Consider the following 72,089-nt stretch of genomic DNA (forward strand, 5'->3'; position numbering starts at 1 on the left):
TAAAACTTGTATATATTATCAAAGACAAAAGTGAAGCGACTTCAAAGACACCAAAATCAGCAAAGAAAACAGCGCACTATAATTGACGCATATATTAGAAATGACTGAGGTGTGTAACATGCTCTGAAAATTGCTTTGCTCTGCGACAAAACTTGCATATAATTACACGATCAAAGCGGACGAGTTAAAAAAACAACAAAAACACAACATTACGGTGAGGCAAAGAAAATGAGGACATATATGCAATTATACTAAATTCATATAACCAAAACGACTGGGGTACGAAAGTTACTCTGGCGGCGATGAAAATCACATTTCTTTTACAAAAGATTCTATTTTATTTTTTGTAAAGGAAAAGCAGAAAAACCGAATTACACCAAACCTGGCGTGAAACAAAGACCTCTACTACATTTAAAACACTTAAAGACTGGAAAAAGCTCTAACGACTCAAATATTTTTTTTTTTTTTTACTCGGCAACAAAACTTGTATGTTATTAATAAACAGGAAAACCAGATGTATTCAATGACACTACATCAACGTCGATAAAATATAGACTATAAAGTACGCGGATATCCAAAATGACTAAGGCGCAGACATTTTCTGTCGAGTCTTACAGTTTTTTCGTTCTGCAATAAAACTTGGACATTCTTGAATAAGAGAATCAGACGATGTCAAAATCAGAATGAAGTAAAGCAAACAAGAGCCCACAATATAGAATAATATACGAGGTTATACTAAATACGAATACCATAAACGACTGAGATGATGAAAATATTCTGGCGACACTAAAAACTTTTGCTTCGCGACAAAACTTACAAACTATTGAAAAGAAGGAACATACGAATTCAAGGGCACCAAAATCAATGTAAAGCGAAGATAATAATGGCCTATAATATACGCAGATTAATGTAGTTTCGTTATTAGCCTACACCTAAAACATCGTAAAGTTCGTCAGGATTTCTTCTGTGATAATGATGTTAAGAATTTTTTAGAACTACCAAAGCGTTTCCCGTACTTAGTCGTTTGGACTTCATGCGTACAGTATAAGTGCACATATAAACAAATAAATATAAAGAAATAATTGTAAATTTTAAATACCTGCGAATAGGGTTCATTAAAAAAAAATCTGTTAATAAAATGATTAATACTATTCAAACTTCTCTAGATATTAATACCACAAGAGGCCTACAAAAATCGAGCTTTATTTTTGGTATTTGAATTTTATTTTCACATTATATATTTTTGTCTACTGACTTTGGTGTAAAATAAAATTACAACGTTTAGCAGACACCTTTCTTTTAAGTTAATTCTAGACAGTGAAATATTTATAAACGGTCTGATAATTATAAATAGGTACCACTTATCAATCTATAACAATAATAATTTGAGATAAATAACTTAGAAAAATAAGTTACATCGTTCAAATCATAAGCAGTTTTTATATTACACTTATAATGTTGACATTTACGAATTTTATCAGTTCCAGAGAATAAAGCTTAATTGAGATAAGTTTACATGTAACAATTATAAGACAGTTCTCCTGATCCATTACTTATCAATTAACAGTGATAAATAAACCATGTTTAATATGAATTACTTTACCAAATTTTGTTTATTGTCATATGTACTCCTAATAAGAAATAATTATTGTACAAGTCAGTTTTAGTAATAAATTTAGGTTTTTCAAATAGATATAAAGTTTTCATTTTATTACAAGTCACTAGTAAAACACTTATCACACTATTGTAAAAGTATATCAAAAAGTACAATCAAAGTGTTAAAGAAGGTATACAAGTAAACAGAATTTCTAATCTCACCTCAATTTTTATCAAACACAATTATGGTTTCTTTAAAATCTAACCTTATAATATTTGTAACATATTTCACTTTATCTTGTGAATTCCTCGTCTATGTTTTTTGTATGCAAAAGCAGTTCTAAACTGTTTTTCACACATTTCACACCCATAAGGCCTTTCACCAGTGTGAACCCTCAAATGAATTCTTAAATTTAATGTTCTCTTGAATCTTTTTTCACACATGTCACATGGATATGGCCTTTCTTCTGAGTGCACAGTTTTCAGGTGAGTTTCGAGTGCATAATTCTTTGTGAAACATTTACCACAGTGTTCACACTGATGTTTCTTTTCTTGATGTGTTACCTGATGCATCTTTAAATGTTTCTTCATTACAAACATTTTTCCACAAATTTCACACATAATAGATCTTGTGAGCCTTTTCGTCGAGTGTATTGTTAATTTGTGATCCTTGAAACTTTTTCTTGTGGATAAACGTAATCCACACAGATCACACATGAAAGGTTTTACGGTGGTGCGATGAGATTCTAAATGCATCTTCAGACCAGATACAGTTTTAAATCTTTCCCACAAATTTAGCAGTTGTAAAGCGGACGGTTAGCATCATGTATACGCGAGTGGATTGTCAGTTTACTCTGATCATAAAATAGTTTCCTGCAAACATTACAAGAAAATTTCTTCTCTCTTTTCCTCTTAACTGGAAATAAATTCTCAACTGATTTTTCGTTTAAAGCATTAGGACCTGGAACTATGGAAGTTTCTGTATCTGCCATGAGGAAATTACCTGAAATAACAAAGAAAAATAAGTGTTTTATTCACCCCTTTCTCTGTACTTTATAACTGGACAATAAACTCAATGAACCGATATAGCTTATTTCCTGTAAACACAGATTGCATGGATTCATAAATTAATCAATTAACTGAAACCACAATTAAATTAACTAATGTCAAAAATATTAAAATGATAGAAATCACCAACTACAATCATCCCAAGTAATAAACACTTGAGCTACTATCACCATGACTGTTTATTATTTTATTAATTTAAAGGTTGATCACCTTAGTTGATAAATGTTAGCTTAATAGAAACAACAAAAAACTATATAATTAAAATTGGTCTTTCTAGTTATTATTATTTCTATTATTCTGGTAATCAGGTCTTGTGTAAATAATCAAGTAGTTTATACACATAAGGAAGAGATAACTGAAGACATAAAATGGCAAAATATTAGGAAATACTAGAATAAATTACTACTGTTAATATTTGATACAAGTGTGTGTGCATTTTTGTTACAGCAAAGCCACATCGGGCTATCTGCTGAGCCCACCGAAGGGAATCGAACCCCTGATTTAGCTTTGTAAATCCTTAGACTTACCGCTGTACTAGCAGTGATAAAAATTCCATTAGAGAGATAAGCTACACAAAAATTAACAACAACGTTTTGGGACAACATGGGACCTCACTGATCCATCTTGACTGTTCCATCCTTTAAACTAAAACTGTTAATAAACAAATTTAAAACAAATCTTAATGCCAGCTCTCATCATTTATATACTTAAAGCTTTTCCTTAAACTTATTGCCTCCACAACATCTGAAGGCAAACAATTCCAAAGGCAAAACACCCTGTTAGAAAAATAAAACTCAGTTGAAGATACTCCTACACAGTCAAAAGTTATAGTTGTCCTCTAGTTCTACTGTTCTCACTGTTAAGTATAAAAAATATGATGTATTAAACATTATCAATTCCCTTTGCAGTCTTAAACATCTTAATCTTATCCATCCCTAACTCTATTTTTCTAAGATGAAACAATTTGAGAGAGATTTCAGCATTTCCTCACATGAAAAACTCTTCCATTTAAGTAACACTTTCCAACAACTCAATGTCCTTCATCAGGGAGGGAAGCCCAAAACTGAACACAATATTCTAAATTTGTTCTTACCAGAGACCTGTTCAACTTGTGTTAAATGTTTCTGTAGGTACAGCCTATAACTCTTTTCTTTTTTAAATATATGAGCTAACTGTTTATTAATCTTCACTGATGGTTTATTTTTCATGTCTTCAAAACCATCTTTTTTATGTTTTTGTTTACAGCAATCAATCAAAAGATGTCAGTGTGACCATCTTGGAAACCTTCTAAAGACTTTTTCTTCAAACACTTCATGTTGACTTTAATTACATAAAGTAATATTGTTCTTAGGTAGATATTTCATGTTTATTGGCACAAAGCTACTAGACTGTCTGTGCCAAACAAGATGTACACTATAATGGTATATGGGAATGAACATAAAAATATGTAAAATTAAAACCTGCCAGGAAGACTGAAGCATTAGGTTCAAACTTGCTGTCAGTCATCTGAAGTTGACCTTTCCAGTCCTGGGTTCAGGTCAGAATAAAATTAAAATGTGTAAAAGATATCATGCTAAAACAGTGTAAAATTCAATAAAAACCTTAAATTAAGTTAAAAAGGCCAATGGCTCTTAAAAATGTAAAAACATGAGTGAGGCAGTCAGTATCACTTATGGCATTGGCTAATGTCAAGGACAAACCTACCTTAAAAATATATTTAAAATGGCATTCTCGTTTTTGGTTGTAATGACAGCATGATAATAAAATATGTACCATTGTGATCTGAATGCCACACAGGCCACAGATTGGTGTATCAGTACCAGAAAAAAAAGGAAGTGGTGAGTTAAAAAACTGACCAATGCATAGCCTAGCAAAACAACTTCCTCACTTCAATCTTTACAGAAACAAGATGACCAAAGAGCTAAAGAAGGCTTGATTTGAAAAAGCTTATTTTGTTGCTCACTCCAAGTCGACTGCCAACTGGTGTATAGTCAGGTTTTGATAACTGGACTGTAGTCCATGTACAGAACAGGGACAGTGGTGATAGAGCCAGAGCAAATGGACTTTGCCACTCTGTCAGCTAGCTCATTTCCATGAATACCAACTTGACCTGTTATCCAAAAAAATTGGACAGAGATAGACGATAGAGAGAGATGGGCCAGTTTGTTTTGGATATCGATAAGAATAGGATGGTAACTAACAAGGAATGATGTCTGGGCCAATAGACAGCTGAGTGAATCAGTATAGATCGTACAATTCATATATTTTCATATATATAGTTTCATTACGATTCAGGGCAAGAGAAATGGCAGTGAACACAAACTGTAGAGGGGATTCTGTGCTGCAACCAAACTGTAAAAACCCATGGCAGAACCTACAAAGTCACCTGATTTGAACCACCCGTATGTATGAGGATGGATGGATTGTTTGAAAGATGTTCAGCAAATAAAGAGCAATATTTCCAATTGGGAGTACCAGTCTTCCTCAGATGACTCAAAGATAGGTCACAGTTGAGGATAGTAATTAGCCATGGTAGAAGAGGCCAAACTGTTGATACTGCTATGCTATTCAAAGATATATCCAATTTTTCTTATTGTGCACGAATACAAAGGCTAAAAGAAACAATGGCATATTTTCTATTATAGAAAAGTGTGGCCCACTGAGGAGGGAAAACACAACCCCAAGTAGAATGCTGTGGTAAAGAGTGAAGTTTGGAAGCATACATATGAGACAGTAGCAAACGGTGAATATACTTTGGACTGGAGAAGTGCAAAAGGCCCCAGTGCAAAGCTGAAGCCCCTGATGGTGGATAGGATCCCCCATTTTCAGTGCCAAGGTTCTGGTAGAACCATAAACCATAGATAAGGGCATGATAAATTTTAAGCATGGAGTATCGATCCACTCCCCAAGAAATGGAAGAGAGAGATTTTTCTTATAAAGTAAAATTATTTTACTTGGAACCTAGTCTGTATTTTCAAAATTATAAACTTCTTTCCCCCCCTTGTGTTCATGAATCACAGGTATTTACTTCACCCCTGGATAATACTGTAAACTTAGATCACCCCTTAATATTCTTTTTTCAAGAAAAATAAGTTTAAGAAATCTATCTTGAGTTTTCTTTTCATAGAGAACAACTTCTCAAACTGTGTTATCATTTGTGTAATCTTCCTTAGAATCCCTTCCATAAAGCAACCATGCTTTTTAAAATAGGGAAACCAAAACACAAACAATATTGGAAGCAATGCCGATTCAATATTTTAGACAAAAAATACAATAATATTTAATTTTTATATAATTACTGAATATATAAGATATAGATAGCCAGAGATGTAGCAATTTATTTGGCAAATATCTGAACATTTGGCCACAAAACAGCAGATATAAAGTAATAAACTATTCAATTAAGTTTAGAAGAGACTAGAAATTATGGGATATGTACATAATTACAAACTTTTGAAAAGGGGAGAGAAAGAGAGAACAATTACATGCTAAGTAACAACACTGTAGTAAATGTTCACTAAACATTCCAGGTAAATACTCACACTAAAATTGGCTCTATCTTGTGTTTACATACAATACTTTTCTTTAGAGGATATAATTTGATCTACAGTCTAGCCACGTTCAGCGTTTCTTCGAGTTTCATAATGTAATATGCCCGGTAACATATGCAAACAGTAAAATGTTCATTGTCATCTTAGCAACAGTAGTGAACAAAACATGTCCTTCACAATGATTTTATTTTGATTGGTAGCTCTAGCATGAAGAGTTAATGAAACAATGATAACTTATGTGTTTATTTATTATCACAAGTAATCTAAGACATAAAAACTTTTTTTAGGACTGCTTTCAATCAGCTGGTAATTTTTAAGTGAAATGCAAATTATACATTTTTTAATTAAATATGTTAGCAAAGGGAAGTAAGTTTCCAACAATCCAATGGAATGCAACTCAAAACATAAGTATGCTCAAGACTATAAGAATAGGCAACAAATAAAGTCTTATTACAATAGCAAAAGAAAGACAGCTCATATTAATTCAAAAATTAAATAAATGTGCTTAAGACTACATGAATACAGAACAAATCTCTGACTGGCGAAAGCGTATAACAATAAAGTAAATACAAGTGTTACCAGACAAAGAAACTGTGGATAGTTAATGATCACAGAGTTACCCTATGTACTGAAAGACCAGTTGCTGTTGGTTAGGAGAATTGTTCACTTGATAAAGAAAGAAACACACACATAAAAACACAATACTAAGCTCACGTATGTTTCTGAAATACAAATAGTCTCATATATACTACTAGCTGATATACACATTCAACAAATGAACAAATAGAAGCCTCCAGGTGTAACGAAAGAGAAAATTATATACGAATACATAGCCCCATACCTCTCTGAGGAGGGAGATAAGTATTTGGTATTTATTGGCACAAAGTAACTAGACTATTTGTACCAAAGAAAAAGATAATAAGTAAAAATGGAACAAAGTTCAAATTTCAAGTAAAAAAATTAAATAGAAGTAAAAATATGATCAAACTGGACATTACCACTATTGAAACAAGTGTCTGGTGACAATTGATTCAGCAGTTATAAGCAGATGCACACATTTTTGTGAAATATTAATTTACATGGCAACACAAGACTGTGATGCTTTTAATAACTGAAAGTCAGTGCTACATATTCAATGTCTAACACTTCATCCTGCTCAATAACAAACAACACAAATGTTTATACATGTTGTTCTCTATGTCAAGTCTTCCTGGAAGTCATAACTGCAAAATTGAAAAAATATGTATGGCACTCCAAATAAAACATTAATTCCTCAAATATTGTGAACACTTTCCATAACAACAGAGTCTAACATGTATTATGTTGTTTCTACATAGCCATTACAATAATCAACATGCAATTTTTTATTGTTAAATAATTCTGTGTATCTGCCATGGTCCAGCTGAAACTCTTCCATGTTCCTTAAAATATCTCTGGCTCAGATAAACCACAATATTCATTTATCAAACTATTATAATTTCACTTCATCCAGTTTTAATAATATTTGTTTGTCTAACATAAGAAATCATAATCAAATTTTCATCCATATAAAGACAAAATAAATTTTCTTCTAAAGTGTACGTCTGTTTACAAGCTGTCTTTTCTTCATACCATAATCAGTTTCATGTGTAAAAACTCACTTATCTCTTAACAAATTTATTATACCTCCTACAACCCAACAGTTTAAAACATACCTTTTCACTACAACAAAGTCCCCCGATTTTTGTAAGTTCAGAAAATGATAAACACTCACAGGCAGTTGACACTAATCTTGGAATGGTAAAAAGAACTTCATTGCTAATATTGAAAAATTGGAGTAACTCATAATTATTGACTAACTTTAGTGCAAAGCAAAGTTGGTCAGGTTCACACAAAGGTTTGGGGATCACATAGTTTCTGGAGCATTGTATGTATCTCATTCTAACAGTGATTCACGAAACGTAAATATATCAGGTTATTTACTGCTATTAGTTTGCTAGGCCACAACAAGCAAAACATTTACTCAAGATTTAGAAAGGTGCAGTCAACATCAGTACAGCAGAAAAATAAATTAACTTTAACTCTCGTTGGAACAAGTGTAATCAACACTTTATTACAAATATATATACAACAAATGAACGTCTCCCAAAATATAGTCCATATTTTTCATGTACAAATATTTATTGCATTTGTTAGGACTAACTCTAACAGTCGGTCAGGGCTGGGTCAGTATTATATATTACAGTATAATAAACTGAAAATACAATTAAAAGAGAAAATTACTAACTGTTTAGTATCCGTGAAAAAATTCACCACACCGGCCACGATAAGCTAGTTGGTTTATTTGTTTTTCCTGTTTACGAAATTATGCAACCCTCAAAGTAAAACCTTATATCACTTCCACTTCTCAAAAAACAATTAGAAATATTATCAATTTTACGACGATTTAAAATTGGTAGGTCTTTTAACCTCTACCGTGACGTCATGCGCTCAAAGAGCAAGCTGGGAATGTAATATAATGTGTGATTTGCTACAACGATTTATAAATATAATGAAAATTATTCATATAGGTGATAGATATTTATTAACCCATCTTATCTAGCGCATATGTAGATAATTTACTGGTCAAAACGTTCTGAAAATAATAATACACATAAAAATGTATATCTCAGAGCGGCTGATGTGGGTATGAACACATTTACTAATAAAGCAGAGAACAACGTTACGACCTTCATAGGTCATCTTCAGGTCGAAACGTTGTTCTCTGCTTTATTAGTAAAAGTGTTCATACCCACATCAGCCGCTCTGAGATATACATTTTTACTTCAAGTGGGTTTCTCGTCATCAAGAAATAATACACATAATAAGGACGAAAATAATAGTCCGAATAATTGTTCAATTTGTAACACTAGCACTTCGTTTCAATGACTATGTAAACTATTCAAGCTTGAGTGTTTCGATCATTCGTGTGTGGCATTAAAAACAGTTGTTTTACTCTTCTCAAATGGACTAGTTTGATTTGCTGTTTCTTTCTGTTGTGTAAAAGAAATCCTGACAAAGTTCGCAAAAATATATCCACGGTTTTGATGATAGTTAACACAGATAAGTCGATACACATTCCTGTAAAACTTACTTTGAACAAATATCTAGAAACTCGCCCCTCTTTCTACTAATTATAATTTATATGGTTCTACACTACATTTTCTCTTTATTTTGTGCATATAACTATTGCCACATATACTAAATACTTATAGCACAATATGTGCATTGCCGATAATTTGTTGATTGTTTATTCAATGTTCGCTCAATGGACTATCTGGTACCTAACAGAAAAATGATTCTCAGTTAACTTTAACGTTGTATATCCGTATAATGTTACACTTATATAATGTGATATCATACACACTACCGATCTACAGATCATACCTCAGTCAGCATAGAAGCCACATACTGTAAAGAAATATAATCTACTTTATAGGAGCCACATACCCTAAACTTTCTTCTTTTCTTTTTTTTAATTTCGCGCAAAGCTACACAAGGGCAATCTGCAGTAGCCGTCCCTAATTTAACAATGTAAGACTATATGGAAAGCAGCTAGTCACCACCACCAACCGCCAACCCTTGGACTACTCTTTTCCCAACGAATAGTGGGATTGACTGTAACTTTATAACGCCCCTGCAACTGAAAGGGCGAGCATATTTGGTGTGACGGGGATTCGAACCCGCGGCCCTCAGATTATGAGTCACTTACCTTAAAGAAAATATAGTCTGTTTACTTTTACTTGTTTACTTTGCAGATGGCTACATTTCTGTTCTATAATAATTTGGGTACAAGGGACTTAACGTTTACAAACATCATTTAGCTGCTTCTGGAGATTAAAATCTCAGACATAACTTAAAAAATATATATTGACTTTATTTTGAATTCACTACAATGTTCAAGTACGTTTCCATTTAATTCTACTGGTTTAATTTGTTTAGGATATGATACTTGTCACTGAAGCAAGTAAAATTGTGTATGTTTATATCAGTTTATTTTCATTAACCTAACAAACTTCTTGAACAAATTAGCTGAAACAACATTTAGAATAATGAAGATGGTCGGCTATTTATATCACCCCAACAGCTGAAAGGTAGCGCATGTTCGACAACGAGATTCGAACTCGCGACATGCAAATTACAAGTCGAACGTCCTAACCTCCTATTCGTTCCAGGACAACAAGACCTATGGGAATATTGCCTAAAAGTTTTCTTAAACTTTAAATACATCTAATGGGAATAAAATAAGCAATTTACATCAATAAATAATAATAACTTGTCACGTTGCCAACAGTTTTGTCTTTTTTATAGACATTTCATCAGCTGAGGGTCAGAATTCTTTTCTCGTTTACATGTACAACCCCAACATCACACTCCACACTAGCCAACTAACAACATTTAATTGTTAAAAAGGGTGTCATTATTTTATTAGACCTTTGACTCTATACACTGTCACGAGGTCAGAAAGTAAACTGCTAGGTATCTGGCTCATTAAACTTTGATTTATTGACTAGACCTCAAAAGTTTCATCAAGTGTTTGGGTTAGCACCTAATACCTCAGACCAGGCATGGGCGGTGACGACTAGCTGCCTTCCCTCTAGTATTACACTGCAAAATTAGGGATGGTTAACGCAGATAGCCTTCGTGTAACTTTGCGCAAAATTCAAAATAAACAAACCTAATACCTCAAGCTTCTAAAAAAAAAAAAGAGTTTAATTTAATTTGAGTTGAGTCATAAATAGTCACACTAAAAATAGTTGTATTTCATTATCGTATATTACATGAATACAATTCATAGTTTACTGAGGGAAGAGCACTGTACCTCATCTTATTCCAGGCGAACAATTCGTATTGTGTGTTATTCACTTTAGTCAGAGAAGCTAAAACTATTTAACTGAATGATCATCAATCATGGTGATAATTGTATAATATGAACTTACCTTTATATGGTACTTCTATGAAAATCGGAACCAATTTTGATTTTTTTCTTTCGATTGCAAGATTTGTGATATAGATGAAGTCACAAGACCTATTACTAGAATTATAGTACTACTGCCGTTACCATAGGTAAGGTCGCAATACCTGTTACTAGTGTTATAGTACTACTGCCATTACCATAGGTAAGGTCGCAAGACCTGTTACTAGTGTTATGGTACTACTGCCATTACCATAGGTAAGGTCGCAAGATCTGTTATTAGTGTTATAGTATACTGCCGTTACCATAGGTAAGGTCGCAAGATCTGTTACTAGTGTTATAGGACTACTGCCATTACCTATGGTAATGGCACAATACCTGTTACTAGTGTTAAAGTAGTATTGTTTCAGAATTTTCATGACAAACTAATGAAAGGGATATTGATGCATATCTGTCCTTAATTTGAACTGATGAGCAGTACCTACCACCAACTCTTTGGTTACTCACAGAATAAATAGTAGGATTTGACTGTTACTCTTATAGCGTATTCACGGCCTCAAAATGTAGAGCACCTTTTACACAAACGAAATGCGAATCACGAACCTCAGAATTCACACTCTGGACACGCTAACCTCTAAACTTTGTTTTGTCTTTGTTTCCATGGTGATTTATGGAAGTAACCAATGGAGATTCATGAAATTAGTAAGAGAATGGAGTTCAAATATTTTTAGATGTTTATTAAACTTCCTTTATATTTATGCTGTTGTGTTTGTATTAACAACAAAGTTTTGTGAAGATACAACCTCCACTATTCTTTTATTAAAGATCGATTTTTCAGGTCAAATTAAAACCAGTTTTGGTTTAGTTGAATACCTGGCTGTGAATCACATCTACGCTCAGGTATTACAATGATATATTGATAATCATCCCAATGACTCAGTAGTTGGCCCGAAAGCTTATAACGCTAAGTAACTGGTTTCGATACCAATAGTGGGCATAGCGCAGATATCCCATTGTTTAAATAAAACAAACAAACGTATACAATTCGCACGTTCTGATGAACGCTATGCGCAAGCATGTAGAGTCAATAAGTATGACCTTGCATTTTACAAGTAAACAGGAGATTGGTTTATTTACAAAATTTGACGTATGTGAGAGTGATACTGAGAACTAATTGAAATGAATGTAAATGCTTGTTGAAAGAAAAGGAGACGACATCCTGGCTCCTATAGCGAGGCCTTCTTCTCCTTTATGAGAGTGCTTACCAAATAATATCTTAATGTTTTGACAACTAATTAGATGTAGTACTCGTTGTTGGAAAACTGGGCATTCTTTTCCAAGAATGTCTTGGATGGCACAAGACAGACTGATACAGTCCATGTAGTATGTTCCAAACATGCTCAGTAAGTTTTAAACTACAAGACTTTACTGGCCATTTTTTGTTTTCGAATATTTTCTGTTCAAAATACACAGTGATATGGTAGGTTGATTGTAATCAACCAAAATCAGTTTGGTTTGATTGGCCACCATAAAGTGTCTTACCATCCAATGGAAAATCTCGCATCGATACCTAACTGCAGTGAAGGTTCTGTTTACGATGATGTAGGGTTCCAGCCTTCCCTGTATGATAATTTCATCTCACACTATGTCAAATAATCCTACGTAGCTATTGTGTTTTTCGATACGGTTTGGTGAAAAAAGTAATTTGTATATGGCGTTCTTCTGAGCGGTTGGAATTTTACTGACCCTACAACTGATTTTTATATTGATTCTCCATGTGCAAGACCAAGTTTATTGGCACGTTCAGTGATTCAGCGACATAGCATTGAATTTCTCCATATTCGAGTATCGCTGACATGTTCTTGTTTGCACCCTCTGTTTATTCGATGCCATATTGGTTTTTAAATCTATTGCACTTATTGTTTGTATTGTATATTAACAATATTTATCCTTAATATTCTGTTTCCTTGTTTGTTGTTAAACTGAAAGCTACTCTAAAGGCTATCTGTGTTGTACTTACCGCAGTTATCGAAACGTAAGTTTTAGGGTCATAAGACCTTAGACTTTCTTACCTTCGAGCCACCAGGGAGATTATTCTTAGTAAATGTTAAATAGTGTATTCTACTTTTACTTTATTAAACTTAAAATACTTCCCTATTAAATCTTTGTACCTGGCTAAGTTCACCCACTTCTATAATGTTTTCTGTGCTTCATTGTTATTCAGATTGGATGTTGCTTAGTAAGTGTGAGACAGAAACGGAAAACTGTTAAAATTATCTTCGTATTTCTACACTTTAACTTCCATCTTCAAGAAACTGATATGAAACTTTTTATATATAATTATTTGTTTGTAAGTTGTCTTTTTTTATATATTAATGGTTACAATTTTCCAAAATAAAAACTAATCTGAAAAAAAAATTAAAATATATTTATCGATATCTGTTGCTCGCCCCGGCATGGTCAAGCGTGTTAAGGCGTTCGACTCCTAATCCGAGGGTCTCGGGTTCAATTCCCGATGGCACCAAACATGCTCGCCTTTTCAGCCGTAGAGGCGTTATAATGTGACGTCAATCCCACTGTTCGTTGGTAAAAGAATGGCCAAAGAGTTGGCGGTGGGTGATGATGATTAGGTGCCTTCCTTCTAGTCTTGCACTGCTAAATTAGGGACGACTAGCACAAATAGCCCTCGAGTAGCTTTGCGCGAAATTCAAAAACAAACAAACAAATATTCTGCTCAGGTAAAATGTGAAAATTAAATCAATAAAATATCATATTCTGGAGACAATAATAATTTTTAACAAATATTTTATGAGTTTCAAAGCAAATCATTTATATACAGGTCGATAAAAAAATTTCACTGACATCTTAATAAACCAGTTTTCTTATGGTGATAAGAAATTAACAAATACAATAAAAATATTCTACGTTTCCGTGTCTTCATTTATTAAACGATCCATTGCATGAACCAAGGGAGGAAATATTGACAAATAAGATGGTGAAGTGATATTTCCTTCCCGAGCGCTGATCTCGTCGCATTTGGAAGAGCCTGGGGTGTATTTCTCACAAAAATAATCCAATAAATCCAAACTGTAACGCGAGATGGCACTACTAAAATATTCTGCGTCATCAGAATTGCACAAGGTGGTTATAACGTGAGAAGCACACCTATGGTAACCTCCAAAGGCACTAAAAGAAAAGTATATATTACTTGTAATTCTAGATTAAATTCCAGTACTTGTCTTGATGAACTAAATGTGTCATAGAAAATATCGATATTAAAGCGAACTAATCATAATCTTTAGAAGTAATAAAAAAAACAACTAAACATGAAATATTCAGCTCAGTATGGTTACTCAAGACAAGTAAGGGCCCAGCATAGCTAGGTGGTTAAGGCACTCGACTCGTAATCCAAGGGTCGCGGATTCGAATCCCCGTCACACCAAATATGCTCGTCCTTTCATCTGTAGGGGCGTTATGATGTTAAGGTTAATCCCACTATTCCTTAGTAAAAGAGTAGCCCAAGAGTTGGCGGTGGATGATGATGACTAGTTGCCTTCTCTCTAGTCTTCTACTGTTTCAGTATATTCAAGAGAAAATTTAATACCGGAGTGATGTTGAAGGCGCCCTCTACCATTTCAGATAGTTTGCTTGCTAGCAGTGACTGACACCTCTGACAAAAACAAAAGTCTAGGGACTATATAGTGATAGTTATTTTACGCACTTTTTTATTGCACGCTGTTATATAATACACAGAAAGTGTACAGTCAAAACTACGCAATTGCAAATAATTGATTAACTTAATGCAGTATATTGTTTACTGTGATGGATTTACTGTCAGTTATCTCTTTCAATATCGACGTTTGTTTCAGTTAAATGTATATTTAGAAATGCATGTAACATATACTGTTAAATATGTACTGCAAAATTCCCGCATAGTTACTAAAGTTGAAGAAGATTCTCGAGTGTAAGAATCAACAATATACTTGTATATGTAAACACTGGTGTTTCGTCTGTGTTGTTGAGCAGGCTGAAATTTCTAGAAACTCTCCATACGCCTATAAGTGTAAAAACGCGACGCCCTGAGAGACATTATATATATTGTTGGTTTGTTATAGTTAGAATACTACAAAACTCGGAAACTATAACTGTGATTAACGCTTATTAAATGGGAACTTCAGATATTTGATCAGAAACGTTTATAGGTTTCAAACATTACAAACCATTTAACTTTAGCGAATTCACATCGGCCATTAGTATTTTTACGAAGACATTATATAACTTCAGTGGCGAAAATCTCGACTGATAATCGACGAACCCAGAGCTATCTAGCTCCCTGTTAAGTGAATTGTTATTAAGTCAACTCGTAATTAACTCGTTCATCGTAAACCTTCGATGAAACATCAAGAAAGTTTCAAATCAGAAAGAAAACTTGATATTGTTTGTAACTTTGTAAAACTTTTGTACATAAATCATTGTCTGTAATAACCGTTATTGTAAATTGTATTGTTGTTTTACTATTAAGATATATTTATATTAAAAAACAAACTGTGTCTATCAAACTTATTGGTAAATATTATAAACTGGATACACATCGAAATTTGTTTAATTTCTAAATTTAAATTATAATTTGACTCAGTTTCCGGCTGTTTAACATTGTAAATACAGAATGTCTACTGACATATGGTCAGAATTAACATGTCCGCAGTAGAACCCATCTCCCAAAGGAACAATGAACTCCTTCATACAATCATTCATTGGTGTGTGTGTTTTTTTTATAGCAAAGCCATATCAGGCTATCTGGGGAGCCCACCGAGGGTTATCGAACCCCTGATTTTAGCGTTGTAAATCCGAAGACATACCGCTGCACTAGCGGGGGGCGCATTTATTGGTTTATAAATGATTTTTAAAAATGCAGCTAGTTGGTTAACTTACCAACACATGGTGGGAACTAACAAGTCGATGTCCGCAACAGAACCCATCTCCAAACGAACAATGAACTCCTTCATACAGTCATTCATTGGTTGAAAAATGACTTTTGCACATTCCGTGCGCTTCAGGAAATCTGAGAACCAATAAAATAAGTGAATAATATTTATCATATTAAAATTAGACCTCGTACAACATTCTATTATCGTTGTTTCGAATGCTACACTGGGTTTGAGAATATAACATGTTTTACACTGTTTTTCTTTTAACAGTCATTTATTAAAATATGTAACCTGAATATTTGAAATGGTAGATATTAACTTTTAATTATTGGTTTGTTTGTTTATAAATAAGCACAAAGCTACACGTTTGTGCTCTGCAAACCACGGGAATCGACACCCTATTTTTAGAATTGTAAGTCTGTAAGCACACCACTGTGTCATGGGCAATTTTTTTATCATTATTATTTATTAGATGTGTGTGTGTGTAAATAAAATGTTCTCAGATAGGAGAACAGTAAATACAGGGACTTACGACACTAAAAAATCTGAGGTCAGATTACTAGGGGTGGACACAGCAAATAGTCCACTGTGTATTTTCTCTAAAACAAACATTTCTGTCAGGCAATGTGAATTAGCGTGAATATAAAAAAATAAACATAAGTAGGGTTTGATATTTTGAAACTATAAAATAATGTTTTTATACTTTAGTTTACTTGAGATAAAATGATGAATGCATGAACTTTTGTAATTTAATTACAAGACCCTAATAACAGGCTTAGAAAAGGCTAACACAGATAGCCCTTTAGTACCATTGTGCGCTGTTATACAAAGACCAAATACATTGTATGTGTCAGTCACGACCTGAAATAGTTTTAGCTCTTTCAACAGAATAATTATTTAGTTTATATTATACTGTTGTTTCACACATTATACTCCAACAAAATAGTATGAACTCCCCCTAAGTGGCACAGTGGTATTACAGCGTACTTACACCAACATAAATTGAGATTCGATACCAGTGGTGGGCAGAGCACAGATAGACCTAAGGGAAGTTTTGTGTTTGATATCAAACAATAACCAAGTATCACGAAATCAAGAAATAAAAAAAACAAACTTACTTAAGTTCTATAATTTTTTTACAAAGAAAAAAACATTAGATTATTACACTATGTAACAAAATTTTTACTTTTTCTTGTTCCCGGGCAGAAAGTGTTATTTTCCAATTGCTTATGCCTAAAGTAAACCGAAAAGACCTATTTTTCTCTTCAAACTTTGTTTTTGTGACCTGGGAGCGTATAACGAAAACATGATGGGAGACTGTATTTGGGGACTGATACGTGAAAGTGATTTACATTACAGTCGCAAATCCTGATTTATATATTATTTTATTCAAACTTTATGTAAATTAAAATGTGCAAATTTGCCCGTTTTTACGTGTGTTTTTTTCTTATAGTAAAGCCACATCAGGCTATCCGCTGAGCCCATCGAGGGAAATCGAACCCCTGATTTTTATCGTTGTAAGTCCGTAGACTTACTGCTGTACTAGCGGGCGGTCCGTTTTTACCTAGAAAATAGGTTAATTTCTAAATTTCATTATCCAGGTCACAAAAGCAAAGTTTAAAAGGAATAATGGCCATTTTCTGTATGGTTACAACATAAGCAACACATACTGTCCAGGAACACAATTTGTGTTGCATAGTGTTATTATTAATTTATCATTTCATAACCTTTGATCAAACAGTACGATATACAAAATATTAATTTCTAATCTAGTATAGAATAAGTAATTATGTTGGTGAAACTAAGTGACTCACTTTCCCGCGCTTCGCATCGTTCTTTGTTCTGCTTCACAGCACTTTGAACAAACAGGTCTGACAACTGGCGAACTAAAGAATCTAGACAGAAGTCCGAGTATTCCGCAGCACATGCTTCCGTTTCTTTCTGTTGTCTGTAATCGGGAAGTAATTGTAAACACTTTAGGTAATTACAATATCTGAACACTACATGTACAAGTACAGAGAAAAATAATATCTGAAGATAACACACGAATACTTGGAATGATCAGTATTAAGTTTACTCTGAGGCTTCAAATTAAGTTCCAAACATAGTTTGTTTGTTTGTTTGTTTTGAATTTCGCGCAAAGCTACTCGAGGGCTATCTGCGCTAGCCGTCCCTAATTTAGCAGTGTAAGACTAGAGAGAAGGCAGCTAGTCATCACCACCCACCGCCAACTCTTGGGCTACTCTTTTACCAACGAATAGTGGTATTTACAGTAACATTATAACGCCCCGACGGCTAAAAGGGCAAGTATGTTTGGTGCGACCAGGATTCGAACCCGCGACCCTCGGATTACGAGTCGAGTGCCTTAACACGCTTGGCCATGCCGGGCCTTTTTAAACATAGCAAAAAAGTATGAGGCCATCTTGTTTGTTTGTTTGTTTTATATTTTTCGCGAAGAGACACAAGGAAAGGCAGCTAGTCATCACCACACACCGCTAGCTTTTGAGCTACTCTGTTACTTACACGACTAAAATGCTGAGCATGTTTGGGCGAGTGACAGGATTTCGGACCCGCAACCCCCAGGTTGCAAGTCGAGTACCCTAACCACTTGGCCACGCCGGGCCTAGAGGTCGTGTTGATGACGTATTTAATACTTATCAACCAACCTTTTCTGTTTAAGCTACAGATAGACAGTTATTTGGAATAACTCTACCCTACTGGAATAAAAATTAGTAAAAGGAACAAACAACAAATTTTAAATATGTATATATATTTTTAAAAAAATTATAATTAATATCTTGTTATGAATTTTCACGGTGCTCTTATAGGATTGCGAGATGACTAATTAAATTTAAAAAATAAATGTTTATTTGTTGTTGAAAATACGGGGTATCCCAAGATAAAAAGGCTCCATGTGGTTTACTGCATACCGGAGTAGAAAATGAAAAGTTTTAAGCATATGACAGTTATGTTAAAGCATTATTATTATTAGTGAAGCCTACACTACTAATTACGAACGAGGCGCTCTACACGGCTAGGTGGTTAGGGCGCTCGACTCCTAATCTGAAGGTCGCGGGTTCGAATTCCCGTTACACCAAACATGATCCACTTTCAGCCGTGGGGGAGTTATAATGTCACATTCAATCTCCCTATTCGTTGATAAGAGAGTAGCCCAAGAGTTAGCAGGTGGGTGGTGATGACTAGCTGCCTTCCTTCTAATCTTACACTGCTAAATTAGGGACGGCTAGCGCAGATAGCCCTCGTGTAGCTTTGCGCGAAATTCAAAAAAAAAAAAAAAGGAGAAAAAAGTTTAGGGTATGTGGCTTTATAAAGTAGATTGTATTTTCTTTAGGGTATGTGGCTCCTATAAAGTAGATTGTATTTTCTTTAGGGTATGGGGCTCCTATAAAGTAGATTGTATTTTCTTTAGAGTATGCGGCTTCTATAAAGTGGATTATATTTCTTTAGAGTATGTGGCTCCTATGCTGATTCAAACACTATGAAACACTCAAATACTAAAAAGAGAAACACACATAAACAAACGAAAAATTAAAGAAGCCTTACTTATACAACAACTTAAACCCAAAATAAACCAATACAAAAGAACACCTTTATACCTATATTAAATATAATAAAATAAATAATATAAATATTATATATTCAAACATCTAACACCGCCCTCTACATTCTGTCACTCAGTTACACAACCCCTTCCAAACATGTGGTCAGCTTCCGGTTAGTTACCTCTTTCTTTCTTTGTGAACCTGACGATGACCAAAGAAGGTCGAAACGTTGTTCGCTCTTCTACCTAAAGTATTTTCTCAACCCAAACGAGCCGATTTTATATATATATATTTCTCTACAAGTGGGATTATCGACATCACTGTGTATCTTTTATCTTACTCTCTCGTCATGTCAGACAGAACATTTTCTGAAGTCAGTAGTAGCCTCTAGCTTTTCTTTAGACCAAACTTTACCACAATTTGTACTGTAATTGGCACGATAAGTGACTAAATCTTTTTATCGTTCGAGTGCCATCAAAGAATTAACTTTTTCCCAGCTAATGTACAGGTAAATAACATTTCGTGGTCTTAACGTGTTGAGCTGAACTGAATCAGTGCTCTTTTTCTAACAAGTTTCATCACCAACAGTTTCTTGCTATCAGGACATGTGGTCTTGTACAGAACTTCCAACTCTTTGTTTGTTTGTTTTGGAATTTCGCACAAAGCTACTCGAGGGCTATCTGTGCTAGCCGTCCCTAATTTAGCAGTGTAAGACTAGAGGGAAGGCAGCTAGTCATCACCATCCATTGCCAACTCTTGGGATACTCTTTTACCAACAAATAGTGGGATTGACCGTAACATTATAACGCCTCCACGGCTGAAAGTGGGAGCATGTTTGGTGCAACCGGGATTCGAACCCGCGGCCCTCAGATTACGAGTCGAACGCCTTAACCCACCTGGCCATGCCGGTCCTAACTTCGAACTAACTTTAAGATCTTAATTCGTGTTTTCTCTGTTTCGTTCATGTCTTTTTCAGGTCTGCTAAGCACGAAATAATGGCCTATTTTCGACAGCTCCACGAATACTGTTAGGTATTTTCATACTTAAAATACATACTTGCTTTGAATAACTTTTCATAAGAAAAGTATAAGCTAAAATATTCGTTTTACCTTTTAAGTCAAGAATATCTCATCGCAAACTGTTATTTAATCACGTGCTGTAAACTGCCTCTCAATAACATTCCCTGATTTCCGTCTGTAATAACGAGCTGACTAGATGTATTTAAAATAAATCTTCAAATATCTTATCTTCAAAACTGTAGATTAAGAAATAATAAATAATTTGTTCCTTGGAGCGCTTGAAGGTAAAAATAAATGTTTTTTAAACAAACAGAAAGTTTCACACGCGATTACATTACTGTTAAACTTGGCACATTCCTCTTGGTGACTAATTTTGTAACAATAACAGTGCAGAGGATGTGTTTTGTGTACTTTCTTATACCAAACCCACATTGGGCTATCTGCTGAGCCCACCGAGAGGAATTGAACCCCTGATCTGAGAGTTTTAAATCCGTAGACGTACCGCTGTAGTAGCGGAGAGCAAGTACAAAGGAAGCCTTTTAAATATTACAGAATTTCTGAAGCGGCTTATTACGTTTCTTCTCAACCTGTTAATGTCCCTCCTTCCGCCTAGTTTATTAAGAATAATAACAATATGTTAATCTGTTTATATAACAAGAATTTAGAAACAGGCAATGAGCTCTGATCACAGAAATAACTATAGCTTTGAAAAGAGGTCGCTTTGAAATAATTTCTTATCTTGTTTAAATATTGCTCCCTAGTGGCAAAGCAGTATGTCTGCGAACTCGCATCGCTAGAAACCGGGTTTCGATACCCCTGTTGGGCAGAGCACAGATAGTTCATTGTGTAGCTTTGTACCTAATTACAAACAAAGTTTAAATATTGCAAGATAAAGTAGTGACAGGTGAAGTAGTCTGTGTAGGTCCTGCCGGTTCTGCTGACCCAAATGTTGTGGTTGTTGTACAGTACATACAAACGGAACCAAACAGGTTAAATTATGTTTTCTCTAGTACCAGCTCTTGAAGTAGAACATTTGGCAGTTGTAAACGTATATCCAAGAAGTTCGGTTGTACATTTTCTTGATTAGTGTTTCACAAACGTCAGTCCGAGGAAAGTTTCGAAAAGAAACAAAAACTGACAGAATATTCGTATGTAAATCATAATGAGTTTCCCTTGTATACATCAGCGTAGTTTAAACAAACATTGATGTCGCCACTGTGGGACATCACGTGACGCAACTGAAACGTGGTTTGAAAATTAATTTGGAGTATATTACTGAAAAAGATTGAGAACCACATCTCCAGAAGTTCTAGGGCCTGGCATGGCCTAGCGCGTAATGCGTGCGACTCGTAATCCGAGAGTCGCAGGTTCGCGCCCGCGTCGCGCCAAACATGCTCGCCCTCCCAGCCGTGGGGAGTGTATAATGTGACGATCAATCCCACTATTCGTTGGTAAAAGAGTAGCCCAAGAGTTGGCGGTGGGTGTTGATGACTAGCTGCCTTCCCTCTAGTCTTACATTGCAAAATTAGGGACGGCTAGCACAGATAGCCCTCGAGTAGCTTTGTGCGAAATTTCAAAACAAAACTAATCAAACAAACCAGAAGTTCTCACACTTATCTAACAAAAGTTTGATGTGGTATGAATTTCGTGCAAAGCTACACAAGAGAAATCTGCGCATTCCGTTCCTAATTTAGCAGTGTAAGACTAGAGGGTTTGTTTGGTTAGGTGTGAATACACGAGGGCTATCTGCGCTAGCTGTTCCTAATTTAACAGTGTAAAACTAGAGGAAGACAGCTAGTCATCACTACCCACCGGCAACTCTTGGACTACCCTTTTACCAACGAATAGTGAGATTGACTGTAAAATTATAACGCTCCCACGGTTGAACTGACGAGTATATTTTATCTACCAAGAGAGTGTTACATTTATAAACCGTAACCTTACGTTCTGTTGTAGTTTTAACATGAACATTTTCTCGGATAATTTCGCACTTGTATAAAATCAACAGTTACGAAGCTGCCCACCATCAATCGTAATCGTCTAACATTTCCTTTTCTACACTCGAAAGCTGTATACACTTTTTCATCAGTAATACATTTCCTTAAATGTTTTTGATTGTGTATTTCAAATTCGTGTCAGGATTTTCTTTCAAAAATTCCAAGTTGTTTTTAACTTAAACCCTTTTCTCCATCGTTGATCTAAAGCTATAAATAACGATAAAGATTTAACCAAGTTTGTAAAGAACGGTGAGAGGTGTTTTCTGTACCTTGATATAATACCTTGGATTGTTTATAAGTCTAAAATATTACAAGTCGATATGTTCAAAACCGATGATTCAAATTGGTATTTTCAAACTGAATGGCATCTTATAAGACACGTGGGCTAAATCACAAGGTGGCCTGGAATGTATGGTCCGGTGGTTAAGGTACTCAACTCGTAATCCGAGGGTCACGAGTTCGAATCCCCGTCACACCAAACATGCTCGCCCCTTCAGCTGTGGGGGCGTTATAATGTCCCATTCAATCTCTCTATGCACTGGTGAAAAAGTAGCTCAAGAGTTGGCGGTGGGTGGTGATGACTAGCTGCCTTCCCTTTAATCTTACACTGCTAAATTAGGGACAGCTAGCGCAGATAGTCCTTGTGTAGCTTTGCGCGAAATTTAAAATAAATCGAACAAAATCACAAAGTTCCGTCACAGAAATCATTCTTAACCGTAGGGCGGGATTAGTTAGGCTTGTATGTATTTGTTTATATGTTGTTAAGCACAGAGCTGCACAAGGAGGTATCTGTGCTGCACTCATCACGGTTATTAAAACCTGGTTTTTATTATTATAAACATTTAAGTTTTTCTGCTGGGGTTGCCACAGTTAGCTGTAAAAGCGGAGTGTTCTCAGCACCAACTTGCAGGTGGAGCCTTGGACCTTCTAAATACAATGAATAGCAAGGTTATCCAACAAACGTTTTAACGTATATTTAGTCACCAAGATTTATTTGTGGGTGTGTGTTAATTTGATCTAATGTGTATCCATGTATATTCACAAACAATTTGTTTGAACTTCGCGCAAAGCTAAACGAGGGCTATCTGCGCTACCCGTCCCTAATTTAGCAGTGTAAGACAAGGGGGAAGGCAGCTAGTCATCATCACCCACCACCAGTTCTTGGACTACCCTTTTACCAGTGAATAGTGAGATTGGTCGTCACATTACAACACCCACACGGATGATAGGACGAGCATGTTTGGTGTGACGGGGATTCGAACCCGCGAGCCTCAGATTGCGAGTCGAGAGCCCTACCCACCTGGCCATGCTGGTTCACAAACAGATAAATAATACTAACCTAAATTAATGTGTGAGTGTTTCTTTGTATTGTTCTGTGTAGTGCAGAAGTCGTTAACGTAAATTGACATGTGTGTGTTTCTTTGCATTGTTCTGTCTAGTTCAAAAGTCGTTAACGTAAATTAATATGTGAGTGCTTCTTTGCATTGTTCTGTGTAGTTCAAATGTCGTTAACGTAAATTAATATGTGAGTGTTTCTTTGTATTGTTCCGTGTAGTTTAGAAGTTGTTAACTTTTACCTGCAATATTCTTCCATTTCTTCTGTATTTACTGGAACTAAAGCATCATCGTTAGAAAACGGTACAAGGCGACTGGAACAGTAGTCAGCTCTCGCTTCAGAACAGTTTGTTTTAGCTCGCACTGATCGTAGCGCTAAGAGTTGCGAAAAACAGATTCAAAATATTTGAAAATTTATCAAAAATCAAACAGGTTATAGTACTCAGAAAAATTCACAAAACACACTATATAAATGAAACGATAATACGTTTTACCAGTTGAATGTCCTTCATAAGACAATAAATCCTGATTAATTTTTTTCTAAAAATTATATCTAAATAAATATTTTATGAACATGTTATTAAAGGATTAATTGTATTATAGTAACAATATATGCATAAAGAATGTTTATCCATTTTCTACAATTTCACGAAAACGATATTTTTTTGTATATTGGGTCATCTCCTACAAGAAGTCCTTGATTGGAATTTTGAATTATTTCTTCGAAAGGGGACCTAAGGCCGCCTTAAGGGGTAAGTTGTTTTAACCATTAGTTTTACCACCATTAGTAATATGTTATACGTCAGCCTGTCAGTAGACACTAAAATAACGTTACATAAGGGAAGATTAATGTTGCAATTTGTACTGTCGTGAGCTCAGTAAAACGTGCATGTGCCAAGAATTACGAGAACAACTTACTATGCACGCTGTAGACTACAACAAAGCATGACATACAAACATGAAAGGCAAGAAATAAAAGTATTTGTTACTCTTAGTTTTGGTGTTATGTACTCTTGAAACAGAACAACTTTTGAGGATCCTGCAATGGTACATCTGTTGTATATATTTAAGGTCAAACTTGCTCCTTCATAAAGCCTTGTAGATTGAAACACATGATGAAACTGACTATCAATGAAATATTCCTACATGGTTAAATGTCTAACCCTGCGATTTATTAATTGCGATGGTAAAAGTAAAGAGTTTGATAATGGAGGGCAAATTCTCAAAGGTATAACTTTTCATAAAAGTACTTATATGTATATATATATATATTACCAATTTTTAAGAATCTCTTACGAAGGATGAAAACATCAATAATAATGCTTTGTAGCATCATCTATTCGGTTGAAAAGATATTTATATTGATTTTCACACATATTGTCACTGGCGTTATTCTGGTATTCCTAGCTTGCAGTATGTTGCTCTGAACATGATAAGTTAATAATTAAGAAGTTATAAGAATTCCCACTTGACTGGGATTTGAGCTTGAGACAAATCACTGAGTCAATTTGAACGTTAGCAACAGAGGGTCGAGCGTGGCCAACAAATCAAGCTTTATGAACAGAGAACGGGTTTTATGTAAATCAGTCACTAGGAGGTAAGCAGGGATGAGCAATATGCAATTATTTTTCAATAGTTTATCCAATAAAAAGCAGCTGAATTGTGTGTGACATTGCTCGTGAAGTAATGAAAATGATTTTATAGTTACAGGGTAAAGATCAGGGATTCATTGTATTAAACGTTAATATTTTATGATTAGATGTTAATCTCAGTTAAATGTCATCTGCAAATGTACAGGATTTGATTTAAAAAAATTGAATCTTTTTAGGGCAGTGTCGCCAATAGTTAGCTAAACCATATAATTACCAGCACCATAAGCTTTTAAAACAATTTTTCTGACCCATTTATTCACAAAACTGCTTATCAGCTTATGACTTTGGGGTCTTTGAATGAGCGCCAGGTTTGATTTGTTTTGAATTTCGTACAAAGCTACATGAGGGCTATCTTTGATATTCTTCCCTAATTTAGAAGTGCCAGTCTGGAGGGAAGACAGCTAGTCATCATCACTCACCGCCAACCCTTGGACTACTCTTTTGATAACGAATAATGGGACTGACAGTCGTAATATAATGCCCCCACGGGTAAAAGAGGATCATGTTTGGTGTGGCGGGGATTACGAGTCGAACGCCCTAACCACCTGGCCATGCCGGGTCACTTTAATTTGTGAACTCTATGAATGGTACTAGTACATAATGCAGGCAATGTAGCATTACACTCGGCGTCCTTCTCAGTTGTTGAAAGGAAAACAAATTCACTGTATACCTACAATAAAAGACCAGATATACAGCTTTGGAAGTTTGTTTGTTTTGGAATTTCGCACAAAGCTACTCGAGGGCTATCTGTGCTAGCCGTCCCTAATTTAGCAGTGTAAGACTAGAAGGAAGGCAGCTAGTCAGCACAACCCACCGCCAACCCTTGGGCTACTCTTTTACCAACGAATAGTGGAATTGACTGTAATATTATAACGCCTCCACGGCTGAAAGGGCGAGCATGTGTGGCGCGACCGTGATGCGAACCCGCGACCCTAAGATTACGAGTCGCACGCCTTAACACGCTTGGCCATGCCGGATCTAGCTTTGGAGTGGATTGTTTATTTTGTTTCATATAACCTTACATTACCATTTTGACCACTTGTGTGGCCAATATCAGAAAATTGTCGAATATTGTATGAAATATTTCTTACAACGGTTCACTTGATGATGGCTAACGAACGGAAATTATGTAAATTCATGATTATTGAAAGGTTACTTTAGAACATGAAAAGTTGTTTCCTTTATATGTAATTATAAAAGAAAATAAAACACAAAATGTGAAACCGTAAATTTGCACATATCTCCGCTTGGACCCAATAAACCTTCATTCCAAATTTCGTGAAGATCTATCAACAAGGGGCGAAGTCGTGGTAAAAAACAAAAAACACCCGTAAAATCCGCAAAACTGAAAATTTGTATACGTATCCCCCAAGGGCTCATTAATCCTCCATACAAAATTTGGTAGTGATCCACCCTGTGAAGTATGCACCTCGATGTACAACACACAGTACTATTATATTTATATAAATAAATAAACTACACAAAAGTTGTATACATGGTTTTTACTTATCCCACTCAGTCCTCCCCCCTTTTTTGTCAGAAATACTTCTCTTTTGACCTCACTAGAGGGTCAGTAAAAAAAGTAATTTTCACAGGCCATTTTAAATCTCCAATCTGTGCTACTCTGAACTTGCCGAAAGCACAGTCATTTAACCCGCATGCGTATAATAATTCGTTCACCTTTTAAATATAGATAGTGTTATCATACCAACAGAAAGATGTTTCAAGTTTATTTTGTTTATATATCAAAAGAAAAAGGAAAATTATTTTACATTCGATAGGTTTAAGATAAATATTCCAGGCATATTAATAAATCCTCTTATGAAAATATGTCATCCTTTGGTATTTACTGGGCAGAAGGTTATATGAACGTTAGCCGTGTGCCAAATCTCTACTTTTTGTGCTCATTTCTTAATGACCCATTTACACTTAAATTCTCTATGCATATAGACTATAACAAACTTTATAAGCCTACTTTTTACGTAGGGAATAAAATAATGTTAAACAGGACGCGAAGCAGAGCAGTCGTTTAATAACTCCAGGTCGCACCAAACATACTCGCCCTTTCAGCCGTGGGGGCGTTATATTGTTTCGATCAATCCCACTATTCGTTGGTAAAATAGTAGCCCAAGAGTTGGCGGTGGGTGGTGATGACTAACTGCCTTCCCTCTAGTCTTACACTGCTAAATTAGGGACGGCTAGCGCAGATAGCCCTCGTGTAGCTTTGCACGAAATTCAAAACAAACAAATAAACGAAATGTTGGAATAAGTAGTTTGGTTTGGTTTGAATTTCATGCAAAGCTACACGCGGGCTATCTGTGCTAGTCGTACATAATTTAGCAGTAAAACACTAGAGGGAAGACAACTAGTCACCACTATTGAGGTAGTCTGGTTTTAGCTTGATTCATATTAAATGCAGGAGAGAAAGGTAAGGGAGCTATTACATTTAATCAAAGTATTCTTGCTATAACACGGTAATTATAAGATCAGGATGGGGAATCAAACAATTACGTAGATTTGTCTAACTTAAAACTAATACAGTGAGGGGTAACAACCTTGTTCACGATACAGTGAGGAATAACTACTTTGTTCACGACGAACCGTAGCTGTTGAATGACAGTGAGTTTGTTAAGAACGTTGTTAGTTGTATCTACACTTAACGATAGACTTTTGAAACATGTAAGGAGAGACGATTGTTTGTTGTTTATTAAGCATAAACTACACGATAGCCTACTTGTGTTGCGTCCTCCATGGGTATTGAAACCCGAATATTTAGAGTTATAAGTTTACAGATTTACCGATGGGGGCTCTTGACAGACAGAATATCTCTAACTTCTTTCTGGAACTAATTAGGCATCTGCGTTCCTCTAAGTTTATAACTTCTGAATTTTTATAGCTGTTATATTATTAATATTTTGTTACGTTAATATACGTGATTGTATTTGATACTTGTGGTTTAGCTCTATAGCTTAAACTGTATGATTTGAAGATAAATGCAAATATAAGGGAAAAAGTTGACTTACCGAGAAACACAAGAAGCACTCTTCTACATCCAATCATCTTCTGGTAAAAATATATGCTCAAAAATCCACCTTTATATACACATCAAATAAAGGTAACATTGACTAACAACCTGGAGGTATTATCTAAAGGCCATTTCTTATGGTGAGTGGGTTGTTGTCAATATATTCCAGTTTAACTCTACCTGACAGACCTTGTATAAACTTTACAAATGTTTGAAACCTTGGAGTAACGGTAAAATCTAGTGAATATATCAATTTAACATTACAAATAATGGTTCACATTTGACAAGGGACATAAGCAGTGAGTCATCAGTTCAAAGGCGTATTTACAAAGCTTGATCTATCAAGGACTAATGTGAAAATCATTTCTTGCGGCCCTCGTCAAGGACTAAAACATTCCATTTTTTATTTTAGCACACCAGGTCAAATTGCATTTATTAGTTATCGCTTTCTGTAATTAAGTAGCACATTAAAATATCACAATCGTTATTACAAACAGTAATGTTATGTTCCTACATTTTCAGTACACAGTTGTTGTTGTTGTTTTTTTGTAAAATGCCATATACGACTGTCAAACATTATTCCCGCCAACTGCCAATTAAAGGCTTTTACTCATATAGTAAATATAAATATATACTTGGGCTTAGAATGTTTCTACAGACTTCTACTTCTTCTATGACTTGTTGGCAGTAACTTGAAAAATCAACGGACAGCACTTTCTTCATTAGAAGAACTAGTTAAATGTATGCACAACAAACTCTTTACACTATAGAGCAGGGGTGTGCAACAGGCGGCCCGCGGGCCACAACCCGGCCCGCCAAGCCATTTAGTGTGGCCCTAGTTGTTGTAATCTAACCATGTGGCCTGATCTGTAATCCAACGCAAATGGAATATTTTTAAAAGCATCGATCCTACGGGATTCCCAGGCTTCGACTCGACAAACTTCTAAAATTATCTTTGCTAGAGAGGAGCAGGCCGAATTCGATTGGTCGGCCTCCTTAGGGCATGAATAGGTGACGTGCACTAGCACTATTGTCTACGACTCAACGTCATGTCCTGAACCTCGCCTTCGCCCGCTGGCGACAATTTTCCCTAACCTCTGCTGTCCGTCATTTATTATTGGTGAAAATTTTATTACCTTTTACAGTTACTACAAGAGATTGAAGGTAAATTGATTATTATTTAGCATATTGTTGTGACTTTACTGAATTTATTAAAATTTTTGCTTTCAGATGCATCTGATTCTATGTACAGTGTGACCTCGTTATTCGCGGGGGTTACGTTCTTTACCCTCCCGCGAATAGCGAAAAACCGCGAATATTGGACGCAGTTTTAAAACGTATATGTATGCGATTATATACTATATGAAATGCTTCCCAAACACTAATGATACTTATACTCATTGATGCAGTAATAATGTAGCAATATTGCATACTGTTATGTATTTCACTAAATTGTACCGTGCGTTACCGGGCTGTGCTTTGCCGTTTGCGTTGTTGGGGAAGCTGAGGCAGTCAGCCAATAGCAGTCAATCTTGTTTGGTGAAGACGACAATTGATAAAAACGGCTTGATTGAGTAAATACAACAGAAATCTCCTCGAAAAGCCCTTTCAGTCTCTGTGACCTACAAAAACGCAGTTCGCGCATAACCCGCGAATATGCGGGGCCGCGAATGGCGAACCGCGAATAGGCGAGGTCACACTGTATTTTGCTATTCTCAATTAATTTAAGTACCGGAAGGCTATGATCGGGATGCCAATTTAGAAACATGTGTTTCTGTCCATAAGAGGTTCCATGTGTAAATAAATTCTATGTTTTTCTACTTTGCTATTTTCGTGAGAATAATTTTTGTTTTGATTTCAGGGCTAGTAAAATGTCAGCAGTTAAGAAAAATTGATGATGAGGGAAGGTTATTCAACAGTGAATGGTGCACAAAATATCTTGTTGTCCCACATAATCAAGGTGTTGTCTGCCTCGTCTGTCAAACTACAATTGCAGTCATGAAAGAGTACAATATTAAGCGACATTACGCAACTAAGCACTCCTCCCAGTTTGATGAAATTGTTGGTCAGGCACGAAAGGACAAAATTGAACATTTAAAAACATCCATTGAAAAGCAACAATATGTTTTTACCACTTTCAAGAAAAATTCAGAACTGGTGACAAAACTGAGTTTTAAGCTTTGTGAATGTATGGCAGAAAAGGGAAAGCCTTTCAGTGATGGAGAATTTATTAAAAATTGTTTAACAATATTCACAGAATATGCATGTCCAGAGAAAAAATATTTGGTGGAGCAAACTAGCCTTTCCCTTTACTGTCTCACGCAGGACAAAAGATCTTTCAGAGGACATCAAAGAAACTTTGAAAGAGATTGAATTCGTGTGAAGCTTTCAGTCTGGCTTTGGATGAAAGCACTGATATCAATGACACATCCCAACTTGTCATTTTCATCAGAGCTGTTACTGCAGGCTTTGATGTTTTCGAAGAGTTTTTAGATATGGCAAGCCTTTCCTCCACAACCACATGACAGGATATTTGTGAACAAGTGCTTAAGGTTGTAGAAAAGTTTGAACTGAATCCTTATAAATTATGTGGTGTTACAACAGATGGTGCTCCTTCCATGACAGGTAGGACAAATGGATTCACCAAGAAATTTCTAACTGCAATTGGAGCACAAGACGTAGTTGTAAGCCATTGCATTATTCACCAAGAGAGCTTGTGCACCAAAGTTCTGGATTTTGCAGAAGTCATGAAAAATGTCGTCCAATGCTTAAATTATATTCGAACACGAGGATTAAATCATCGACAATTTAAAACTTTTTTAGATGAGCTGGACAGTGAGTATTCAGATGTTTTGTACTTCTCTGCTGTATGTTGGCTTAGTAGAGCTGCTACTTTGAAGAGATTCTGGAATCTGCGAGAGGAGATTAAGTTCTTCATGGAGAGCAAACGTCAGAATGTGGACTTCTTGAGCAATGAGAACTGGCTGAATGACTTAGCATTCCTCACAGACATTACACAGCATTTGTCTGATTTAAACTTAAAACTACAAGGGAAAAGTCAACTTGTGAATAAGTTGTTTGAGCATATTTGTGCTTTTGAGAAGAAATTGAAACTTTTCCAGGTTCAGTTGAGAAGAGCCATATTTACCCATTTTACATGTCTTGCAACCAGGAAACTGGAATTTCCTAATCTGGATTGCACCAAATATGGAACCAGTGTACAAAAGCTGCGTGATGAGTTTGCAAACAGATTTCCAGATTTCAGAAAAACTGAAATTAGATTGAAATTGTTCGCTCAACCTTTTGATTTGGCAGTGGAAGACAGTCCTGATGATTGCCAAATGGAACTCATTGAACTGCAGGCTGACATGGACACTAAAAGGAAATTCTCTGAAAACAGTTTGCTAGACTTTTACAAACTCTGTGTACGTGAAAAGTTTCCCAATTTGTCCCGTCATGCACAAAGAATTGCCTCTCTTTTTGGTAGCACCTACTGCTGTGAGCAATTTTTCTCCAAAATGAAGCTCATCAAAACCAAATGTAGAAGTCAGCTGACTGATGAACATTTGACCAGTCAGTTAAGAGTGGCAACCACTTCTGTCAAAGCTGATATTGACAAGCTCTGCAAGGACTCTAAATTTCAAGTGTCGCACTAAAATGATCACTCATGCAAAAATATAAAATATTATTGCTTGCATTTTGAGAATTTTTTTTAATTTATTGTGCATGTACACGAATAAGCTTGTTTTTTAAGTGGCCTCGCTTGATTGATGAAGTTGGTTATATGGCCCACCGACGAAAAATGTTGCACACCCCTGCTATAGAGGCTCGGCATGGCCAAGCGTGTTAAGACGTGCAACTCGTACTCTGAGAGTCGCGGGTTTGCATCCCCGTCACGCCAAACATGCTCGCTCTTTCAGCCATGAGGGCGTTATAATGTGACGGTCAATCCCACTATTCGTTGGTAAAAGAGTAGCCCAAGAGTTGGCGGTGGGTGGTGATGACTAGCTGCCTTCCCTCTAGTCTTACACTACTAAATTAGGGAAAGCTAACACAGATAACCCTCGAGTAGCTTTGTGCGAAATTCAAAAACAAACAAACAAACTTTACACTATAGATTATCATAGGCATAACACAGTTCTCACTTTCTTATCAGGCCTGGCATGGCTTAGCGCGTGAGGCATGCGACTCGTAATCCGAGGGTTGCGGGTTCGCGCCAAACATACTCGCCCTCCCAGCCGTGGGGTCGTTATAATTTGACGGTCAATCCCACTATTTGTTGGTAAAAGAGTAGCCCAAGAGGTGGCGGTGGGTGGTGATGACTAGCTGCCTTCCCTCTAGTCTTACACTACTAAATTAGGGACGGCTAGCACAGATAGCTTCGAGTAGCTTTGTGCGAAATTCCAAAACAAAGAAACAAAAACAAATTTTCTTATCAAAAGCTGAATTACGTCTATTCAATTGCTTTAGAATTTCAGTTGGCAAGCTGAACTATTTTTCTCTGTTATTATCGCCATACTATCCGAGCTTAATTCAGTTACGTTTCGTGAGTTACCATTTCTTCTCCTTTTTCGTATTTAGGCCTATTACCAATAAACACTTGCTTTTCACATACAGGTATACTTCCAAATAACCGTCTACTTTTTACCAAAGGCCACCTAAGCAGTTTCATTTATTTTAGAACTCTCTTTGACGAAACTAACTATTTATTTTATCTCTTTCAACACTATTAGTTTCACTTTAATATTTACATCAACCGTTAGGCCTTACTTCTCTACCCGAAAGTCTCTTTTATGATATTTGTTTCTCGTCAGCTCTGTCTGTCAACTTTTCCCGCTCATTTCACATTATTTATGTTTATTACTTAATCGTCTGCTCGTTGTATCTTCTACATCAATAAATTTCACGCGACGTTCCACAATCTGTACATCAATGACTTAAAACACAAGTACGAATCTTACCGACTTACACAACTAAACTTGTCATAGCATTTACATTAAAATAATTGTTTCTGTCTTATTATGATCAAAATCAAACAATAATAAAATATTCATTCATAATAATATCTACACTAAATTAATTTATATCATGACAGTTATCTTTATTCTCTGTAAAAAATGTTTTTGTTAATCACGTGGAATCTTTATTACATTTTCTTCGAATTAGCAAAACTTTTGATCAATAAAAACGTGTTTTGTTATTGAGGTTAGTCATATTTTATAAGAGTTTTGTTCCAAGACCAGTGCTATTCTCAGAACTGCTTTCTTCTTCATCTCTCCAGCTCACTCTAATGGACGTCCTCACCACGATTTTCATAATAGAATAAACCTTTACAGAAGCTGTTGATGTAGATTTTCACACCATGTTCTGATAAACTTTCTGTGAGTTTTCCAAAATCAGATTCCATGAGCACTTTTTAAGGAAATATTGGGTTGAGGAATAATTCGTGAGCGTTTTTTCAAGTTAAAAAATATATTCATAAATGAAACGCTTTCGCAAAATATTTCATGTCATTTGGTAGATAATTTTTTGCTCTAATAGATGGTGTGTTTGATTTTCATATGTCTTTAATTTTTGCTTTCATTTTCAGCTCATTAAATGGAATGTGAAGTGGACAAAATCGAGCATTTTCGACACCATCTGCTTTTCGCATTTAATTTCTTGCAATTTCGTTTAAAACAATGCATACTATATACCTAGGTATTACATGAAATAAAATATCATAATAAATGTTTTGGGTGTAATGTGTTCATGCATTGAAGTATTGTATAGTCTTGCATGTAATGCTTGAATGAAATTATTTAAAAAGGCTCACGAATTATTCCTCAACCTAATATTTTAAAATGTACAAAAGTTCAATGGCATTGTTTCAGGGGGTTTGACCAATGTATGGTAAAAATAAATATTTATTTCTTAAACAATTCTCATCAAAATAGCCCTATAGCTGGAAATTTGTGGTCTTAGAAAAACTTTAATTCCTTGTTTACTAATTCGTTAATGGTACCAGAAGTTGCTCATATCATCACAATTACTTCTTGGGTCGAATATTGTCCTTTCTTTCCCTTTGTAACCATATATTTTACTTTGAAGGTGATGGCGTTGCTCTAGATCAGGTGTGTTTCTGTTGTTGTCCTGCACGAGGTCTTTAAAGATTGTCTGCCTTCTTTAAAATGTTGTCATTTGGATATCCATCGTCTAGCAGCCTTACTGTATAGATATTTATCTCTGAAAAGGCATATTATACCTCTGCAACGAAAGCTTAATCGTTACATGGCTGTAGGAAACAACAAAGCCAGTCAGGTTATGGTCTGACCACTTTCTGATACTTATTTATTGAAAAATGTTTCTTTATATTCAATACATTACATTGTGTGTATGCAATATTTGTAGTTAGAACAGATCAACATTCAATCTCATAGCATTAAAATTTCAAAACTTTTCTCCCCCGACCCCCTAGAAATGACATGCTCTTCACGCATCGTGTACCACGTTTTTAACTGTGGCAATGATCTTACCACTCAAAAGTTTCTTTCTACAGTAATGCGTCACGGTACAGTGTTTGTTGAGCAAATAGCTACATGACGGGCTATTTGTATCGTACTCACAAGGAGTATCGAAACCCAGTTTTTAATAGTGTGAGCCGTCAGAATTACCGCTGAGCTGTTACAGTACTGTCGAATCATCAGATATTTTTCGGGAATAAAAAATTCCGGTCTTTTTATCTTTTTTGTGAGTTACTAGGATATTATTAGTTATGTATCTTTATGTTGAGAAAATAACAACAAAATAACATACAATTTTAATGTAGTATATCTGGTACAATCATAAAGTCTTTTGTGATAATTTTAGTACAAATTATCAATATTTTTAAGTTTTAACCACCTAGTTCTTTTATTAGAAAAGTCCGTATTATAAAACTATATTTAAAAATGTCATCTACTGTAAGGCTCCGTTAAAAATTCATTGATATTTTATTTTATACTAAAATTTCAAAGTAAAGTTTATATGATAATTAAGGAATACGTTATTTTCATTCTGTTCAGTGTCACTACACTATCTGGTTAAAACAGCAACAAACTCAAAATATATAATTTCCGAAAAACCACATACTACAATAATGTACGTGACAGTGCATTTTGAAAATTTATATGTAAATTAGATTTTGGTAAGCGTGAAAAGCGGTAAAAATTGTAATTAAAGCTTACAATATATTACTGCAAAAAATTTTCCAATTTAGAAGTAAATAAAAACTTGTTTATCTGAGTTATATGTATGTTTTATTCTGAACGATTCATAACGTGTTAAATGAAATATATATACATATATATGTTGTTGTTTTTGAATTAAGTACAACGCTACATAAAGTGCTGTGCTTTTCCCACTACAGGTATCAAAACCAGGTTTTAAAGTTGTAAGTTTGTAAACATACTGCTGTGCCACTAAGGGCAGATATCACAAACATCCTCTTATTAATTACAACTAACATCATAAAATTCATTACACCAGAAACTCCAGTCCAAATTATGAATTTAAGATGTTTCACTCATAACCAAAAACTTAATAATTCATATCAATTTTATTCAGTCGTTTTCAACGTACTTTTGGGAATAATATTCTTGAAGTACACTTCCTAATTTTTCTAGGTCTTCTTTACTTCTTATTACACCTTTGGGAAGGTAGCCAAGAAGTTTCTCTGCATGCTCTTTAAGCAGACGCTGTCTTTCTTCTTCAATTATTTCTTTGCGTTGTTGTTCCATTTCTTTTTGTCGTTTTTCTTCATCCTTCTCTCTTTCTGCTTCTGCAAGACGTCGAACTCGCCTTTCTTCTATGAGTCTTTCAACTTCCTTTCTGTGTTCCAGTTGTTTTAATCGACGCTTTTCTTTTGTCAGTTGCTCAATTCTGTCCTCTTCTGCATACTTTTGTAGCATAGCCTTTCTATAGCATTCCTCTTCTATCTTTTCTGCATCTCGTTTTTTTGCCTTTAACTCTAATTCTTCTTCGTGAATGTTTTTCCATTCAACACGGTGTCGAAGCTTAGTTTCTATCTCTTCTTCATCTCTTCTTCTTTGCTCCTCTTCCTTTTCTGCAACATCAAGCTCTAACCGCAATGTTTCCAACTCTTCACGTTCCTGTTTCTGCTTCTCCAAAATAGCTTGTAGTTGCTGCTGAAGTCTCTCGTGTTTTCATTTTTCAACCGTTTTCCTCTTCCTGCTCTTCTTCTGAATGTTTTGGTATGCCAGATATTCTCTTATCTCTTGGTTCTCTTTTCACACCTTTGCTTTTCCTTCTGTTCCAATTCCTGCCTCGACTTTTAAATTCCTCAAGAAATACTTTTTCTTTTTGTTGCTTATGAATCCTTTCTTCCATTTCTTTTTGGTCTTCTTCCATTATCTTTGCAACAATTTGATCTATCATAAATTTTTCATGCATATATTCCAGATAGGCAGCCTCCTTTTTCTTTTCTTGTTCTTTAATTTGATCATCTAGTTGCTTTTGGTACTGAATTTTCATCTCAAATTCTTTAACTTGTTTTTCTTTTTCCCTCATTTCAATATCTTCATTGATTTTTTCTAGCTCTTTAGACCACCATTCTTTTTCACCTTTCTGAATAGCTTTTTCGACTTCTTTTTCAGCTAACTGAAGAGCTCTTTCTTTACTCACATATGCTTCTCTTAGTTTGGATTCAAGTTCTCTTAATTCTAAACTGTTCAGACAAATTTGTTTGTGAAGCTTTTCTTCTTTGATAGCATTCTTACGCTGTCTTTCTAGTTCACAAGCAACTGCTTCTTCTTTCTTTCTCTGTTCTTCTACCATTTGTCTTCTTTTATTTTCTTCAGCCAATATTTCACTTGTTTTCTTCTCTTCTTGTTCCAGCTCCAATCTTCTCAGAAGTCGCATGTCCTCTGCTGCGTCTTGCGCGTTTAACTGATTCTCTTATACTCTGTTCTTGCTTCATTTTCTGAATCAAGTTCTGTCTTTCTTGCTCCTTTTGTGATTCTTGAAACCACATGATGTACAATAAAACATTTATGTTCTGCAATAAAGAGAAAAGCCATTTCAACTATACTTTCATATCAATAATCACTAGTTTTTGACAAAGAATACGAACTAGCACATTAACTTATGTATTTAACTTTACACATGTACACAGTATTAATGACAGGTACAGTCAACCTTCATGATTCCCTTCCATACACAAATGTCCAACCCTTTATTCTGTTTTGAATTATTTCAGTTCTAACAGTGTGAAAATTAAATATTAGTGCTAATATAATATATATACATAAAGTATAGATGCTATTCTTATCACATTTTAACTTTGAAGCTCTAAATTATTGGCAGATAAAACATATTTTTGAACTGTGAAAAATGGTAACTTATTTCACTTGTAAAACATGTTATTTTAAGAAAATTATAACTTTTTATTGAAAAGGTAATCCTGAAATGTTTAACACATAGATTGATTTTAGTGTAGATTCTATACTTCTCAAAACTTTACTTATTACTGTACCAAAATGACTTTCTCAAATTACTAATATATGAATCAAAGTACTTAAGCTAACCTGCCTTATGAAATGTTTAATTTTAAAATAGCCAAACACTCATATAACCATTTTGAATGATAGTAAAATAATTACTGGACTAATATTTAACAGAACTACTCCATTCCCCATATTAATGGAAACTTGGCCAAAATTAGCATAACCACCCCTTTTTAATGATCCTTAGTACATATATTTTGTATGCTAGCAGCAGAGTTACCAACAACATGTCCAAATAATTTATCTTTTCCAGATAGAGAAATCAAACTTAGAATTGATCCTGACCACTTGGTAGCTTTCTAGGACCTGTAACTTTTCTCACACTTAATGTGGACAGATGAATTGGTTATTTCAAAAGCTCAGGAGTAAAAATGGTTTGTTATTTTCTAACTTCAACTCAGCAATGATCAAAATGTAATCTCATATTTTCTTAAAAATCTCCCCTATAGCAACACACATATTGATAATAATTTCCGAATGTTTGATAGTATACACTCCAATACTTTAAGAGTTACTACCATTTTCTTAACCCCTGCTTCAAAAGGTGAGGAATAATTAAGGCAGATTACACAGATTTCACCACTGACTACAGCACTTCTAGTAGTGGAAACGGATGGTCTTGCAAATGGTTACCACTTTGCGAGCAGGAGCTGTGGCTAGTGCTAGTTTTTCTGTCAATAAGGTATCTTTTTCTGCCTCTTGCTAAACTTATATACATCTTTAACAATCTGTAATCAACAATGACATATATAGTGTCCTAAAAAACCTTAGATTAACCTAGATTAGATTCACGTGTATGATTTCAAAATGAAGACTATCTCGTGACATTGTTTTCATGAAATTGAGAGATGCATCCATAAATTTGAGAGACATCTAGAGTAAAATGGCCATGGTTTAATTGTAGTAATGTTTATTACTGCAAGATACACTAAGATATTTTGCAATCCATTCATAATGTACCTAGAGAAGACATATACAAAAAGACTATATTCTGTATCTTGAAATTTAATTATAGTCTTCAGAAAGTTGAGCTATATTACTGAGCAAAAGCACTGTATATCTTAGGTAAAAGCAATGAAACTCACCCAGTGCATATATCCATGGCACTGATTTTGGTGAGAACAAGACTGCATCCATTGTTTGCAGGAGACAATGTTGCTCTCCAACATTACAGATAATGTTTACCAAAGCTTTAGTACAAATCACCATTACTGGACTGCACCTTCCAGTCAAGACACACTCCTTTAGCTAAAGTTAGGCAAAGTTCGAGAAATTCACTTTGGATTCTCATTGTAAAATAGCCCGAAACATTTCTCTAATGTTGTAAAGATCCAGACATTTCTGCTTGCATTCGCACTTGCTGTCCTCAGAGTTCAAGACAAAAATAAAGTTTATCTTTCTTGGCATAAGTTAGCTGGTATTCTCTGTCATGTACTTGCTTTGTCTTCTTCTATTTTGGTGTTAAGTCCTCCCAGTTTTGGGTTTAGGTTAGAGGCAGCCTTCAAACTTTTTTGCCACTCTACAACCTGACCAGAACATGGAACAACTCTCAATACTCTGATCTTCTCACTCTGTGCATCAAGAGAGTTGAAATTTGTCTTCAGTTGATCCATCATTTCCTTTGGACGTGAGTTCACATCATCTAAAACTGGTACTCATTAACATCATCTTCTGTGTTACTGTCTGCCCAACCTCTCTTGGCTTCTCCTCGTGGTACTTCTCTTGTGCCAGCTTTGCTCTTTAACAGTAATGACTCTCTCAGCAACATTAAGCTTTCATTAACAAATGATAGTTCATGTTATTGCAATTGAAATTTCAACAAGATTTTTCTCTTTATCAATCCCTTTTGTGACTTCAAAGATAACTTTATCTTCACTTTTGGAATAAAAAACAATGTTTCTTGTTTAACTGCAATTCATTATCACAAGTTGTATAAAGTGCTTGGTGCTTTCCCTTGAGGCATTATATACATATATAATATGCATGTTTTCTAAGGCATTTTAAATGTCACTATTGACTACAGACAATTGTAAGTGTGTACATGTTTATACCAGACAGAAAATGTAGTACAAATCATAACTTCTAATCAGAAAGTGGTGGCCATTTGCATGACTAGTTGACCACATAACTATTTAGTTCTGACTGTCATCACTAGAAGTGCTTTAGTCAGAAGTAAAATCTATGTTACTAGCCAGAATTATTCCTTTCTACCCAAAGCTATCTTAAGAAAATGGTCACAAATCATACAGTATTGGAATGCATACTTTCAAACTTATAAAAACTTTTGTTAGGTATGGGTGCTACGATATGAAAGATTTTTTTTAGTTGGTTTGGAATGACCTAAGAATAGGATGTTCATTCTTTACAGAATAATTAATCTTCTTTTGTTATTTAATTATGTGTAACTTTTAGTTGTAGTAATAGTTGTACAATCACATATGGTAAAGCTGAAAGTTGTATAATAAAAACTGTTAACATATAGCATATTGTAAACAGTCTACGAAATAATAACTCTGTGGTAAATTTAATTAAACTAAATAAAAGTATATTTGTTTCGAATTAAGCACAAACATACACAACAGGCTGTGTTCTGCGGTGTAATTCCTGAGACATAAAACTAAAAGAAACCTGTAGTTGAAATTTTCTAAACTTGAACAATCATTGCTAGGTTTACTATTATTTCATTCTAGTAATATCATTAATATTGCACGTTGGCATATACAAAATAACAAGGCTAAATTTCAGTAACAGTTCGAATTTGAAATTTGTAGTTAACTTGCCGTTAGCTGATGCGAGACTAAATTTCAGAAGTTATTCCTCTACTTAAGGAGCATAATTTTCCTACTTAAATTTGAAACTAAACATTAAGTATAATATTAAAAATGATAAATTGTAAAATAAAGTATGTCACTACTAAATTTTTTCCACCTCAAACAGGATAGTTAATAGAAGATTCTGGCTACATCCGTCGTTGTTATGGCAATTGGCGCAATATATCAAGCCATCTGGCGATTAAGTATATGTCGTGTTAAAACTAGACTAACTTAACGAATCAAATATGTTACATATAAAGTAAATAGAAATAATATTAATACAGTTTATGAGAGTAAGTCAGATGATAACTATACTTCTCTGTTTGTCCTTTGCTGGCGAATCTGGTATACAAATTAGAAATTTTAATCCACGCATCTCGAATACTTAATATTATGAAATAGGCTTCAGACGAGGCTTTTGGGGAACATACCATTTTAGGATTTGTTGTATAAGAAAAATCTTGACAAACTAAAAATGTCAAGTTATCAAAATGATGAAATTTCACTCGTTTTTGAATGGATAAAAGAATGACTTAACTTCAAAATTCACAATTTTATCTATACCTCTGACATTTTCATGTACGCGAATTCATTTTTCGTTAACTGCAAACAGCAAGAACACCCTTATGTGAATTGTATTATTATCAAGGACTTAAATCTAGCCCGTACTGACACAGCGGTAAGTCTACGGACTTACAACGCCAGAAACAGGGTTTCTATACCCATGAATACCCCATCATGTAGCTTTATGCTTAATTAAAAAACAAGACAAAACTTAAACCTGAAAATTGACTTCAACGAGTTGAAAAACAAACTAAAAACGTGCATTTTACTCTCTATTTAACAAACAGCAAGTCAGAACACTAATGAGTACACAAAGTAATTCTAAATTACAGAAATAAACTTCGAAATATTCTATCTGTTCTCGAGATAATGCTATTCTAGACTGTAGAGGATGACATTATATAGATGAAAACAATGCCATCCTTTTCAGAGAGTATACACTACCTTTGTCATGAGCTGCCAAATTTTTGTATTCTTGTCTGTTCAGGGCCGATCAAAAGTGAGGCCAAGAGGGCCACTTGGCTTGGGCTTCAAATTTAGACACTTGATACTTTTTTTTTAGTACTTATTAAGTTTCGCGACTCGTTGTTTTACGTGTCTTCCTTCAAATTATATTACGTTCCTTTTTGGACTAATTACGGTCTTATTTTGTTTTCTTGTGTCGTCATTTAAAATTTTATTATGGCTAGAGGCCTCAGAAGTTGAAAATGGCTTAGGTCTCTCTGAGCCTCTGAGAGAGTCTGATTCGACTGACAAATATATACTCTACGAAAAAGGCAAACACGTTTGTTTCTTTGTGCAATAGGATTATTAAAGTTTCACGGTTTTTCGAGAATTCATGAACATTGTTGATGATAAATAGCACAGTATAATGATTTTTTGTAAATATAATAATTTGTTTGGTGGATAAAAGATGATGCCAAAGGAGAAAAAATTAAACAATTGAAAAAATATTTAGATCAAAATGCAGATTAAATTAAGTTTGTTAAGTTGTTTTGAATTAAGTACAAAGCTACACAATGGGCTATCTGTGCTGTGCCCATCACGGGTATCGAAATTCGGTTTTCAGCGTTGTAAGTCCGCAAATATACTGCTGAGCCACTAGGGGGCAAGTTTGTTAAGACTGAGAACAAAAGTTCTAAAGTTTGTGTTTAGCATACTATAAGTCTTTTTTCAAGATAACATGAAAGTTTTGATAATAATTTAAAATGCAAACTTATTTATTGGCCCAGCTTTTTTTTTTTTTTTTTAGATTAACGTGGAAGCATTTCGACAATGCTTCATCTGCTAGCCAATGAAGATGTCCGTCTTTACTCAGTTCTCGAACTTATTGGAGCTATAAATATAAACATAAAAAAGCATTAGTTCTAAAACTATTTACATCAGTTATTATGAGACAGCGATAAATAAATAATAAGTGAAGTACTAAAATACATCCTTCTAGCTGTAAACCCATGCAAGGCCAGTAAAGAAGAATATAATTACAACTGATAGGCCTAATGGTCGGTATGTTGACTGTTAGGAACAATTTTAAAGTATTAGTAAGTTTGTTATTTCAATTAAAAAAAACGAAAAAAAAACAATATGGCTGCGAGTGTTCATAATTGACTACCTTCCTTCTGGCCTGTAGCTCAAAATTAGGGTCTGTTATTCCTGAACGTTAAGGTTTTCTGACCTAGTTGTTTATCTTATGTGCATATAAGGTGTATTTCTTATTGAAAATTTTCAATTTAAAATTGTCTCTCATATGTCACAGCTAGTACCAAATAATTCTATATGTTATCACCCCCCCCCCCATATGGCACAGTGGTATGTCCGTGTCTTATCCTGTTAGAAATCTGGTTTCAATACTAGTGGTGGGTAGAGCACAGATAACACTTTGTGTAGCTTTGTGCTTAATAACAAACAACAACTGTATATTATTTGTAAATTATAAAATAATCCAGTTGAAAAACCAATATATGACACTAGTTGTCAGGAGTTGGTTTTGGATATTAAAACAGCTGCATTTCAAATTGTTTCTTTGCATTCTGTGTAGCTAGTTGTCGCCAATTTTGAAATAATAAACGAGGAGGAAGATAGCTAGTCGAATTCGCTCACAAACATGGGATATTTCTAATCGATTAACATGATTTGACTATTGCTCTTGGAAATTCATCTACGGTCTGCGATTTTACTTTTATTTCGTGGCGCTGCCCTTTTTTCGTTGCTTGAAATTAAGCACAAAGCTACACAATAGGCTATATGTGCTCTTCTTACCATAGATATCGAAATACGGTTTCTACGGCTCGCAAACATGACGCTGTGCCGCTAGGGGGATACACAAAATAAAAGAAAAGTGACCTCAAATATTTTTTGTTGACAAGCACATCAATCTCTAATATTACCCCACATGACGGTCTAGCGTTAAGCCTTGAGGTTAAAATAGCTAAAAATCGGGTTTCGATACTTGCGGTAAGTAGACCACAGATCCCATTGTTTAGCTTTGTGCTTAACAAAGAACAAACAGTATCAGGAATAACAGAAGTAGTTCAAACATTTGTTCTTTATTATCTCTGTATATTGGTCTACCTATACAAAAAGGCCCGGCATGGCCTGATGGTTAGGGCGCTTGACTTTTAAGCTGAGGGTCACGGGATCGAATCCCTGTCAGTCGTGGGAGTGTTATAATTTGACGGTCAATCTCACTAATCGTTGGTATAATAGTAGCCTAAGAGTTGGCGATGGGTGATGATGACTATTGCCTTCCTACACTGCTAAATTAGAGACGGTTAGCGCATATAGCTCTCTTGTAGCTTTGAGCGAAATTCAAAACAAACAAACTTACACACAAAAAAAATAGCTGTGAATATTGTAATAAGACTTAGGCAATATTTCTAAACGCACCATTGTGAATTGTGTAGAGTAGTTTTTTTTTACGTTTTCTTCACTATCTAACAAATAGCAGTGGTTGCTGGCTCTCAGTCATTTAAATGTAGCTAGTATTTACTTGTTAAACGTATACACAAATAGCTGTGTGCAGACTATTTCAGTACGGTTCACTTTTCAGAAGGGTGGTCAACATCAAGCAATTTGTGATAATTTGTGGCAAACAAATGATCTTGGTCAATTTTAGAGTGCTAATTTCAAAACTTTTGTTTGCCCACCTGACAAATTGTCCCTTTCACCTTCAAAATTGAAAAACAAAATGGCTGTCAATAAACATCCATAATCAGTAACCATTACTTTGTACACCCAAAAAGCGAAGGGAAATTTGTGCCTCCAGTATTTAAACAGAATGTTTTCTGTCTTTATTACAGACCTAAAGGGTTCTTTAAACTGAAGAAGAGGGGACCAATAGTCGCGGCACTTGAAACTTTTAGATAAGATTGAAGTAAATTATTCTATGAGACCTTGCTGGCATGAATGAAATGAAAGTCTCAGGTATAGAAAAGGACACAACCAAGACATTTAAAGCTAACCGAACTCTCGAACAGCGATTTCTTGTTGTGTGTGAAGTTCAACAACCACATCTATATACAAACAAATGGCCTAAGATTGGGCAACCAAGTATCACCAGTTCTAGCCAATATTTTTATGACACAAGTTGAAACACAAGCAGTTAACACAACATTACATCCACCACTATACTGGTACAGATATGTAGACGACACGATTGCGGGATTCACATTCACAGAACACACACTTAATTTTTCCAATCACATTAACGCTATACATCCCAACATTAACTTCACATGTGACAGGAATAAAACAATCAAATATCATTTCTTAACCTCAAAATTACAAGAACCGATATACAATTGAAGACAGAAATCCACCGAAAAATCACCCATACTGAACTATACATTCCTTGGGACTCAGCACATGATACAAAACAAAAGCTCAACGTACTAAGAAACCAAATCAACACAGTCATAAAACTATGCTCACCAAATAAAATTATCGATGAATTAGACAAAATAAAACAATACTTCATCAACATCAATAAATTTCCTCCACAAACCGTAGAAATATTATACGCACACACCAAGACAGAAAGCAAAATCAACCAACAAAAGTAAATATATCTCACGAATAAAAAAATCACGAAACCATATACTACTGCATCCCATATATTCCCCGGCCCGGCATGGCCTAGCGCGTAAGGCGTGCGACTCGTAATCCCGAGGGTCGCGGGTTCGCGCCCGCGTCGCGCTAAACATGCTCGCCCTCCCAGCCGTGGGGGTGTATAATGTGACGGTCAATCCCACTATTCGTTGGTAAAAGAGTAGCCCAAGAGTTGGCGGTGGGTGGTGATGACTAGCTGCCTTCCCTCTAGTCTTACACTGCTAAATTAGGGACGGCTAGCACAGATAGCCCTCGAGTAGCTTTGTGCGAAATTCCCAAACAAACAAACAAACAAAACCCATATATTCCCAACATCAGCAGAAAAATAACCAACATTTAGCAAAAACTAGCAACAAAATATGACATTCCAGCTAATACCAAATTTATTCAAAAAACAGGCACAAAAGTAAGGTCTATACTATGTAAAAACTATACTGACAAACACAACATCAACATTATTTATAAAATACAATGAAATAGATAACTGTTACGACTTCTTTATTGGAGAAAACTAGAAAAATGGAAACCAGAGTAAAAAAACACAAAAAGTCACCTTCACACACGTTTTCGAACACTGCAAATCAAGTAAACACAACATAACCATAGAAAACACCCAAATACTAAATAAAGAAACAAACGCAAAATTAAAGAAGCCTTACTTATACAACAACTCAAGCCCAAAATGAACTAATACAAAGGAACACCTTTATACCTATATTAATAAATATATCCAACATCTAAGCACGCCCTCTACATTCCTGCACTGAATTACACAACCGCCTTCAAACATGTAGTCAGCTATCGGTCAGTAATCCTTTCTTTCTTTGTGAGCCTGACGATGACCGAAAGTCGAAATGTTGTTCGCTCCTCTACATAGTGTTCTCTCTATTCATACCAGCCTTTTTTACACATATAATTTTCTCTACAAGTGGGTTTTCTCGTCATCACTATAAGAAATATTTTAAAATGCTTACTTGTATAGATATTTTATTACATTGTGACACATTGTCTTATATTTGCATTGAATATATATGCATGCGTCTACACAGCTTGAAAATTTTTATATGGCTATATATATACAGCTTTAAAACTTTAAACAAAAAGTCTAACAGAAGGTGTATCTCCATAGCAATGTAGGTCCTTCTTCTTCAGTCACCTCCAAAATATATGACACATTTTGTAATCCCACATTATAGCTTGTACCCTAGAATCTTTTTTTTTTTTAACGCAGCGTATTTGTTTAATTTTAATGTGTTTTGTTTTGTCTTAAAAATTATGGTTATAATATATATATACACTACTCAATATGCATTGCATGTGTATATATGTTTAAAACTCATGCGATTGCAAAATCCAGTCCATGTACCACCCCAGTATAGTTTAGTAGTTTCTTCAATCTAGTGTGTAAATACTTCGATATAGCTACAAGATATAAATATAGCAGCTACAAATCGCTCCTAAATATTACAACTTTTAGACACGTAGTCAAAATAACGACTTGTGGATTGAGAAAATAATTTCAACACTGTGTCTCAAATCTTAAGCTTGGTTGTTTACTTTTTGTAATTGCGTTTTAATTTTAAGCTTTCTATTTTGTTTCTGTATTTTTTTTAATATTCCTATTACCAATCTTTAAATTAACTTTTTTTTAGTAATATTGTATGCAGAAAAAGGCGTCGCAGTTAAAATATTAACATGTCGAAGGTAGTGTCCTTGTGGAACATTTTCAGAATCAGAGGGTGCTATTCAGTCTATTGTAAGATGTCTATGGTAGTTTCATGTCCTAAATAAATAAAAAAAACAACAACAGATGACGTAAATAAGTACCAAACACATTTGCAAAGTACAATATCAAAACGTGATAATTTTAAAATAAATTTATTATATACGCTATAATAGTTTAATACGAAAAATGCCGCATCGTAATTATAAATTACATCAAAGTGAAAGATCGTCAAAAGTTTTTATTTTATATTATGTTCAGCTCTGTATTAAGAAAACAGAAACTAAACAGCGCAATTAAACTTACTAAAAGTCACGGATAGTTATTAAACTTTATGGGGTAGTGATTTGTTAACTTGTAGCTCATAGTTGACATTTCCATTAAGACTTTTCATTTCGTACTGCTTTATGCGTTGTTCTTATCCGTTAAATAATCATATTAATTTAACACAGTAGAAAGCTCCACCTTACATCTTAATTTAGTTGGTATACTTTGGTTTCAGGTTCAGCACGTGATTGTTTAGTATTCGTGTATAGTTGTGATGATGTTTCTCTAAAATGTGATCTAATTGTTTATGTAAGTTTTAGAACCGAATATTCGCCCAAACTTAAAGGTACAGTCTTTTTGTTATTCTAAGTTAGTAAACGACAGTAAATGATATACCGTAACAGACTACTGGGATATTATCTATTATTATTATTACTACTACTAGTGTTGGAGACAACTGTTAACAGTACAAAAGTTTGGGCGAGGTTTGAAACTTAGCCGAAAATTTAATGTGTTGTCTTTGATATATCTTAATGTAATTTTGAAATTGAAGAGATAATAATGATGTTAAATAGATTGATATTTAATCATCAAAAGGTGTGCTTACTTTCTCATACGGTATTGCTAGAAGTAAAAAAAAAAATCTGTACTTCTAGGTTTCTATGAGTAATGTATGCTGTGACGTATGTTGAAACCCTATCTAAACCGTTTTCGGGTATAGTTATTGAGCTCGGCTGTTTAATTAAGAAAAATAATGTGTACATAATCTTTAAAAGATTAAATTATAAATTTTAGCATTCAAGTCTCCTAACTTATATCGGGAATTATTGTACTTCTCTCTTTTTTTTTTCTTTTTTTAAGTAACCTCTAATAAATATTCATTTGTTCTATAATACACTAAACTAATCAAACATTTAACATTATATGCAATGTATTCTAAGTTGTTTAAATTTGCTGATCATATCCAAGGCTTGAGTTTTGTTAGCTGTGAGGAGCAGGATGCTGTTTTATAACTGGATTTAGGTTATTTGGTGAATTGGTTTTCAGTTATAATGGATACAAAGTTATGCACATGTTTAGCTTTGGGCTCTTTACCTCAGAAAGGACACTGATTTGTTGGAAAGATTTCAGAGTAGGGTTAATGGAATGGGATAGCTAATCTCTTTGAATTTGTTTTCTTTTGGAAAGACTTGGAGGGGATCTGATTGAGGTGTTTGAAATTGTTAGGAGCAATAATGGTGTTAGTGTTTATTTTTAATGGTGAGAATGGTAAGACTAGGGAACACAAATTTTGGCAGTGTAGAAGTCATCTTTAACTGAGAAGGCATTATTTTTTTTACAGGTTAGATGACTTTTGGAATAGGTTGTTTTCAATAGTGGTAGATGCAGATAATTTAAAAGTTTAAGGGAAAGCTTGATCAATGCATAAATTATAAGGGTTAGTTTTGAATTGTTACTGTTTAATGCACTGAATAGAACAGTCTAGATAGTCTAAAAAGTCTTGTTGTCTTTTAATGTTGCATTATGAGTTATCAAAAGTTCCAATTATGATGAAAATAACCTTGATAGTGTTATTGAAAAAACAGATCTTGGCATCCTGGTTGCTCAGTTTTAAGCCACCTAAGCAGAGTTCTGTTGTTAGTAGTAGGGCAATGAAAATTTTAGGTTATATCTGCAAAAATATTTAATATAATTCTAAAAAAGTTGTGATTTTATTTTAATGGTCACTGGTTAAACCTTATTTGAAGTATTGTATTTAGTCTATGATTCCTTTACCTTAGGAAGGATGTTGAAAGTGAATTATTGGAAAAGTTGCCATATAACAAAAAGGTTAAAATTTTAAAATTGTTTTCTCTTAGAAAAAAGAAAAAGGGTGAGAGGGAATGTGAGATGTTGTAAATTGTTAAGGTAATTTATGGTGTCTATATGTTGTCATTTTTTTTCTTAAACTTTATGGTAAGAGTTGTAGAATTAGGAGTTATAAGTATACATTTTGGCAGGTTAGGAAACATTTTCAACAAAGGCAGTTTATTTTATCAAGAGTGAGGTTGGCCTTTAGAATGGGTTTCTGACAGATAGGATAAACTTAAAGGAATGATTGACAAATACTTAAATCAGAGGGGTGGCTTGAACTGTTTTATGAAAGTTTATTTTAATTGATGAGACAACCCAGATGAACCACTAGGTCACTTTTCCCTAAAATGTATATTCTGTAGCCCTTTGTTCGAACCTTTTTGACTTACTTGTCTTACTTTCAGTAGGTATTAGATATTCTAACTTTTTTATGACTATACATGTAATTGTAATTATTTTAGAGTTAATAAATAATTTATGTAAGAAGTGGTTTATATATAATTTTTAAGTGACTAGTGAACTACAACTAAAGTGGTGAATTTTGGTTGTGTAGAAAAACTAGTATTTAAAGTCTTTAAAGAGAAGAGGCACCTACTTTATGCATGAATAAGGCTCTTTTTATTGTGTTTACTTATAATTATTTTTATTTTTGTGTATTTTGTAAAGAAAGTTTAAAAGGTTTTAAAGAGTTTAAAAGTTCAAATTTTCATGTTTTGCATCACTCTTAAAAGGGGTACGAACTGTAATTTTCAAATTAACATTTTGTGAAAGTTGTGATACTGTTTAAAAGAAACCCTGTGATTTTGTTACTGTATGTAGATCCCACTCTGTACCGTTAGGGGGTGAATAACGAAGGAACAGAGCTTCAGTTTTTGTAACTACTCCTGGAGCTCAGTTTTTCTGCTCAATATTTTTCAAATGGAGCTTGGAAGATGACGAATAGAGCTAAAAAATCTTGATGTTCAGTAAATTTGACAACACAACATAGTAATGCTATTTGTAATAAATACCAGTGAATGCTATACAATGTACAGAATAGTGTAATTATATAATTTTTTTAAACAACTTGTTCAAATATCTAGCTCAGTTGTTTTTATTATCTTCAAATACTAATCTATCACTCTACAATTATGATATAGAAAAAAATGTTTCCCTGATATTTTTTTCAGCTTATGATCTTCTGTGTTATAGTAGACAATGTGATGCTTGGTGATTAGTTCATTCCTTTAAGAATAGCCAGTTAGCGTGGTTTAAGTGAAGTAATGCTTCAAAAGCTTAAACAGTGATGTAAGTTGGATTTTATGTTGTTGTTTTTTTATTATAGTTATTCCTTCAACAACTGATCAGTTACTCAATCAAAAGACTGCCAAACAGAATTAACACATCAGCCTCTCAACCATTACAACAACTTCAGGCATAAGTTTTAAAAAAATACACTGAGAAACTGTCATTCAAAAATAAGCTTACTTTCATTTCATGAGTAAATGAAATTGAAATAATAATATAATGCATACTTTCATGTTTTACTTTTATATATAATTCTACACACATTAGAAATCTCTTTGTAACAATAATTATATGACAGAAAGAAGTAAAGATTTTTTTCATTTTTTGGTTATTATATTTCAATTCTTTTTGACATCACATTATTTCATTGGTCTCTATACAGTTAGTTTTATACACTGTGCTTAAATGTTTCAGAAAATAGTTAATTCTTCTACACTTGGTTAATGTTTACATGGTAAGTGACTAATTTACCAACCACCTTAAATTCATGTGTATATATATATATATATATATATACACACATGCAGGAGAATTGTAATTTTCACATGTGTGAAAGTAATATGATTTTTCACTGCAGAATAACTTGATTGCTCTAAACGTTAGAAGCCATTTTAACCAGTGAGTTTCATGTAAATGCAACGGTGAAAACAAATTTAAAAATTTATGCCAATCTGCATTCAGTTACTGATGCATAAAATTGAAAATTAATTTTAATACTGTAATTACATGCACTGTTTTATATAAATGTGACAGAATAAATTAAATATGGAAACTTTGAACTAAATATATAAATGCTTTTTGTTTCTTTCAGCTTGTATTGTAAAATGTAACAAATGTATTGATGAAAATTTCTGAGCTGACAATAGAATTAGAAAAAAGATAACTGGAAAAATTGGTGATTAGATTTTTTTTCTTGTTTTAATATTCCCACCTTATAAATTGTTTTAACTTTTGTAAAGAGCCATTATCATAAACATTCTTTCAAAATAGTAAATATTGTGCAGTTTTTGTTTTCCAAGGTTATGTTTTTACTTAAGTATTATGACAAGAATGTTTTATCACATGAAATCTAAGGACAGTTATATTCAATAATGTATTAATTGATTTCAGTAACAGTGTCCTAAAATCAGATATTCCAGTTTTATTTCAAAATGCTTGGTTCTTTTTATTTAATGAGTTGTTCTAACAAAATAATAAATTTAGTTATGAATATCCAGTTTTCCATAAGTCTTGTTATGTTTTTTTTTTTCTAACCTTCCTGGCTGATTTCTCATGCAACACTGCTAGGGGATGTTTTTTAAAAGAACACGAGAATGGTAATATAAAAATAAAATCTTAAACTTTTATGTTTAATGCTTTCCTGATTTGTAATTAATATCACCAAGTAAAGTTTATTTTCATCAAAAAAAATAAATTATTGTTAATCTTATGGAAATTCCATGGGAGAAACTAAAGGAAAATTATTAGTAATATTTTTTTCATAGGTTTCATGTTACATTACACACAACATGTACCCACGTTACAACAGCTCATGGTTACAAACGTAACTTAGTTTTAACTTGTTGTGTGTAATGATGTGAGAATTGTTTCTAGTTAGAAGTACTTGATTAATGATCCTGATTATTAATTGATTAGTAAATTTCACTCATCATCTAGCTCTGTTTCTAACTTACTCGGGGGGAGTTTGTGCTTTGTGTACAAAACATTTTTTTGGTTATAGCATTTTGTATTTGAATGTAAAAAGTTTATAAACTGGATAAATGCTGGATAAATGAAATTAAGTGATCTGCCCAGACTACTTGCATGTTAGGCCTAGTATAGTGTTTTGGTGACTGCAGTATTAAACCGAAGTGGATTAAATTTACTCTGTAGCACGATACCCACCAAACACTTTAAGACACTTTGAGTTAAACAGTAAGTCAGATGGCTTGTCTAGTAAGAGACATATTTAGTGATGCTTTGAAAATCTGGGTATTGGAGTTAGGTATTAACACTCAACACAGTAAAGGTACCAGTACCCTAAGTGTTTATAAACAAATGAAATTCACACAGAAACAGTGTTGTCTGAGATGAGTCTCCGAGGGATGACTGCTTCTTTTCCCAAATACCTTACTATTTTTAGTACAGAGTACTATCTATACAGACTTCTTATAAAGATATGGTGGAACTTGTCTATATTTCTTTGTTTATAATTTCAGTTGTGCTTGGTTTAATGACATTTAAAGATATTCCTGTGTGCATGCACTTCATTATTTTAGTTATCTTAATGTTTTCTGAAGATTTTCTATCTGTGACTTCTTATATTTATGAGGCACTATATTTATTGCAATTAAGTTTATCTGGAAAGAAGTTATCAACAGAAACTTAATTTATTAAATAACTGTTGAATGAAAAGTGATTATTTTAATACTGTTTACACACTGAACAGCCAATCCTATAAACTAACCAATGAAAGACAATGCAGCAAGATGATGATGACAAGTCTGAGTCCAGCTCTTCCTTTGAAAGTGATCCGGAGGATATACTGTTGCAGAGTTCTCGTAGTGGAAATGTTCAAGTAGTAAATCAGCTATTGAAAGAGAAGATAAAAGGACATGTTTCATTTGATATCAACTGCAGAGGTTAGGAATGATTCATTTATTTGATTTTATTAATTAAGTGATTTGTTTTATATTTTTGTAGGTAGGTCTTACGTAAAAAAATGCACAAACGTAAACATTCCCTGAGGTTGTGTGGCCTTTATTTATCACATGCCAACATATTCTGTTTGCTGTATGAGTAAACACTGAAAGATTGATATTAATATAAGTATGTATTATAGATCTCTTTTGAATATTAAATTTTTTGAATCTATCTCATGGACAACAAAGGATACAACAGAATAGACTTGTTAAAATATTTAACAGGAAGGGAATTTGTTTCCTGTGTAAATTTTAGAGTTTTCTTGCTTCTTGATGTAAATAAAGTTTTGAGGTTATTTCTCTTTATTTAGATGAAGGCACCATGACCATTATTACATGTATTGATTATCATAGTCTTTTTTTTTTTTTTTTTGTTGAAACAAATCTTTTCTTGTTCCAGTTTGTGACTTTGATTACTTAATTGTTGGAACAGTGGTATGGTGGGTTGGGTGTGGACTAGTGGTCAGCACGTCTGGGTTGTGAATCATGTCAGCAGAAAAAGATGTTGTGAGGTTGGGGTTATGGGGACACTCAGATAGTTTTTGTGTAGCTTTGTGTGAAAGTTGCAAAACAAATCGGGTCTGTATTGCAAGGTACCTATCAGCATCTGGTTAATGAGATAATGATAATACTGTTAAATCACTTCAACTTAATAAAGATAGGTATCACAGACTGCCTATTTTCAAATGAAAAAGATTTAGAGCATAAAACATGTTTAGAAGATGAGGAAAACAGATCACACAGTGTCCTTTTTTGGCACTGAATACACTGGAAAACCAGATAAAGAAGATAAATACAAGAACTAAGAGGGAAGAAAATTTCTACATGAGACATCTTTCTGCTGTTCAGACACATGGTGAATGTTGTGATTGTTGATCTAAATACATGAAAGAAACAAACAGATTAAGAGGATTCTAAATTCGGTTACCCTGTAAACACGAGATTGTAAAACTGATCTGTCTCCAATAGTCCGTCATGCCTGAGAATAAGTAATTAGTTTTAACCAAAATCTTTGATTGAACGAGTTAAACCAGTAACAGTAATTGAGTGGTGCTACCACTTTCTTTCTAGTTTGGTGTATGTCTGTTTAAAAACAAAGTTTTATCTTTAACTCAGTAACATCTTTATCTCGACTTTCCTTCGTTCAGGGTCTTGTGTTGTTTCAAGACTTGTTTTTTAATGCTAGAGAACTGATTTGATCTAAGACTCGTTTCTGTAGTGTTAAACATAAATTAGTGTGATGAACACCTATTAAAAGAAAATTTCAGTATTATAACTCAAGTTAAAAAGATAAAGTTAAAAGTAAAAGGAAGTCAAGTAAGAAATGGAAGTAAATCAGAATTATTTAGTAATTATTAGTATCCAAATTTTATTTTTTTAATACTCTTTAAGTTTTTTGCATTTTTAAATTATTACTTCTATTGTAGGGACACAGAAAAGTAACCGTGGATGGTCAGCACTGCACCTTGCTTCTTATTTTGGGCATACATCAGTTGTTCAACTGCTGTTACAGGTCAGATGTAGTTTCATGTTTTGATAGGTTTTTTTAATTGCCAGTATGATTTTCTAGTTTCTTGTTAAAAACTATATAATTTTTTGATGTATTAAGGTTGTCTTTTTATTAATGAGCATGACATATAAGTATACCACGAGTTTCTATCTTCTTATTTTAATACAGGATTCTTATAAATTTATTATTTATTATACAGGCCCAGCATGGCCAGGTGGTTAAGACACTCAACTCGTAATCCGAGGGTCACGGGTTTGAATCCAAGTCACACCAAACATGCTTGCCCTTTCAGTCATGGGGGCATTATAATGTGACAGTCAATCCCATTCATCATTCGTTGATAAAAGAGTAGCCCAAGAGTTGGCAGTGGGTGGTGATGACTGGCTGTCTTCCCTCTGGTCTTACACTGCTAAATTAGGGACAGCCAGCACAGATAGCCCTCAAGTAGTTTTGTGCAGTGAAATAAAACAAAAAAACAATTTATTGTATGTATGAACAGTTTTTACATAACACCTGCTCAAGTGCTGTAAGTAAATGTCTTTTAAAGTATCCCAGTGATGTCACTGATAATGAAAAGAACTGTTGAAAACTTATATTAATTGAATGTATTCAAGGCCAGTCAACTGGTACAATTCCATGTCTGTGAAGGAGTTTTGACTATAATTCTGTGTTTACGGAGTGCATTTTCATCAAGCATGGCATACATATTAAAACAGCACAAGTCTGTTGTACGTATAAAATTCAGATGTATTAACAAAGCATTTGTATTGAAGATTCATGAAGTCAGTCTGACTTGGAGGCTGAGAGTGAGGTGATGTTCATGTGAAGAATAAAAACACTTTAATCGACTGAACAGATTTCCACTTTCATAACCTATACAGTCTCTTAAATTCACATCTACAGTGCTTTTCAGGAAATTCTGTACAGTGTTTTTGATATTTTATATAACATACATTGTTGCCAAACCTGCAATTTATAGTAACATGTTGATTTTGATAACTCTGCATCAAATGTATTAGACTACATTGAACGACATTCTTAACAAGGTCAGACTGCTTACATTTTGACCTCCCCCCCATTTGTGCATACAGAATGAATTCAGTTTTACAGGTTAAGGCTTATGATAAGATGCTCTATCATCTTCCATTTCACGAAAAGCTGAAAATGCTCATATTACATTAGAATCATCAGATTACGGTTTAGGCATGTATCTCAGCTTGTCCCCCAGTTTATTATTTTATTAGATTTTGTGTACTTGATTTGATGAGACTGTGCATAATGGAAAAATTAATATTGTTTGAACTGTTGTAGTACATACCTCCATAACAAAACTTTGAGATATAGTTTTAAGCTTGTCTTGTAATAGGTGAGATAATGCACTGTAATATTCTGTATTTGACAAAATTCAGATTTATTGGTTAACCTTTATTTAGACAACATACCTATAAAAAAAATCATATTTAAGAATTAGTAGCATTTTAATAAAATGAATTGGAAGATTTAGTTCAGAATATATTTAATTTTAATATATAATATTTTAAGACAGTTAACCTCTTTAAGTTCTGTGAACATCTTTCTGGTATTGAGCGTGCGCCTTCTTACAAAGCTACCTTTTGCTCTCTTTTTAACACAGCTGCATGTCTGAAGACTTACAGTACTAGAGACCAGGTTTCAATAACGTGTAGTAGGCAGAGCACAGGTAGCTCATTGTGTAGCTTTGTGCTTAATTAAAAACAACAGTGAAGTTACCTTACAAATATTGAGCACACTTCTTTATGCCAACTTATCAGAACTAATTAAAAATAGTAGTTCTAACACTTTCAAGAATCTTAAACTCAAATATATTTATCTTTATTTTAGAAAAAAGTTAATACTTCTTTAATATCATTTTCAAATAAAAACAAAAGAATATCAAGTTATTTTTTTCCCACATCTGAAGACTTGTCAATAAAAAACATACCAGTTTTATAATATTTTTATACTTCCAAACCCAAAGAATATGTTTATATTTTACAAGAAAGTATCATTGCTTGAGAACATAATTATCCAAATTTTGTTTCTTACCTGATTTTCCCTTCTGTTTCACATCCTCCGTGTCCTCTCTACCACCAGTTGGGGAGTGGATTGATGTTCTATGTTCAAGATATATTGTTCTCTTATTGATCAAAACTTGACTATGGATCAAGGTCTATGGCTCTGCCAGACCACCGACCTTAAAGATGCTGGACCCCATTCATCATCAAGGACTTTGACTCTGCAATGGGGCTTTCTGCACCTCCCAGTTCAAAGCTTATATGTAGAATCTCATGAACCTTCTCTGCACCTTTGCTGTTTGCAACTGTCTTTACTATATTCTTGAAACTTCATTTCCTTACCAAAGCATCTCACTTGGGGATGTGTTTTCCTTCCTCAGTGGGCCATACTTTTTCAGAACAGATGATCTGCCATTGCTCCTTTTGGCCTTCACATCCAGGTGCAATTGAATGAATTGGGTCTGTCCTTGGATAATATTGCAGAATCCACTGGTCAGCCCATCCCACCGTGCTTATTACAGTTCCCAAATGTGATCTTTCTTTAAGTCATCTGAGAAAGGCAGATACTCCCGATTGGAAGTACCGTTTCTTATTTACTGAACATCTTTTGAATAATTTTTTCATTCCAATTTATGCAGATGGTTCCAAATCGGGTAACTCTGTGGGCTTTGTCATGGTTTGTTACGGTTTGGTGGTTGCACGTAGAATCCCCTCTACAGCTTCTGTGTTCACTGCTGAACTGTATGCCATTTCTCTTGCCCTGGATCATATTGAAGCTAAGCAGTACTCCAACTGCTTCATTAATACTGACTCTCTTAGTTCTCTACTGGCCCTGAAATCACTTCCGTTGGATCACACCCGTTCTCGCTGATATTCAAAACCGACTGGCCCATTTCTCATTAACATCTACTTATATTCAGTTTTCTGGATATCAAGCCACATTGGTATTAGGCGGAGCGAGCTTGCAGACCACGGCAGCTAAATCTATCTGCTCTGGCACTATCACCACTGTGCCTATACCATACATGGACTATGGTCCTGTATTCAAGGCTCAGATCCATGCCAGCTGGCAGTCAACTTGAAGTGAGCAATGCTAAGACAAGCTTTTCCAAATAAAACCCTTTATTGGACTTTGGCCATCTAGCTTTCGTAAGGTTCGGAAGGAGGAAGTTGTTCTAACTAGATTACGCATTGGTCATAGTTATTAACACATTGTTTTCTTTTATCTGGATCTGATGCACCAGTGTGTAGTTTGTGTAACACTGAAATCACTGTAAGCCACATTTTACTTTCTTGCCATCGTTACAACTCTCAACGACGGCACTATTTTAAACATGCTCTGTCCCAAGGTTTGTCCATAATATTAGACAGTGTTATTGGTGATGGTGGCACTATCCACCTTGATAAAGATTTTTAGTTTTTTAATTGGCAATTAATCTTTTTAATGTCATTTAAGTGTTTGATATTTATTCATTACACCTTTTTAATTGTGGTTCCCTTTTATGAGTTTTAATCTCTGTAGTTTGATTTGAAATTGGAAAATGGCCAGGACATTAAATAACTCGACACCAGGACTGGAAAGGCCAACTTCAGGTGACTATTGCTGCTGTTTGAACTATCCGTTTGAACTACCCGTTAGTTGTCCTTGCGAGTTATTATTACAATTTTGCTGCATGTCTTTTAACACTTTTATTACTTTACTTTTTGATACTGGCCATAATGACACATAACCTGGAACCAGGACTGGAAAGACCAACTTCAGGTGACTGACGGTGGTTCTTGTACTTACCTGTTAGTCTTCCTGGCGAGTTATGATCATTACCATTTTGCTAGAGAAAGTCATTTACAACTTCTCTTACTCTGCTTTCTCTCTTACCATTGTAAACTAGGTGTCAACATTGGTTTTATGCTTTTTCTGTTTTTCAATGATATTTTGTTTTACCTTCATTTCCTTTTATGAATTTTACTACATTTACTTTATTTCTACCTTTTTACTGGGTGTTTGGTGCAGATAACCTAGCTGCTTTGTGCCATAAAACACTAAATCAACCAACCAACCCTTCTGTTTCGCTGATTTTATTGGTATAACGTCATTTGTAATCACATAAGATGTGATATGATAAACTACTCATGAAGCTGTACTTGGAAACTTAATAAGAGTTAAAATATCACTGGATGCAGCATAATACAAGATACTTATATCATTATACAATGAATAAAGTGGTGTGAGAAGTAATTTAGGGTTTTATGTGAAAGTGGCAAAACCAAGATTCTACATAAAAAACAAACAAACAGAATGTAATGGGAAGTTAAGAAGACCTAAGGGAAAAAACGTATTAATGTTTCTGTGTTAAGTTATATTTATTTCAAATCTGTGGAAAATGCATTATTTAATAAGAAATTGGTTAAGCTTAGTCATATTTAACAAGAGTGATAGACAACCATAGTAGTTGAGCATTGGTTGGCCACACTCGATTTCTCTAGATCTCACGAGTTACACAATACCACCTGTACTGTTTTATTTTAACTTAATTCCGTCATTAGCGTAGATGTAAATATCTCCTAAATTTCAACACATTTTCCACTATATAAAAGCCTGTGAAAGAGGTAGCTTTTATTACCAAGGATTTATTTAACACCAAGTGAAATTAATTTGATGTTTGTTATGAATGGAAATTTTTTATTGATGATTGAGTACTTATAAGAAATGTGGAAAGAAAGTAAAACTAATCATTGAATTCCGGGAAGATTGATTAATTATTTGTAATTAAACACAAAGCTATACAATAGGCAATCTGTGCTCTGTCCATTATAGGTATTGAAACTTGGTTTCTAATAGCATGAATCCACAAACGTGCTGTTTTCCCATTGAGGGTGAATTCTGGGTAGAGACTGATTATGTTAATTTGTTATTACCTAAAACAAGCTGAAACAAAGATAAATAACAAAAAATATAATATTTTGCCCAATTTGGAAAGATCCCAGGATAGAAGCTATAATGTAGGATGTAAAATGTGTCCTAGGTTTTGGAGGTGACTGATGGAGTAGGAGCTACATTGCAATGGGGATACACTATCTATTAGTGTTAACCTCCATTTGCCAGCACTTCTCACCAAACTTTTTCATGGCCATGACTTGACCCTCTTCTGCTATTGTTTTTGTCTCTTGTTTGCTACTCATCTCATAGTTTTTATGTTCACCATTAAATCATCTGTCTGTTATATTTTCTACATCAATGTATTACAAATACAACTTTCAATAATTGTCTGCTTTTAAGTCTTGTAGTAAAAAATCAACTATTAAACAGATGTAAAATATTCATTCACAAAATAAATATTTATGTTAATAGTGTTTTATATTATGGCACTGTGAAATAAATAACAAATGAAAATGCTTTGTTATAGAAAAATGGTGAATTTGCTACTTTATTGTGATTCTTTATGTTGGAGTGTAAGCTTGTTTGTTTGTCTGATTTTTTAAATTAACTTTTAAATATATTTTATCATTCTTCCATTAATTATTCTGTGAAATTTATGCTTTTAACATAAAATAATTAAGATTGTGAAAAATAAATTGTGTCAGTGATAGCTCGTACTTGTATGAATGATCCGTTGCAAAGTTTTGTTATAAGATACTTGTATTTTATCATTCCAGAACAAAGCAGATGTAAATGTTGTAAATGATACAGGCGACACCCCTCTTCACAAAGCAGCTTACACTGGGAGAGAGGCAAGTTTTAAGTAATACCTTTATAAATGAAATTTTGCACATAGTGCTGAAATTCTCATTACTAGCAAACATCATCAACTTTAGCTTCTTTTGCAATTATGATAAAATAGAAAATATTTGTCTTTGATTTATGTATGACAGAATTATTTTCTTTAACATATTATAGAAATAATACCAAAAATTGAATGTTTTACTAATTTGTTTAGAGAGATTCACACAAGTTTTTAAAATAAAGTATAAAAAGTTCACACAATTTCCATTGAAATATTAAGTTTTCATAATGTTTCTTATGAATTTAAATAACAGAATTTGGTGCAAGTAAATTTTTGTCAAATTACAATTGTTCCTGTTTATGCCATTAGTAATAGAGAGTATTTGCTGTTTAACATGCCATATATTTTAAGTTTTATTTCTAGAGTAATCTCTCTTAGTAATTAATTTTTTTTTTGTAAATGAAATGTACAATTTGCAAGTTACTGTAATCTTTTGCATGCATTGAATCCTTTGTTTCATTTGTAAGTATAGAATGATTAGGCCTATCCTGTGTACTGTAAAATGTTTTAGAATGCGTGCAAAAGAATAATACAGCTCATTTGAAAAACAGACTTAGATTTTAGTCACTGAGGTACTTTTTATGGTTTTCATGTTTTATAATGCAAGTTTGTGCAGAGTTGTGAACAATAAATGAACTAGTAAAAAAAATTGCACAAAGAAAATAACTTTGCAATATACAAAACAGGAAATAAAAGTATTTTTTGTTTTTTCGCCCTTTAGGGACTTCTTATTTTATTATTAGCCAATGATGCTGATGTTTTATTAGAAATGGAGAAGGGCAAAGACCAAAAGACGTTGCCAAAGTTGAAGATGTTCGAAAACTGTTACAAGGTATGTGTAGTATGTACAGGTTACGTTAAAGATTGGTAATGTGAAGAACGATACTGCAGATGTCTAAAATCTTAGTAAAGGACGGTAGTTATAATAGAAGAACATGTATGCAAATGTTTCGTTATAATGATCCCATCATAACTACAGAGCATCTCTCAGGTGTCAAGGGGTATACACCTGCTTATAAAAAAAACAAAACAAGATGTGATATCAAATAATAATTCTAACCCTATTTCTGACCTGGCATGCCCAGATGGGTTAAGGCACTAGACTTGTAATCTGAGGGTTGAGGGTTTGAATCTCCATTGCACCAAGCGTGCTCACTCTGTCAGCCATGGGGGTGTTATAAAGTTAAGGTCAGTCCCACTATTTCTTGGTAAAAGTAGTCCAAGAGTTGGCGGTAGGTGATGATGACTGGCTGCCTTCCCTCTAGTCTTACACTGCAAAATTAGGGGACTAGTGCAGACAGCCCTTAAGTAGCTTTGTGCAAAATTCAAAACACACAAACAAACCTTGTAGCTTTAATGCGAAATTAAAAAAAAAAAAAAATCCCACAGTTTATAACTCAGAGAAGATTGTATTGTTGACATTGTCATTCTCTGACATTTAACCCTATAATGATGACTCATAGATCAAAAGCCATATTATTGCATTTGTTGACTTGTTTTCAAAATTTTATTGAACTATTATTTTATGAATTTATGTCATTAAGCTTGGTATCAAATTGTAGATTGCAATTCAAATTTTAGTATTATGTGTTGGTTAATTTCTTAACTTAAAAATGAATCTCAAAAGATCACACCTAAATGTAGATTTTAGTGAGTCACATGGTAAGTTGAATGCAGCACTGTTTAAAGTTACATGTTTGTAATGTCAAAATGCCAAGTCTACAGTTTAATACAAATTAGGAATTCAAATTACTAATATTAACAAGTTAGAATATAAAATAAGAAAGCCAAAACTTTTTATTTTACTGAGATATAGCTTATGTCCTGAATCAAACATGGTGGTTCCATTCACCTCTTTCTATTTTGAAAAGTCCCTTATAAATACTTACTTAAATATATAATGTGAATAAGCAATCAGAAGCTCAGATTATCCCCCTATTTGCATTCTTGCCCAGTTTAAAGTGCTTGGAAGCTGTTTCATTCTCTCAAACGAAGATTTCATGCAGGTAGGTTATGTTTTTTAGTTTGATTGAAATTACACATTTTCTTAGGTGAAATACAGTTTAGTTTTTAAACTTGATAAATTATGGAGGACTTCGTGTATCGATATAGTTATTTATGATTATTTTGGTTATTCCACTAACTGTGTGTGTATAAAACCTAAAAGAATTGTTTAGCATCCTTCACATACAAAATTTAATTTGAAAAGGCTTAGCAAGAGTAAATGAGCACATAGGTTGTAACTAGAAGATATTTGTTGCTGTGCTTACTTACTGTTTGTGTTTTAAGAAAAATAAGTTTAGTAATTTATTTCTAAATAGTAATAATTAATATACGAATATAATGTATAATAATTGAAATGTGACCACATTTTACCAAATACCAGTCTACTAAAGCACAGCTAAGACCAGTCAGATTTAAATTACTGGATATGGTAACACGAGTGCACATGCACTGTATCAATGCAAGTTCTGTAACATTAACTAGCCATGCTTAAAAGGTAAATATAAAGAAAGTAATAAATATAGATGAATGTATTATATTATGAGATTTAAGTCATTTAGAGTAAATATTTGTTTTATGTTATAATTTATTTATTGTGTAATGAAAATGTATAATTTATATTTATTTCCTAAATTTTTATGGTAGTTACAAAGTTAGTGATATTTACAGACTTAATGTAGTTAGGGTAGAAGAAATAACAGACGAAATATAAAGTTTTCCTTAAAACAAACATTTGGAATGAATTTAGAAGGTTTTACAGATTACATAAATAATATTTGGGATTTCTGGGTTGAAGAATAGTTTTATAATCATCACACGAAAATCACTGTGCTTTGTTTGGTAATTAAATGAACCATTTTCACAAACAAACTCTTAGTAACAGAACTTCATCATAAAAACTGATTTTTTTTGTGTACAACATACTTGGACTCTTCTCTAAAAGTCTATCAAATTTTGTGAAGCTACACATGCTGTAACAAAAGTTATAGAATAAATACTTGTATATATTATACCGATCCCATCCCAAAAGAGATAATTTAATTTATAAATGAAAATGGGGGGGAAAATCCTACTTTCATTTCTGCATAGCTCCAAGAAATCTTTCTGTAAATAATTCATTTATTGAATTTTTGTTAGCATAGATTTATATTTGGTGAGAAAAGGTGATTTGTGTCAGGTGTTTTAATGTGAATTTTCTTTTTTGTTAGTCACGGCAAGTTGTTTGAATTATTACTCATGAAGTTTTAGTTTGAAACTTCCCAGATCAGATTATAAACTGCTTACATCATTGTGAAGTAAATAAATTGGCTTTAGCTATAACTTGTGATTTCTCGTTATATTGGTTTTCCCGAGCTTGTTTAGAGTTTTAACAATATGTAATGCAGTTTGTAAAGTTACAGTTAAATTGGGTTAACTGATGGAATGTATATGGTCGTGTATATGTATAGAAATGTTTAAATTATGTACATTTAGGCCATTGCCCAAACAGGCGTCATGGTACTTCTCTCTTGGATGATTTTTTATTTTAGCATTTGATTTGTTCTTTTAAGTCACAATTTTTTTTTATTATTTTTTGCCATTAAAGCAACTAATATCTTAACTTGTAGTTATTTGTTCAAAAGTTTCCACATTGTTTACTCTTTTCATTGTGTTGTGTTATGGTAGCTAAACTATTTGTATGATTGTATGGACTTTCATATTTCAGTGTATTATGAAAACATCTATGAAGTCTTGCATAGTGGTACTGTTTTATAGTAGAGTGATTGATGTTCCTTAAAACTTTACTCTCAAGTACTTTAAAACAAAATATTATGGAAATCATGAATAAATGTGTATCTAATAGTATGAGTTAAGACTTGAAGATTGTATTTTTTAATTTTTTTGGTTGACAGAGAGCCACCTGTAAAGTAAGGAGAAGGAATGACATGATTTACTAGACCCTTTTAAAATTTTTTTTTTCAATAGTTCAAAGGTTTTATGCATACAAGTACAGTGGTTTGAAAGCTTGCAGTGTATTTGATCTCGATACTCATCTCTATTCCTTTCACAGCTGCAGAAGATGCTGGGCGTGAAGAGGAAAGAGGCCAAACTCTTAGTGCTGCCGGAAGGAGACCTACAAACATTAAATAAACTAGTATGTTGAAATTATGTTTACTGGTAACAATACACTTCAGTTTCACAGTTACAAATAAGGAATGAGATCTACAAACATTGAACAAACAAGTATGTTGAAGTTAAGTTTCCTGGTAACAGTACACTTTGGTTTTAGTTTCAAATAAGTCACAGTGAAGAACTAATGAAGTGAATTTTAAAGCCTCTGGTAGCAAGATGGTAAATCTGAGTTTTACACTAAAACCTGGGTTTCAATACCCATTATGGGCAGAGCTTTACAACCAACAAAATTTAATCAGTGATGTCGAAACCCACTTGTTGAGAAATTTAAGTTTGAAACTGATGCAAGGTTTACTGACAAAGAAATATAAATAAAAAAAATGGATAAATATAAAAAAAACAGTTCTCTTTGAGTTATATTTTATCAGTCAAAAAATTAAGAAAGTGTTAAATTGTCTTTCGTTTAGGAGGGTGGGATATTAATTGTTGCTCAACTTCATGAAGTCATCTTATAGTATGAAGTTAATCTGGTAAAACTTTGGAAATATTTTTAACATTTTGCTCTGTTTTATCTAAACATTAAGAAGTTTTATTGTACTGAAGTAATGTTATTAGTGCATCATAAAGTAAGTGTTTGGCAGATGCACACAAACCACTGTTTGTAGAAGAATGTTGAATTTTTGTGGGTGTAGTGTTTATTTCAGAGTTATTTGAAAATTTTGTGCATTGTCATTTTAGCTTACATTCAGTAGGAGCTAGTCCTAAAAATTTAATCACAGTGTTAATGCCATGCATTATTGTCAACTACTTTTAGTACCAATTCAAAGGTTCTTAGTTTGGGAATAAAGTTGTCCTTTATGAATAATCATAATTATTTGTCATTAAATGTATGATGACATCACTGAACCAACTTTTGGAGTTATGATTCTGTGTATGTAGATGATGAAAGTGTTTCAATGATTTTGTGGATATAATTTACCAATAAACTTACACAATTGTACTTGCTGAGAGACTGGAGAAAAAATTGCATTTGTTTGGGTTAAAATGAATATTTTAGACTTTGCAACTTAAAGTGATTATATCAGCTTAGGTAATTGAACAGTGCACTATAATTAAAAGGTAAAGATAAGAGTCAAGTTAACTGTGATTTAGAGTTTGGTGGAGATCTTATTGTACCAAAGTTTGGCTGTTTGTAAGTAGCCTTGTTTAGTGTATTTTTGTGATGATAAACTAATGTTCAATAGAGCTGGGTGATTAATTATAGTTAATTAATTAATAATTATTAGTAATTAATTATAGCCAGTATAATTAACTGCCTATGAGATTTAATTCTGTTGCTATTGTTGCATAGAAATACAAAAATTTAACAATGAATTGATTATTGGCACAAAGATAACCTATTACTCTTATTACTACTTTTCATTATGTGAACTATTCAAGTGAATAGAAAGTGCCATTATGTTCTCTCATAATTATTTTAGATTAATTTAAGTTTGTTAAGCTTAATCAGTTAGTGTTACAACTCATGCTGATTGAAATCAGTGTTTCCAGTTATAACTGTTTTTGTTAATCTAACTATTCAAGTTTTGTTTGATTAACCAATGTAGTCAGTTTACAAATTATACTAATTTCCCAGATGTAGTATTGGTTACTATTTAGAACTTGCTGATCTTGTTGCAGGTATGAGCACTGGTTAAGTAGAAAAATGGTAATATAAACACAGGAGAGTGTTATTTAATTTCTATTATTTAACACCTTTCATTCGATAAGTATTTTGATGAACTGATTAAAATAATTTGCGTTAATTCCACAACTTCATGATGCCAATCCACCAAATATAAATTACACGGACACTACTCGGGAACCCACAGCCCTTCACTGCTGTGCTTATATAGAGGACAAGAAAGAAACAGCAGTGTTGCTTTTACAATGTGGAATTGATTCTTCCATTAAAATCAAGCGGGGTAACAGTCTTTCATGCAAGAAAGATGTTAAACTGAGGCTATGATTTTCAAATAATGTGTGCATTATGTAAGACTAGCCACAAACTTGAATAAAGGGTAAAAGTCAGGAAAAAATTGTAAGATTTCCATTACTATTTTTCTTTTTTTGTTCCAGAATATTTACATGTGTTCATATCTTGGTTATGCAATGCACATACATTATTACTTTTTTAGTTTTAACTATAACCTTTGTTGCCTTGGTTTGCAGAGTCCATTGTACATTACCATAAATATCAAATTTCCTTTATATGCTAGCATTATTTATAATTAAATTATTGTTGGATTTGTTAATTGTGCCTTGAAAAACAGTTCCATTTGTCATGACATATTGGTGCCTTTATTTTACTTGTGTTTTGACTGTTAAATATGCTTTTTAATGATTAAAGTAAGTGACATTTACAAACTATGTAAAATGTAATTCCAGGAAAACTTGTTTAAAATTTGTTATGATTATATTTTTTCATTGTTTTTTTTTATTTACAAGCAATTTGTTTGCTTCCTTTCATACCTACTGTTTTTCTGACATTATATTTTTAAGTAAGTGACATTAGCTTAATTGAGAAACAGAAATGAAATATGTTGACTTGAAATTGTAACATTCATTATCACCATATTTCACTTTAGGTTATTTCTCAATAATGAAAAATCAGTGATACATATTGGATGTTAAAATTTCTTTAATGTATATAAATACAATATTTTTAGGTCAAATAGCTGCAGATCTTACAACAAATCCTCATATGAAACAAATTCTTTGTGTTCAGCCAATTAGAAAGCTTCAGAAAAATGCTGTTAGATCTGGGGACCATTGTTGAGGGTAAACTATTTAGTTTAATAACTTTGTACTTATGTTGTTACAGTGAATGAGTTGAATTTTTTCTCTACACAAAATCTGTAACTCTGTGTTTGAAAAAAAAATAATTCATTTTCATGTAGGAAAGTCTTCCATCAAAATGTCAGTGGAATTCGAAAGGAGTAATTTTGTGTAATGTATTATGCATCATTCATGTAAATACAGTATATATGTTTTTTATGAAAAATTAACCCCTTCTGGACTGAAGGGATATCACTAATATCTCCTGTCCTCTTCCTTTATTCGTTGTGGTGAAAATAGTTAACTAGGCTTCACAAAATTTGGTAGAAATTTTGTTAAAAGTGCTTAGTTTCTGTATAAAGAATTTCATGGAATTAGATACAGTAAATGTCATTTTGTTGTAGTATGAAACATCTAAAATCTCATGAAACTGTTTTGAAAATCAAATTCTTCTTTTTACCTTTTTTTTATTAATCTTAAATTTCCTTCTCATATATTCAATAAACTTTAACTTATTTGATATGCACTGGTGTATCCTTTTGGAACTCTATCTACTGTTTAAATCACATGCTGTAATTTATACCTGAAAGTACTGACAAAGACTTACCATTGAACAGTAACCTCACATTTCAGTATTTTGAATACTTCTTTTGTCAGACAGGATCCCTTGATGACTCTAATATATTTTTTTGTTATTGTTGTTGAGATCAGTTTGTGTCTCAAAATTATTATTTTCACTGAATGAGAATTTCTGGTATTTGCTTTTTTGTTTTGACATAAGAGTCTGTAAAATATATTGAATTAAAAAATGAAATAAGTGTCATCTTAGTAGTTCACTGTTGCAGGTCTAAGCTTATTCACTAGACTACAGTATGTTTAACTGATGTCTTATTGTAAAAGAATATTCCTATACATTAAAGACAAACATAAAATGGTTATGAAGAATGAAAAGTACAGCGGAAAAATATATAAAAAACAGTAAAACCTATAATTAATTGTGAAATATTTCAAAACATTTATTTTGAGGTTTTCCCTTTACTCTCTGAAATATTCAGCTTCACATGTTAAAGTAGAACTTATCTGCATGACACATTGATGATTATTTCCTTATGTATATCGTTTTAGAACCAAAAAAGTCTGTTTTATTATCATATTAGGCAGTTAAATAAATATGGGTTCAGTTAATAAATATGTAGTTGGAAAATAAAAAAAAGTGTAGAAACACAAACACTAGACTAAACAAACATTCTTATAAGTAGAGTTAAGAGTGGGATGTATACAGTCTAGAGATAAGACAGAATACTTTAGATGGATCTGAGATAAGACAGAATACTTTAGGTGGGCGTCTAGAGATAAGACAGAATACTTTTGGTGGTCTAGAGATAAGACAGAATACTTTAGGTGGTTTTTTTTTCAATTTTATTTTTAAATAAGTGTTAGAAATGCTATAATATTGATTCTTAAAATGTGTTTAAGTAATATCTTAATGAAATACAGTTAGAATTATTGTTATTCTTATTAAATATTGACAGTTGATTTTTGAATGTGCATGTACTGAAACTGACCAGAGCATATACTGGTCAGGGATGGTTCAAGCCACATTCCAGTTTATATGTAGTTACGAATGGGTGTCACACAAGAATTCAGTCTTTATATTTACTCTGAATTAGCATGCCTTTTTAAAACTTTACAGTTAAAGGGACTGAAACTGGGTGTATTCTTTAATTATAAGTAGTAACTTCAAAGTAGAGGTTTTCTTCTTTTTTCAGTAATGTATTTTTGTGAGTTTATTTGTTATGCATTGAACTTGTATTTAATTTTTCAGTACTTATAAAATTTTGTAGGCCTGGCATGGTTAGGTGCTCATAATCTGAGGGTTGCGGGTTCGAATTCCCACCGCACCAAACATGCTTGCCCTTTTAGCCATGGGGGAGTTATAATGTGACAGTCAATCCCACTATTGATTTGTAAAAGAGTAACCCAAGAGTTGGCAGTGGGTGGTAATGACTAGCTGCCTTCCCTCTAGTCCTACACTGCTAAATTAGGGATGACTAGCACAGATAGCCCTGTGTAGCTTTGTGCAAAATTCAAAACAAACTAAACCAAAATATACTTTTGTGTGTGTGTTCTTACTTTACTGGTTTGCTATTTTTACTCATTTAATGTTTTTTTTAATTCTTTAGAAAAGTAAACTTCTGGGGTGGAAACCATTTTGGGCTGTTTTAGAAAGAGGAGTATTTTCATTTTTTCTCTCCAGGTATGCTGCAATACTTTAGGTTTTATGTCTTTGCTTAAACATTTTGTTAAGGTGTTAGTGATTATTATGTTTAGTGTTTTGTGTATGATTAATAGTACCTTTTTCTTAAACAGTGACATCTGGTGACTAAATTTTAAATCTGAGCTTAAAATAAAAATTACTATCTTCTCTTGTTTAATTTTGTTTTCAGTTACAAAATAATTTTCATAAATACCTAAATGTTTTTATATTTTTATTAGTGTGACGTCTCATATGTCAGGAACTTAGTTGATAAGACGTCTGTTGACAGTTTAAAGGTTTATGTGCGTGTTAACATGAGCAATGTTAAAATTCTTAACAAAAATATGTCTGTGCTTGAATGTGCATACAAGAAAGGATTTTGTTCATATTTTTAGTTTATAATTTACTAAAGAAAATACACAATTATTGTTTTTATGTTTCTTAACTTTTCCATATGGATCACAGGTCAAAGGCCATGCCTTTGTATTTGTGGATTTGTTTTGAAAATTTTATTGAAGTACTATTTTATGAACTTGTATCATTAAATTTAGTATCGAACTATATATTAGAGTTCAAATTGTATAGTACATATAATTTAGTTTGTTAATTTAAAAGTAAATATTGAAAAGATGCATCTAAACATAGATTTTTATGTGTAATGTGATATAATGAATGCAACACTAGTTGAAAATAGATGTTTGTGATGTCAAAATACAAAGTAGATAGTTTAGTATGAATTAGAAACTGAAATTATCAATATTAAAAACATAGATTATATGGTAATAATCTCGTATCTTTTTTTATTTGCTGAGATGTCCCTCATGCACTGAATCAAAACAGTGGTCCTGCTCATCTTTTTCCATTTTTGGAAATGGTCTTTCATATTCACTTCTATATATGACATGGAAATAACCAATCAAAAGCTCAGAATGTCCCTTATGTGGTTTTCTCAGCCATTTTCAAATATATTATTATTTATTTCTTTTGAAACAAGCCATTGTGTTGGTAAGTTCAGTCTTTAGCCTGTTCAAAGTTTTATATATTTTTGGACCCAAATGCAGCTTAATTACTAAACTTGATAAATTAAATTGGAATCCTGTGGTATCGATATGTTACCTTATGATTTTTTTTTTTTTTGTTATTCAAAACAGTGGCCCTGCTCATCTCTTTCCATTTTTGGAAATGGTCTTTCATATACACTTCTATATATGACATGGAAATAACCAATCAAAAGCTCAGAATGTCCCTTATGTGGTTTCTCAGCCATTTTCAAATATATTATTATTTATTTCTTTTGAAACAAGCCATTGTGTTGATAAATTAAATTGGAATCCTGTGGTATCGATATATTACCTTATGATTTTTTTTTTTTGTTATTCATGTGTGTGTGTATAAAACCTAAGATAAATCGTTTCATCTCACATCCTTAACTTGTGAAATTTCTTAAGGCTTAGCAACTTACAACACACAGCAACTGAGTACAAATGGCAAAGTTAGAAGAGGCAATTGTTTGCTTTAATTTTTTATGTACTGTTCTATACATGTGTGTGTGTGTAAAAGAAATAAAGTTTAAAATTTATTTATAAATAATATATATATATGATGTATTATAACTGAAATGTGACTATTTCACAAAATACTAGTCCACTAAAAAACATACAAGACAGTTTACTTTGTAAAGGTCAGCTTTATATTATTAGATATGGTATCATGAGTGCATGCGCCATCGTTAATATCTGTGATGTTAGCCAGCAAAAAAGTCAATAAAAATAATAAATATATATGTAAATGTATAATGTTATGACATTTAAGCTATTTAGACTTAACATTTGTGTTTTTGAGTTATAATTTGTAATCATTAGGGGTAAAAAGCATGATTCATATTTATTTCTTAATTTTTTTTGTGGTTGTTACGAGCTTGGTCAAATGAACCAAACATGCACAATGATTCTAATTCAATAGTGAAAATAAAAGATAAAAGATATAGAAAAAAATTATATTTGATAATTATCTGGAACTTATAAATATTTCACGTGAAATATGTAAACTTTATGTAAAAGTATTTTTGA

At 33.4% G+C, this 72,089-nt stretch overlaps 2 protein-coding genes, 1 long non-coding RNA gene and 1 pseudogene across 5 annotated transcripts in view; 2 read left to right on the forward strand and 2 right to left on the reverse strand.

Moving 5' to 3' along the window:
- Positions 1 to 1,201: 1,201 nt before the first annotated feature.
- Positions 1,202 to 28,826, reverse strand: LOC143233554 (uncharacterized). 2 transcript variants are annotated; one of them, XM_076469890.1, is made up of 5 exons: positions 28,666 to 28,826; positions 24,233 to 24,365; positions 17,891 to 18,024; positions 16,081 to 16,210; positions 1,202 to 2,599 (listed from the first exon to the last, which is right to left on the reverse strand). In XM_076469890.1, the coding sequence occupies exons 1-5, from the start codon at positions 28,700 to 28,702 to the stop codon at positions 2,596 to 2,598; spliced, it is 438 nt and encodes a 145-aa protein (XP_076326005.1). In that variant the 5' UTR covers positions 28,703 to 28,826; the 3' UTR covers positions 1,202 to 2,595. The 2 variants fall into 2 exon arrangements, with proteins under 2 accessions (XP_076326005.1, XP_076326004.1); XM_076469889.1 differs by lacking the exon at positions 1,202 to 2,599 and adding an exon at positions 13,937 to 14,334.
- Positions 28,827 to 35,291: 6,465 nt separating this feature from the next.
- Positions 35,292 to 41,199, reverse strand: LOC143235660 (meiosis-specific nuclear structural protein 1 pseudogene; annotated as a pseudogene). The gene is made up of 3 exons (XR_013019347.1): positions 41,138 to 41,199; positions 36,939 to 37,701; positions 35,292 to 36,847 (listed from the first exon to the last, which is right to left on the reverse strand). The product of XR_013019347.1 is annotated as a meiosis-specific nuclear structural protein 1 pseudogene (transcript).
- A 6,706-nt stretch (positions 41,200 to 47,905) lies between these two features.
- LOC143235661 (uncharacterized) lies at positions 47,906 to 64,977 on the forward strand. The gene is made up of 9 exons (XM_076473883.1): positions 47,906 to 48,029; positions 50,707 to 50,824; positions 51,636 to 51,719; positions 53,253 to 53,445; positions 54,933 to 55,018; positions 60,703 to 60,777; positions 61,552 to 61,662; positions 62,786 to 62,836; positions 64,885 to 64,977. Exons 4-9 carry the CDS (start codon positions 53,283 to 53,285, stop codon positions 64,975 to 64,977), a joined length of 579 nt encoding a protein of 192 aa, XP_076329998.1. The 5' UTR covers positions 47,906 to 48,029; positions 50,707 to 50,824; positions 51,636 to 51,719; positions 53,253 to 53,282.
- A 2,684-nt stretch (positions 64,978 to 67,661) lies between these two features.
- LOC143235314 (uncharacterized) overlaps positions 67,662 to 72,089 on the forward strand; it is a 5,190-nt gene continuing 762 nt past the window's right edge. The window contains exons 1-2 of the long non-coding RNA XR_013019022.1: positions 67,662 to 67,766; positions 69,947 to 70,020. This is a non-coding gene — a long non-coding RNA (uncharacterized LOC143235314). The remainder of the gene's footprint in view (positions 67,767 to 69,946; positions 70,021 to 72,089) is intronic.

The sequence above is a fragment of the Tachypleus tridentatus genome, chromosome 12, assembly GCF_004210375.1.
Source record: "Tachypleus tridentatus isolate NWPU-2018 chromosome 12, ASM421037v1, whole genome shotgun sequence".
Lineage (NCBI taxonomy): Eukaryota > Metazoa > Arthropoda > Merostomata > Xiphosura > Limulidae > Tachypleus > Tachypleus tridentatus.

Bases quoted from the DNA above. Each gene is read 5' to 3' on its own strand.
- LOC143235661 (XM_076473883.1), top strand. From the start codon at position 53,283: ATGCAGCAAGATGATGATGACAAGTCTGAGTCCAGCTCTTCCTTTGAA. The intron at 61,663-62,785 runs GTATGTGTAGTA...ATTCTTGCCCAG, and splicing joins TGTTCGAAAACTGTTACAAG to TTTAAAGTGCTTGGAAGCTG. The intron at 62,837-64,884 runs GTAGGTTATGTT...TTCCTTTCACAG, and splicing joins CAAACGAAGATTTCATGCAG to CTGCAGAAGATGCTGGGCGT.
- LOC143233554 (XM_076469889.1), bottom strand. From the start codon at position 28,702: ATGATTGGATGTAGAAGAGTGCTTCTTGTGTTTCTCG. The intron at 16,211-17,890 runs GTGAGTCACTTA...ATTGGTTCTCAG, and splicing joins ACGATGCGAAGCGCGGGAAA to ATTTCCTGAAGCGCACGGAA. The intron at 14,335-16,080 runs GTAAGTTAACCA...CTTTTCTTTTAG, and splicing joins TTAGTTCCCACCATGTGTTG to TGCCTTTGGAGGTTACCATA.